The sequence below is a fragment of the Rhododendron vialii genome, chromosome 6a (genome assembly GCF_030253575.1).
Source record: "Rhododendron vialii isolate Sample 1 chromosome 6a, ASM3025357v1".
NCBI classification, from domain to species: Eukaryota; Viridiplantae; Streptophyta; class Magnoliopsida; order Ericales; family Ericaceae; genus Rhododendron; species Rhododendron vialii.
In genome coordinates this window covers 5,932,401-6,003,661 of record NC_080562.1, presented here as the reverse complement: position 1 = coordinate 6,003,661, position 71,261 = coordinate 5,932,401, and the positions used below count along the sequence as shown (strand labels likewise).

At 38.2% G+C, this 71,261-nt stretch overlaps 5 protein-coding genes, 1 long non-coding RNA gene and 1 other non-coding gene across 9 annotated transcripts; 3 read left to right on the top strand and 4 right to left on the bottom strand.

Annotated features, from left to right (window-relative positions):
* Window positions 1–8,780: 8,780 nt before the first annotated feature.
* On the top strand, window positions 8,781–14,482 carry LOC131331200 (alpha-amylase). The gene is made up of 5 exons (XM_058365081.1): window positions 8,781–8,946; window positions 9,053–9,185; window positions 10,626–10,980; window positions 13,059–13,509; window positions 14,105–14,482. The coding sequence occupies exons 1-5, from the start codon at window positions 8,854–8,856 to the stop codon at window positions 14,351–14,353; spliced, it is 1,281 nt and encodes a 426-aa protein (XP_058221064.1). The 5' UTR covers window positions 8,781–8,853; the 3' UTR covers window positions 14,354–14,482.
* Window positions 14,483–19,970: 5,488 nt separating this feature from the next.
* Window positions 19,971–24,868, top strand: LOC131331196 (protein CYPRO4-like). Its single transcript, XM_058365078.1, has 2 exons — window positions 19,971–21,818; window positions 24,301–24,868. Exons 1-2 carry the CDS (start codon window positions 20,199–20,201, stop codon window positions 24,589–24,591), a joined length of 1,911 nt encoding a protein of 636 aa, XP_058221061.1. The 5' UTR covers window positions 19,971–20,198; the 3' UTR covers window positions 24,592–24,868.
* A 460-nt stretch (window positions 24,869–25,328) lies between these two features.
* On the top strand, window positions 25,329–27,673 carry LOC131331198 (photosystem I chlorophyll a/b-binding protein 5, chloroplastic). The gene is made up of 6 exons (XM_058365080.1): window positions 25,329–25,689; window positions 26,147–26,279; window positions 26,449–26,561; window positions 26,692–26,796; window positions 27,239–27,327; window positions 27,408–27,673. Exons 1-6 carry the CDS (start codon window positions 25,436–25,438, stop codon window positions 27,545–27,547), a joined length of 834 nt encoding a protein of 277 aa, XP_058221063.1. The 5' UTR covers window positions 25,329–25,435; the 3' UTR covers window positions 27,548–27,673.
* A 569-nt stretch (window positions 27,674–28,242) lies between these two features.
* LOC131331195 (protein WEAK CHLOROPLAST MOVEMENT UNDER BLUE LIGHT 1-like) lies at window positions 28,243–34,339 on the bottom strand. Of its 3 annotated transcripts, XM_058365077.1 has the most exons (4): window positions 34,032–34,326; window positions 33,804–33,857; window positions 31,090–31,727; window positions 28,243–30,441 (listed from the first exon to the last, which is right to left on the bottom strand). In XM_058365077.1, the coding sequence occupies exons 3-4, from the start codon at window positions 31,684–31,686 to the stop codon at window positions 28,570–28,572; spliced, it is 2,469 nt and encodes an 822-aa protein (XP_058221060.1). In that variant the 5' UTR covers window positions 31,687–31,727; window positions 33,804–33,857; window positions 34,032–34,326; the 3' UTR covers window positions 28,243–28,569. The 3 variants fall into 3 exon arrangements, with proteins under 3 accessions (XP_058221060.1, XP_058221059.1, XP_058221057.1); XM_058365076.1 differs by lacking the exon at window positions 33,804–33,857 and having other exon boundaries at window positions 34,032–34,339; XM_058365074.1 differs by having other exon boundaries at window positions 33,804–34,287.
* Window positions 34,340–39,216: 4,877 nt separating this feature from the next.
* On the bottom strand, window positions 39,217–42,965 carry LOC131331197 (UDP-glucuronate:xylan alpha-glucuronosyltransferase 2). Its single transcript, XM_058365079.1, has 3 exons — window positions 42,643–42,965; window positions 41,795–42,440; window positions 39,217–40,432 (listed from the first exon to the last, which is right to left on the bottom strand). Exons 1-3 carry the CDS (start codon window positions 42,814–42,816, stop codon window positions 39,495–39,497), a joined length of 1,758 nt encoding a protein of 585 aa, XP_058221062.1. The 5' UTR covers window positions 42,817–42,965; the 3' UTR covers window positions 39,217–39,494.
* An 8,268-nt stretch (window positions 42,966–51,233) lies between these two features.
* Window positions 51,234–51,341, bottom strand: LOC131331606 (small nucleolar RNA snoR100). The gene has a single exon (XR_009201419.1). It is a non-coding gene; the product is annotated as a small nucleolar RNA snoR100 (small nucleolar RNA).
* A 7,062-nt stretch (window positions 51,342–58,403) lies between these two features.
* Window positions 58,404–60,961, bottom strand: LOC131331199 (uncharacterized). Its single transcript, XR_009201331.1, has 2 exons — window positions 60,513–60,961; window positions 58,404–58,645 (listed from the first exon to the last, which is right to left on the bottom strand). It is a non-coding gene; the product is annotated as an uncharacterized LOC131331199 (long non-coding RNA).
* Window positions 60,962–71,261: the final 10,300 nt, after the last annotated feature.

The following is a 71,261-nucleotide window of genomic DNA, read 5'->3' as shown; positions in this document are numbered from 1 at the left end:
ACACTAACCCTATTTAGGACTTTGAAGACGTTACTCTCTTGCTTGAAGTCTCTCTCTTTCTTCATGCACTCTTTCTTGCATTCAACTTAAAGAGACCTCTCCCCTATTTTATAGAAGGCCATGGATAGTTATAGAAGAATGCATAACTAAAGACTTATAGAGGTTTATCGAGAAGGGTAAGAACCTAATTTGTGTTCGCTGATAGATGAGCAATAATTATTTTGTTAATGGTAGGCCTAATAATGGTTTTCTTAAACTCAAATGGAAGCCTAACAGTTGCAATCTTTTATAACCACAAACATTCACACAAACTCTTTACAAACACATTCTCATTTATTTGTGGGTCTCACACACACTGGAGATATAGCGTGTGTGGGTTCCATGTGAATATGAGTGTATGTCTAAAAGTGTTTGTGTTTATTGAGGAATTGACATAAAAAAGTATTAGTTTTTTCCTAATATTAGGTCATCCACAGTTGTATAATCAAAAATGGATAACCAAAAGTTGACACATCAGCTTTTGATTATCCATTTAAGAGGTTCCTAAGCTTAACAATGTTGAGGTCCACATTGGTCACTTCTAGTCTATAACCAAAATAAGGGGTCCACTACAATCTCTCTCTCTTTTTATGTTTTCCACCATTGATCACTTTCCTCCATTACATTTGGTGACTTTCATCCCTCATATTATGAATTTGGAAAACAAAATCATGTACTCAAAAAAAAATAATAATCAGAGGTGCTCTTGAATTTGGAAAAGAATGCAAGATTCTTCATGTACTCAATCACAGGGAGAGGAACGAAAAAAGAATAAAATAGAAACGGAAAAAAAAAGTGAAATACCTTAATCTAGCGACAATGAGTTGAATTGTAGATGATCGAAAGATACGAGCTTCACTTTTGGAGGGAAAGAAAGAGAAACAGTTTGTGGGTAAAGAGAATGAGATATAGAGTAGGCGAAGAAGAAAATACCATTTGAAACATGCGTGTAAACAATTTTGGAACCAATTAACTTATATGGTATTTGATCCACAAATTTTAATTATTGAAAAAGGTTGCTAGTTTTGGTTATCCAAAGCCCAAAATTTGATTATTTCTAAGAATGTTGCTAAGTTTGATTATACCATTGTGAGCCATTTTTTACACCAACATTGTTAACTTTAAAAATAATTTGCTTTTGATTATACCACTGTGGATGGCCTTATTCGGGTATTAGTTTCTTATGTAATTGTAATGTTGTGTTATTTCCTACGGGATTTATTGTAGACTTCTATAATTTTCTGTCCATTTCTTATAACTTGATCCCATTTGAATATAACTTAGGGTGTTTCTATATATAGATTCGAGGGAAATATATAGTTCAAAAAAAATTATAAAATAGAAAAAGAAGAAAAAGGAGAGAGAGAATATACTAGTAAAATGAGTAAATTACAAAGAAAAAAGTCGGAGAGAAGTACCTTAGTGGAGTTGGAATCTAAGCAATATTGATATTGGGGAAAGACTACAATATACACCTCTTATTTGGGTGTGTATCATATACATCCCCCAAAATGTTATGAATTGTAAAGAAAATGTTACGAATCGTATTGCTAAAAAGTTATGAATCATATAAAGGTTACGAGATATACCAAAATGTTATGAATCATAATGAAAATGTTATGAATCGTATTGCTGAAAGGTAATGAATTCTAGAATAAAAGTTACGAAACACATTAAAATGTTATGAATGAATCATAAAATAGGTGTATATGATACACCCTTTTAAGAGGGATGTATTGTAGACTTTCCCTTGATATTAATGTGGAAGGGAGTAAGTGAAAAGATTTGGCTTTCATAACACATGGAAGCCAAGTTAATTAAGGGCATTTAAAAGTACTCCCTCCATTCTAATTTAATTATCTCTCGTTCTATTCTAATCGGCTAAAAAATAAATTATATCTTTAAATTCGTAATGAATTTCATATCGAATATGAATTTTGTATAATTGATAAATCTCGATTAGTTTTATAATAGAATATTTTCGAAATCACATAAAAATATTATGAATTACAAGATATAATTATGAATTATAAGATATAATCAATTAAAAAGTAGCATGAACTCCCAAAAAGGACAACTAAATTGGGATGGAGGGAGTATCATTTTTTGAGGAAAACACACTTTTTATGTCACCAAATGCATTGCAAGCATGAAGCCCACGCATGCCGTCAACATGGATGAAAAACCTAATTGTTGCACTTTTTTTTAAAACCAGAGGTAGGGAACCGGTAATTAGGCTGGGTTCCAGAACCTAAATAAGTTCTTATTTTTTGTTCAATAATAAGGGTTGTTTCACAAAAATAAGAAGAAGATACTACCCTTTTCAGAATTTATATAGGTACCAATTGGCGCCGGGGAGAGAAATCGTACCGACGGCCGCACCGGGCCGTCTCCGGCCACCCGACGGCCAATCCGAGCCGTCCAAAAATTCTAAAAACAAAAACCGAGGGGGTCTATGCGAGAATCAACGGCATCCGAAATGTGTAGGGTGCTTGATCCGAGCATCCCTTTTTCGTGTATATATAAAAAACCCCTCGATTTTTTTTTTTAGAATTTTTGGATGGCTCGGATCGGCCATCTAGTGGCTGGAGACGGCCCGGCGCGGCCGTCGGTACGATTTCCCCCCCCCCCCCCCCCCCCCCCCCCCCCCCCCCCGGCGCCCATTACTCATAGCACAACTCCTTATTTTTAAAGAAGGTAATTTCAAGCTCAAAAATCATGTGCTTACGCAAATAACTTTCTTATCAATATGGATCTTGTTTGATAGATCTCATTGAGATCTTTAATACGGTGCAAAAAAAATTGAATTTTTTTTTCATTTACATTATTTTTGAGTTTGAAAATGTGAAATAAACTTTTTATTTGAGTTTTGTGGAATGACCATTCTTATTTTTGTTTGAGAACTTCCAAACTAAGTACTTATTTTTTAAGAAGATTTTCGAAACGGGGCCTTACTAAAACAGAGGGTGGTTCTGTTAAAGGGCCAAATCATGGGGTAATCTGCATTTTGCCCTGACTTCCTAAGAGCATGTACACCAAGTGTGAGGTATTTTACCTACCCAAACTCCACTTTTTTTATTTTACCTACTTAAATTTCTCTCAACTTCACACCAATCCTCTCTATTATCCTCTTTATCCTTATAAAATATTATTCAATTGCTATGTAGAGTATCTTATATAATATATAAAGAAGGAGAGAGTGGTTGGGAGGAGAGAGAAAAAATAATTTTTTAATGAATAACTCTTGAACAGTTGCTCGGTACTAATAGAGAGAATTTTCTATAAAGGAAAAATAGCTACTAGTTTACCTAAGCTGATGCAAGGTTGTTTTGGTGTCCAAAATAGGTAAAATAGCTATAAAGTACTCCCTCCGTCCCAAAAAGAATGACAATTTTTGAAATCCGTATCATTTTTCATCACTTATATCTTTCAATCTATAATATTTTTCATAAGTTTGAAAACTTTGTATAATAGAATTAATCGAGAACTATCAAATAAGATCCATGTTGTATATTTTTTGAGATCCATATTGAAAGATATAAGGAGTTGAAATTGACACGAATATCAAAAATTGACATCCAATTTGAAACGGAGGAAGTAACATTTAGCTACTCTTGTGTACATGCCCTAAAAGAGCATTCATATCACTCTCTATATTTAGACCATACACTTAAAAATCACTTTTGCATCTATGTAGTCACCAAATTTAGTTTTTAGACTCACCATTGTACCTCTATTTATTTATTTTTTTATAGGTAAGGACCTGTGATTTATTAATACTAGATTCTTCCTTTCTTTTTAAAGTTTTATTTTTATTTTAAAGAAGTGGTTGAGTTAATGGGAAGAAGTATGTATAATAAAAAGAGTTGGGAGTGACGTAAGCTCCATTTTTCGCAGTCTAGGGCTACCATGTCAATTTTTGTCCTGAAAAACTTCTCGAGTCGACTGCACAAGAAGGAATCGATCATCGTATTTCCTTTATTCTTGCTTCATGTTCCATTTTTCTTGTCCAGACTACGCTACGAGATTTGAACCAGGCTATTGTAGTGACTTAACAAAATAATCACTCCTTGCACTATCCCCTTAATCATGAACCTCTAAGCAATATATATATATATATTATAAAACAGGACGGTCTTCTACTAAAATATCTATTCATACAAACAGAGCACCCTCTACAACCGTTCGATCATACTTCCTATTAACTTTGTAGCCATCAGATCGAATGAATAAAAAATGTCTACTCATACAAACATGATATCCTCTATAACCGTTCGATAATACTTTCTATTAACTTTGTAGCCGTCGGATCAAATGAATATTTCATAATATGAAATTAGTGACTAATTATGGTAATCTATAACTAATGAAGTTATCCTAATCCTAATGCTATAATCCGCAAAAATTGTATATTCCGGAAAGGCATGATTGTATAATCCTAATGCTAATTGTATAATCAGCCAATTTTCAGGAAAGACATGATTGTTTAATCAGACAAAATTGTATAATCCTAATCCTAATGCTATATTCTGGAAATTAAATCAATCATGTCTTTCTTTTATTGACTAATCCTAATCCTAATCTCAACTCTTTCTTTTATTGACTACTAATAATATTTCGGAAATTAGTGACTAATCCTAATGCTATAATCATCCAAAATTTGAAAAAAAAATAATAAAATCTATATTATATGACAGGGAAGTTTTTGAATCCCTAAATTCCCTCCTATATTTTCTTGGAATAAATTGAACTTCTACCAAATCCTGATATCCTGATTTATTGTGAGGGTAAAAAAAAAAAAAAAAAACTTAATCCTCGGTTAAATTAAGACTTGCTGTTGATTGACTTAAAGATTTGATTGTCGTTGATTGACTTAAAGATCCGATTGCCGATTGTAATGATTTTCGATTGTAATGACTTACTTTTTTTCTATCCAATTTACCTATTGCCGATTGTAATGATTTCCAAAATTTCCGAAATTGCCAATTGTAGTTGATTGTAATGATTTCCGAAATTGCCGATTGTAGCTGATTTGGGTGGAATTAAAGACTTGATTGTAAAGACTTGCCGTTGATTGGGTGAGTATTTTTGAATACAAATGGGTGATTTATGAATTTGCCGTTGATTGAACAATACAAATTGGGTGAAATAAATTTATCTCCCTCTCTCTCCCTAATCGTTTCTCTTTCTCTCTCTCTCTCTCTCTCTCTAAATGTTTCTCCCTGACTCTCGCCCTTTCTCCAATTCTCTCACCACAGGTATGGCTCTTTAGATCATTTCATTCTTAATTTATGGAATTTCTAATAGAGAGATGGTTAATTTGTTCTTAGAGGCATTCAACGGGGAGATCATGTGCAACCAAAGTGAGTGTGATTTACATAACTTTTCTATGCTTTTACTTTCTTACATATCCAAAAAAAAATTCATGGATTTCTGTGGTTTTAGACATCATTTACAGATTTGCTGAGGTTCTTTTGAGCACACCAAACATCAACCAAGGTAATGGCATGAATTTAATATATTGGAATGTTTGCTCACGCGATGTGTGATTTTTCCCTAATCTTAATTTGATTTTTGCCTAATCTTAATTTGGTACAAGCTTTTGTTAATTGGGAACGGACTTTCTCTATTATCTATTGACAGATATCAATGTTTGGATTGTCCTATTCATAATCGCTTTCTGGGGACACATCGTAGGCAAGAAAAATGGTATACAACCATATGTTTTTATCATTTTATTATTATTGATTTTTTTCCCTACCCAAAATCAATATAGATTTTTTGTTTGCATTGATGTTTGGATGGTGTTTTTTATTTTATCAAAGTTTTATGCATTTGAGTTTGTGCGTACAAAAATTAGAAATTGAAAAATTATATGCTATTCACTTGCTGATTCAAGTTAAACAGGTCAATAAATTTGTTTGGGTTATTATTTTTCGCAAAGTTGAATTCATTAGGTAGGGGTTGATATATTTGGTTGAATGTCCAGTATTTGTTTGTATGTGCTGATCGTTCAAGCTATGTCTGAAGGCACGGGCATCCACTAGTATATATATATATATATATATATATGTAACAGTATTTGCTAGTAATGTTTAGTAAATAACTCATAAAGTTGAAAATGACCAGTTTTTTCTCTTTCGACTTTTCTCATTAGAAGAAACCTTAGCAAAGGAAGGTTGAATAGTCCCAAAGTCCCATAATATTGGGGAGTTTTATTTTTATTTTCTTTTTCTTTTTTGCTTTTATTTTTTCCCGTTACATAAGAGGGCCTAGGCCCTAAAAAACCAAAACACTTGACGCAGTAGCTCGATAAACTCTAAGACCACCACAGTTATTGGACAAAACCTCCAACACGATTGATGGGACTTGATCAAACACTTGCTCTCCTCGGTCTAACTGAAGACCCAACCTTGCTAAATTCTCAGAATGCATTCTGAGAATTTTATTTTCCATAAATTAGAAAAGTTTCAATATGGAGTCCAGTCTTTGGGGCTACTCGTCTTCATCAATCACGGAAATTTGGAGACCCAGCACCACTGCAGTTTCTCTCACACTTTGCGCGTTTCTCCTTGCTAGACGCCACAGCCCACACGGAATTGGAAAATCCTATAGCGCAGGGTATAGTGCGGCATCCGAGCCATCTGTTTGACAATTAATGGTTTAAATTTCATCTCGGCTCATGTGAATTTTAGCCGTTTATTGTCAAGATGACATATGGACTATTGATTGTCCAAACGGACAACCGAGATGTCGCAGTACACCCTGTAATGCACTCTCGAACCTCCGCACTACAAAATTCCCGTGTCCCGCACGCAATGCCTATACAATTATACAAAGTTTGTTGAATTGGCTTGAATGTTATTATGAGTAAAAATTTAATACTACTCCATAAATATATCGTGGGAAACCAAGACAACAGTGCAAGGAAAGTTGGGAAAAGAGAAAGCAATAATGTATAATAAGTGACCATCTATGGAAAAGTATGGTCCCGTTATACTAAGATTCTTATTTTTTAAGATTTTTTTTTAATTTTACGAGATATTTCATTATCTCATAATACATCACTTTTAATTCAAAAGAAAAGAGTATATATTTGAAAAACAAGTACTTATTCTAGTTAGCGGAATGTCGCCTAAATGTTATAGTAAACAGGGCGTGATTTTTTTTTAAGGCACGACAAAGCCCCCCGACTCCCGTTGCGAGAGTCACGAGAGAGTTGTCTTTGTTAGTTGTTATCGTCTTGTAGTATCATGCAGATACGGCCAATTGAGAAAGGGTTTGCAAAGGTGGTCGTCGGGTTGGCAAAGTTGCGGGGTGAAACTGTTGTTACAAGAATTAATGGAGAATATTAATTACTGTACTACCTTGGTTCTGTTACATTTAACGCAAACAAGGATTACTGGCATGAGGTGGTGGAAATTGAGGCACGACTAGGTCGCTCTCTTGAGACGATTCAATGCAGGCTTGTCATTAAGGATAGGCGAGGAAGACATGCGCCTCAAGCCACTAAATTATTTATAAAATTAGGGCCCCCAAATTTTATAGGTTGTACTAGGCAATAGCATGGAAAATAAGTCCATTTATATTGGCGTAATTACTAATTTTGTGGATAAAAATGCAAGAAGCTATAGTGACATTAAAGTGATAGTGCTTTATGTTCTTGTTATGATCACTATTTTTGGTAATTTAATCAAACCCTCATCACATTTTTTCATTTTTAAATTAATTTACCGTTTATTTATTTATTTTTATTCTCACCGTTTATTTTGTTTGCTCGTAAGAGTACAGAAGAGTTCCCAACCCCAACCTTGAAATTCCTCTCGGGCCGAATGTGAGCATGAACTCAAAAGTTAATGCAATGAATTTTCCAGAACTCACAATTCTGTAACTCCAAAATCAACTTGCAAAGACTATATATCCAAAACCTCAGTGCTCACATAAAGAGCTAGCCATATTGGTAGGAATTAATTACAAATTCCTTATATATTAGTAGAGAATTTCCAAGATATGAGACGAATTATCCCCTCAAATGCAAGATTAACCACACCGAATATTACAACAACTTGATTTTGATTACAGTGAATCAGATTATAGTAAAGTATAGTAATTTTTTTCCAAATATTCCAACAGAAAAAACTCCGTAGCTACCTCTCCAAACAATCGCGAGTTCGAACCCGTTTGCAACAGTCGTCCTTGTAAATCAATGTTGTCCGCCAAACACACCCTTCTTCAACTCAGGTTATAGTGGGGTTGTGGTGACGTACTGTTTACTTCAGGACAATGACTACCTTGCAAGAGCATCACACTTTGGCCAAAACTTCAGGACAATGACTATCTTGCAAGACAATGACTACCTTGCAAGAGCATCTCACTTCGGCCAAAACTTTAGGACAATGACTATCTTGCAAGGGCACCTCACTTTGGGCGAAAATTCCGCAACAGTTAGGAACTCCTATATATGGTAACATCTAAGGAGGTTACTACGCCGATTGTCCTTTCTTTAACCATTTTTAAAAAAAAATGGTTTAATTAGTTAAAAATTAATACCCGTATGATTACAATAATCAAACCGGATTTGCTACTGATTCTTGAATCATTTTGGCAGGATTTTCAGTTACTCATGTTCCAGTGTGAATCAAGGTCTGGCCCCCTTTAAAACGAATGTGAATTGTGAAACCTTTTGGTGCCACTTCGACTTTTGTAGTCAAGCAGGAATAGTCAAGCAGGTCGGCTGTAGGCTTGTAGCATACTTATATACTGTTATACCCTTCTCGTGAATTAGCTCAAAATTGACAAGAGGAAGGAGAAAATATGACTACTTCTCTCTCTCTCCTCTCCTCTGTCTTTCTTGCCTTCTCCATCTTCTCCGCCATGTCCCTCGCAGCTCCTACTCTGTTGTTTCAGGCACTGCTCTCTCTCTCTCTCTGTCTCTCTCTCTCTACATATGAGTATCTGTTGGTACGTAGTAATTTGTGTAATGATTATTGGGATTTGATGAATACATGAACAGGGGTTCAATTGGGAATCGAGCAATAAGCAAGGGGGATGGTACAACTCGCTTCTCAGCTCAATCCCAGAACTGGCTAGTGCCGGAATCACCCATGTTTGGCTACCCCCGCCTTCTCAATCCGTTGCACCCCAAGGTGATCTTTTCTTCTTAATTTTTGCTGTGTTCACTGTTGGGATGTGTGATTCCACCGTTATTGGTCATTCATTTTGCTTCAATTATCATTCCGTAAGGCTCGTTTACATTTATCGATCGATTGTGATCATTAACGTTTATTGTTGCTCTATAAAACTATGATCAACTCAATCCATATAGTAGTGTGTTATTAGTCGATATACGCATAAACTAACTGTCCGATCATCCGATTATTCACAAGAAAAAAGAGTAAGCAAACAGAGTTATCGCCTTTTCAAGTTCAGGAAATCTGCTCTCTTTGTCCTCAACATACTTTAATTGACTTGGCCCAGATATTGTAGCAGCCAATAGAGCGGAAAATTCCAAATTCCACTTGCCTTTTTTGATTGCTTCAATTACCAATCAAACTTTCCCAACACTCAAAGAATGTTGTGGCATTCTTTCGAAGACAAGTATTTCCTTCCAAAATCACTCTTGACCAAGAATTCATAGTCACCTTAGAAGGGAAAATCTTATTCACGGAGGAGCCGTGAATAAAGTTTACGGTGTTCAATCTCAGTCGTCCAAAAGTATTTTGGACGATCCGGATTGAAAACAAATCTATTAACGGTCCATCCGGATTGAAAATAAAATCTATGGACCGTTAATAGATTTGTTTTCAATCTATGGACCGTTAATAGATTTGTTTTCAATCCGAATCGTCGTATTCTAGATGGTTGAGATTAGGCGGAGCCGTGAATAACTTATTCTAAGCTTCTCTCCACCCTAGAAACTTGGGATTGAGATCTCCTAATGTGATGATTTATCATGTCGTCTCATGCAACGTGAAATAGAACTCATGACTCACCACTGTCTACATACGAGTCGTTCATGCTCAAAATTAAGTTGAACGGATATCAGCAAGGGCGGAGCTATGTTGGGGCCCGGAGCCTCCTGGCCCCGGCTCCCCGAGTGTTCGGTTTTAAAATTTTTATTTTATATATACCTGATTTTGAATAATATTGATAATTATTCTTGTATAACTACTTATAATCTTAATAATTTTGGTTCAATTTAATAAAAATTGGTTATTTTATATTCTTATTTCTTTTATAAATAAAAAATAAACACGTAATAGTTGAAGTTGATGTAATTTAAAGAATCATTTCAAAGTACAAATGTGATGAATTGAAAAGCAAAAACCTTAAAATATAATAAGTATATGTTTCGATAAAAAATATATGTCTACTAAGCCGGCCTTTCTGAAGATAAAATATTTGCTCCGTTATTGAATATCGATAAAAGCTTGATCGAATCATATTAACAAAAAATAAATGAACGATAACTCTGACCGTTCATTTCTCGCGTGACAAATTTGCTCCGTCTAGACGAACACGGTTGCGGTGATAAGCTCATCGAGGCCGTGGAACACTCCCTAATGTGTTCTCCAATTTTACCCCAGGGTACATGCCAGGAAGACTCTACGACCTCGACGCATCCAAGTACGGGACCCAGGCCGAGCTCCAAACCCTCATCAAAGCCTTCCACGACAACAACATCAAGTGCGTCGCCGACATCGTGATCAACCACAGAACCGCCGAGAAGAAAGACGGCAGAGGCATATGGTCCATCTTCGAAGGCGGCACGGCCGACGACCGTCTCGACTGGGGCCCATCCTTCATCTGCAAGGACGACACACAGTACTCCGACGGCACGGGGAATCCCGACACCGGCGGCGATTTCGAACCCGCTCCCGACATCGACCACCTCAACTCCCGTGTTCAAACAGAACTGTCCGATTGGATGAACTGGTTAAGGTTAGAAATCGGGTTCATTTGTTTATTGTAGAGCTGCTTTGTAAACTTTTTATTTTTTTGCCTTTCATCCAAAAAAAATTTCTTTATAATTTTGTGTTAATTTTAGAGACAATAGAAATTAAAAAAAAAAACCATATTAGAAAGGAATATTTAAATATTCATCCTCTTTATCTATGCTATGTAAAAATTTATTCCGTTTTTTTTTTATACTTATGTTTTCATCCTTTTAGTATGTGAATTACTTTTCTTACCCTTTTCACTATGATATACATATATTATGTTATATTCCCTCCATCCCGATTTATTTGTCTATTTTTGAAAAATTAACTTTTTAAGGGAACATAATGATTGCTCTTTAAGAGTTTTGATTTTTCAAGAATACTCCTCAATTTCCTAGCATTAAGGGGGTGTTTGGGAGGCAACTTTTTGGCTTTTCATTTTCCACTTTTTGCCTTTTTGGCTTTTGAGATTATGATCAGAATGTATTTTGTATTTGGTAAAGTGTTTGGATGATATGTGTAGAATGCATTTTGCAGTAGGAGTATTGTTTGGAAGATATGGAATAAAAATGAATTATGGATTGATTTTTTACTATGTTGCCCCCGGTAATTAATAATGGTGTATAATGTATATAAATAATTTAATTAATTTTTTAAAAATGTACTTCCGAAATTGGACTGGTGCATGAACTGAAATTGGACCGGTGTATAAAGTACATTTTTTTAAAAATGTATTTCCGAAATTGGACAGTTGATATTTTCAAGGGCAAAGTGGAGATTATTCCAAAAGGGAGAGGATAGGGTGGTCTTTTTGGCATGCTAGAATTCCAAAATGGGAAAATGACAATGCAAAAAGCTCCTTTTCCCTCATTCTCGGTTTTATTTTAGAAACATCAAAACCCAAAACCCATTTTCCTCAAAACTCATTTTCCTTCTTCTTGCCAAACACCCAAAATCCAAAAATTAGAATTGGAAAATGTAAAAATAGCCCATCCAAACACCCCCTAAATGGGAGTGGACATTCTCCAATGCATTATTTTTTGAAAAAGAAAGGGCATTAAGGAAATTTTAACAAGTCAAACTCATATTGGACAAATATTTTGGGACACTTAAAAGTCAAAAAGTGGACAAACAAATTGGGACGGAGGGAGTATTGCCCATAAAAAATATATAACATGACATCCTCAAACCGTTATATGGTTAAATTACCATGACATTCCATGGTTAAATTACCATGATATTACATGGTTAATTACTTATGATTACATCCTAAAATTTTTTGTCTAAATAGAAAAGAATTTTGGGACATAAATTATTTATGATTACATCCTAAAATTCTCGGCCTATATAGAAAAGAATTTTGAGATGTAAATTACCTATGATTTCATCCTAAAAATCTTGGCCTATATAGACAAAAATTTTAGGATGTAAATTACTTATGATTACATCCTAAAATACTTATGATTTCATCATAAAATTCTTAGCCTACATAGACAAGAATTTTGGAATGTAAATTACTTAAGATTACATCCTAAAATTTTTGGCCTATATAGACAAGAAGCAATAATCTCAAAAAAATTGACAAAAAACTAACAAATGTGATTTTTTTTGAATAAGGACAAAAAAATAAGCCAAATTAGCCGAACGGCCCCTAAATATACACAGCATTGTGTGGGGCTCACCTCTGGGTTCCACACAATAATCGAAGTTGCTTAATTTGTCTAAATTATTTTTTTGTGAATTCTTATAAACAATCAACTCAATTAGATATCAATAAAGGTTTGATCAATTTTCTGTCAAGAAACTAAGCAAAAAGTTGATTAAGTTCTTGTCGATATCTAAGATGATTTTTTTTACCTAGATCTAAAAAAAAATTATCTTAAACAAATTGCTGGCTGGGCCGCTCGGCATCGCTGCCAAGTGGTGTGCGTGCCAGCATCCCGGCAAATGGTATACCCATAGTCTTATTGTTTTTTTTTTGAACCCCACTTGACAACGTCCCGGGAATGATGTACCCATAGTCTTATTGTTTTTTTTTAAATCTTTGTAATAATGAAATTTTCTTTGCCAATAAAACAGGTCCGAAATCGGATTCGATGGGTGGAGGTTGGATTTCGCCAAGGGTTATTCTCCGGGCATAATGAAAATCTACATGGAGAAAACTAACCCGGATTTCGCAGTAGGGGAGGTTTGGGATTCGTTAGCGTACGAATCGGATGGGAAACCGGTTTATAACCAAGACCAGCACCGGAACGCGCTGGCCGGGTGGGTTTCGGCTGCGGGCGGGCGGATTAGGGCGTTCGATTTTACTACCAAAGGGGTGCTACAAGCTGCTGTGGAAGGGGAGTTGTGGAGGTTGAAGGATCCGAATGGGAACCCACCCGGGTTGATTGGGGTTTTACCCGGAAATGCTGTGACTTTTGTGGATAATCATGATACGGGTTCTACCCAGAAGCTTTGGCCGTTCCCCTCGGATAAAGTTATGCTGGGATATGCTTATATTCTCACGCATCCTGGCGTTCCCTCAGTGGTAATTTTGTTACCTTCTTTTTGGTTCATATTTCCAAATATTGCTAAACTTTCGAAAATGATTAGCAAACATGGTCCTTAATAGGAAAAATACTATATCTAGATGTGGCAGTGTAGTACTGCGATTCTTTCATTTCGTTAGAAGAGCAATTTTGGCTCACCGGTAGTAATGAATTTTGCACCAAAAAAGAAAGAGGAAAAAAGTGGTCAAATTATGGTTTTGACAGTCAATATAGGGACGGTGCAACGGGTGGACTTGCTCTTAAGATCAATTCCTCTGGTGCGCAGTATTCATTGCCGAAGTCGGAACTTTTAAAATTTAAATACCAAAACACGAGCTCTGTTGGTGAGCCAAAGTTCTTAAGATTTCGACAATGTCATTTTCGTGCCAAACTTCGGTACCAAGATTGGCATGGCCTCCAACGCTTTTAATCCACTGAAAGAAGTTATTGTTTCGAAATAGCAACGAACTGATAGAGCAACACTGGACAGTGACATTTTCAAAGTGGCAAACTAAGTTATGGTGGTGTGTGTTTACTATATTTGAATCGTGTTTCCAGTAATTATGCTAAGTGGAGTTGGTGCTTTATTTGCAGTTTTATGACCACTTCTTCGACTGGGGGTTGAAGGATCAGATTGCTAAACTGACTGCGATTAGGGCAAGGAATGGGATTAGTGAAACAAGCAAAGTGCAGATTATGGCTTCTGATGCTGATCTCTATGTAGCCATGGTAGATAACAAGATCATAGTCAAGATCGGGCCGAAACTTGATCTTGGAAATCTTATTCCGCCGGGATATCGTGTTTCTACATCTGGCAATGACTATGCTGTGTGGGAGAAGTAGCTGAAAATGAGTATGTTGAAGGCAATTTGTGCAGCTTCATATAGACGAGGAAACTCCCTTTTGCTATACGTGTATCATCGGTCGCATGTGACAATAACAATGAAATAATAACAATTACTCCTTTTATCAGTCTTCTTTGCTTCAATTGCCTTCTCACTAAATGTGTAGGAAAGTTAGTATTGCCATCACCAAGAGAAAATTTAATCTTAGACATACAAATTTAAATCGGGTTTTAAGATTTTCGGACGGACATTTTTCAATTGAAAATCCAAATTTTACTAGGCCTTCAATTGTTTTGTTTTCTTGTTTCTCTTTTGACCGGATTGAAAACCAAACATAGAGTAAAAACTGAAGGAATTTCCGTTTGACCGGAAAAAAAAAAAAAAAAAAAACTGAAGGAAACGTGCAAAAATTATACTACTACTCCTATTAGATTAGTTGATTCAAACAAGGCTGGTTCACAAGGATCATAATTGACATAACAGAAAGTCTATGCATACAACTTTAAAATACCATTCCTAATATAAATGTGTTCAAAACCGTTGGATGTATGTAAACTACGAGCATCTAACGGTTTCAGACACAGTTATATTCGAAATTGTGTCTTAAAATTATGTACATAGCATTGCTTTTGACTTAAATCATCAAGGGCCCGATTGGATGCGGTATGAGTTTTGGGTGTATTATTTATGAAGGGGGATAAAATAGTAAGGGGTATTAGTTAAGAAGGGAGGACCCACAATGATGTGACATTTATAGAGGGTGTATTAAAAAGTATATGTTTTGGATGATGTATTAGAGAAGGAGGATAAAATAATACTTGGTTTGGATGAAAGATAAATTGGGTGTATAAGGAAGGGTGTATGATGTAAAAAGCTGTCAAATGACTCATTTGCCCTTGTGTAGTGTATAATTTGATTATTTATTACGTTAAACATATAATTATGAAATCCAACTTTTAATTTAATTTTTTCACAAATAATCAATAATAAATTAGTTAAGTAATATAATAATATTCAAAAAATCATTTTTTAAACATATAATTCGTTTTTTAAATTAGTTAAATACCACCCACATGTTTCCATTTTTATAATAATATGATAAATTCGTTTTTAAAATGGGTTATTATATTTTGTTTTATTTCATTAATATTGGTTAATTTCATTATAAATAGCACTCATTATTCTTATCTCATCCCACATATCTCCATTTAAATATCTAGCTTTACATTTTTGTTTTTTTGCATCATTTGAATGGCACACCGGGCTTGGAGCGAGTAGGAGGAGGAGAAGTTGCAATTCTATATACACTCTTGTTTAGCAAAGATTTTTCATATTGTTCATGTATTTTTTTTGTAGCTGAATCCACAAGTTAGACACATGAGGGACACGCAATTCACCAATAAAAATCATTTGTCTAAAAAAAGAGTTATAGTAATGATCCAATGAAGAAATTCAAAATTAACAACTCGATTCCATTCAAGAAATAAACAACTTGTGTGTTCATTCACAAAATTTTGCTCTACATAAGACAATCTTCATTTCGAAATTCTCAAACTTATACTTACACCTTCATTCTGAATCGAATAAAATGTGTCAACAAAATACAACATATGAAACCTAAGAAAAAATTACAATGCTTCATCCTCTTCTTGGTCTTCCATTGCTTCTTTTTCCTGTGGGACTCGGTGGCGTGCTTGGATACGTGTCGAACAGTTGTTAACATTTGGCTCAGATAATTTGTAAGTTCAAGACCACTTTTTGAAGGACTAGTAGGCTGCAACATTAGTGCCCAATTTGACCTTTTAATGTTGCCCCACCTAAGTCCTCAACACGTCTTTGAAAAATTTATCGTCATAGCCAAAAAAATTTGGATAAGGACCCGGTTGATACATCAAGCACAATCTTGGACACAGTTTGGAACCCAAAATGCATTCAAACCTTTAATTTTTTGAACAAAAAACCTGATTCACACACGACAGTCAATTTGAACCAAAAATCGGCCATAACAGTAGCAGCACCAGATTTTGTAAGTAAAAGGTGTATCCTGTTTGGACACAACAGCAACACAAACACCTCTTTAGATGCTAAAACCACAAACACACCAACTGGAATACACACACACACGTACACCTGCTGCAAATCCCTCAAAAAATTGCACTAGAACAACCTCCAATCTCCATTAAAACTGCAGTTTGGACACACACACACATAGAGCAGCAGCAGCAGCAGCAGTTGCACTTGCATAGCAATGTGCAGTAAAACTGCATTCAAACCTCAAAATGTTTGAACCAAAAACCTGCTGCACACACAACAATCAATTTGAAAAAAAATCCTGCACGCTGCATGTCGAAGTGTAACAAAAAACTTTCCAGAACAGCAGCAACAGTCCAAAAACTTTCAGCAATCAAAAAACAACAACAGTAGCAACAACACAACACACACACACACACACACACAGCAGTCCAAAAACAAGTACCAATGCAGTTTGAAAGTAACCTTAGGCTCAGATCAAATATCATCACTGCCAAACCCACAAAATAGCCTTTTACATTGCAAAAAACAACATGCAGATCAAGAAAACAGGTTTCTAAACCCATAGCTAGATTGGACTGAGCTCAGAAAATTTAATTCAGGAATCATAGGGTACTCATGGCTGCATCTAATGATACCCCGCCATGGAATCTACATTAATTAATAATAGAATTGATTCATCATTGTCCATAAATAAAGAGAACACACACATTCATGCCCATATACCTATTTTCTGAGTTTAGCATGTTGTTTTCTGAATTTAACATGTTGTTTTGTGTCCAGTGGCAACCACATACAGCCCTACTGATGCACACACTCATAACAACAGGACGGTCAAATATATCTAAATCAGAGGGGCTGCCCAAAAACAGTCCAAAATCACACCCCAACGGTGCCCGAAAACAGTAGCACACATTGGATGAGGCGCGCACACACACACCCCATCAGAAAAAGCATGATCAAATACCTGCTGTACACACAAGCTTGAACCAAAAATCTGCCCCACTGGTTTTAAATCCAAAGTCACTTGAGAAGTGGGATTATGAGATCGGCAGTACCTAACATATTTTTGTGTGCCTTTTGGCTCAGATTACTTAACATCATAGCCAACTATTCAACCTTTTCATTACCCATAAAAACTGCAGAAAAATACATAACACAACACTTAAACAGCAGAAAAGTGCATGGTAAATGCAGAAAATAGCACTTAAGCAACAGAAAACTGCATGGTCAATGTAGAAAACATCACTTCATAAGTAGAAAACTGCCTTCCAACAGAACAAAATAGCATGGTATCAGCAGAAAACTGCCCTCAAATAGAACAAAATAACATGGTAACAGCCGAAAACAACATTGCCAATCAAATTTGGCTCAGCTTTTACAACATCATAGCCACCTGTAACACACACTCACTTAACATAGCAATTGAACCACCACCAGCAACAACACAAACAGAAAGCTAAGCTAGTCATAGCCAGACCATATCCACCAATATATGTCAAACCACCTACCCTTAGGCTCAGAACAAATATCATCATAGCCAATCTACTAATTTTACCAACTAACCTGCTGTTCATGGGGTTTTTTAACCAACAAACCACTGAATTTTCAACCATCAACCAAGACTTAACTTGGACAAAAAATCTGCCCTTTTTTTAACCATAAAACCTGCACTTTTGAACCAAAAACCTGCTGCACACATAGCACTTAACTGAGCACACACACACACACAGCCTGCCAATTGCATGGTAAACCCAGAAACAGCACAAAACAACAAGAAAACCTATGAACATAGCCTGCTAAAAGGGTACTCAGAGCTGAAAACTTTTTTGGGCTCAGAAAATATAAGTTATGAATCATAAGGGTACTCATGGCTGCATTTAATTATACCCCGCCAAGATATCTACCTTAATTATTCATTGAATTCATTCATCATTGCCCAGATAAAGGTACTCATGGCTGCATGTAGTTGATTTCTGGGTTTGACATGCTGTTTTCTGCAATTTAGCATAGTGTCTAGTGCTAAGTAAAACCTGTGATACTTGCACTTTGCACTGGACTGCAATCACACACACACACACACACACACACACACACTGTCTAGTTGCCAGCAAGCACAACTAAAAAATGGTGAGGGCTCAGCAAATATAAGTTGGGAATGAAAATGGTACTCATGGCTGCATTTAATTATACCCCGCCAAGGTATCTACCTTCATTAACAAGTGAACTCATTCATCATTGCCCATAACCTGTCAAACAAATATTTTTCTCGTTAGAATCTCACATTTACCAAAAGATACAGCAAATGCAACAATACATAGCATTGTGATCATCGAACCAATGGTGACAGTAAAACTAAGAAATAAGGAATATCTGGTACAAGATTATTGAGATACAAATTTAATTACCAAATTTCAAGGAACACGTCTCTTTCTCTCTTCTTTTTATTTATTTTTATGCTTTTGTAATGAGCACATCTATTTCTGTTAGTATATACAGAGTCAGACGTATATATTGCAAAACCAGTTGATGCTCAATATCAGGAAATCCTAACCAAAAAAAGGCATAATCTACAGTTTTCTGGTTTGCATGTTCTGTATTTAAGTAACAGTTGATTTTTTTGGGGTTTACAGTTGTTCTCTGGAATTAACAGAAGAATACCAACAAATTAGGCTGAAATCAACAAAAATGAAACCATAATCAAGTCCATATACAAGAAATCTAACAGAAATCGAAACCCTAACTACAAATCGAAATCAAAATCAAAAACCCTAACCAGAAATCACAAATAACAACAGATCGTTCCTGCTAGTGTAAATCGAAATCAAGAGCATGTGTTTATCTTACCAAAATCGTGCAAGAAATCGCTCAAAATCACCACCAAAATCACACACAGAATCGCACAACAAAAGACAGCTTTTTTGCGTTTTTGTACAGTGTGAAAGGAGATAAAGCGATCGTGGATGAAGAGGGGGATTAGGGAGGCCAGAAAGGTCAGAAAATCACCTATATACAGCCGGATTATCTATTGCTCAGTCCAGAGGTAGCCATAGTTTAGTACCTCTTCCACCATATTGGGGTGAATACGCGAAGAAGGGGGAAAAGCGAATACAGCTGCAAATAGCGATGCCAAAGCATCCTAAACCAGTCCCATCACCCCTTATCCGGGGTTATAAGCGAATACACCCGAAATATACTGGATCCAATCGGGTCCCAAGAGTATAAACAACAAGAAAAACGGGACACCAAAGGCCTTTGGCCTAACATCAGGGGTATACTTATTCTAATGGCATAATGAGACTATTCTAACGAAACAATACTGATAACAATATCAACTTTTGGTTGAATTCTCCTTTCTTTATTAATAAAATGTTACTTTTGCCGGGAAAAAAAAAAACTAACTTTCACCAAGAAAAAAAAAAACAAGAAAAATGGGGCACAATCTCGGGTCAAGTGGTCCGACAGTAGAGCCCAAGTCCAGAATCCACTGTTTCGTTGACGCGGTCAGCCGGTAACCGGTGATAACTGATCTGTCTCCATCGCAAAACCCTAAAATAAAAATCCCCAAAATATTCCTACAACGTTCCAAATTCAATTTTTCAATTTCGCGCTCTTCGTCTTCCCCTCCCCTCCACCACCACCACCCCCCCCCCCAACACACACACACACAAACCCTACTTTCTCTCTCCTCACCCCCAACACACACACACACACACAAAAACCCTACTTTCTCTCTCCTCACCCCCACCAGAAAAACCCCAATTTTCTCTCTGCTCACCACCCACCAGAAAACCCCATTTTTCTCTCCAAGAATGGGCGCTAATCACAGTCGCGAAGATCTGAACCTCTCAGACTCCGAAGAAGAAAGCGGAGACGAACAAACCCAAGAGGAAGAAGAAGAGACCTACGAAGACGCTAAAGAACAAGGATCCTCCGAGCGCAGGAGGCCCAAAACGCCGTCGTCTCTAGACGACGTCGAAGCCAAACTCAAAGCCCTAAAGCTAAAGTACCCTTCCTCCACAAACCCTAATCTCAAAAACGCTGTCAAGCTCTACAACCACGTCGGCGGCCACACCGCGACTTCCAAATGGGTCGTCGCAGACAAGCTCACCTCCTACTCCTTGGTCAAATCCTCCCTAAACGACGACGGAGAGGAGGAAGACGAGAATGATGATGAAGAAGAAAAAGATGATGATAGAGAATCGACGTGGGTTTTGAAAGTTGGGACTAGGGTTAGAGCTAGGGTTTGTGCCGAGGTCCAATTGAAGAGCTTCGGAGAGCAGAAACGTGTTGATTTCGTATCAAAAGGCGTTTGGGCGATGAAGTTTTTTACTGAGGAAGATTATAAGGGTTTTTTAACCGAGTTTCAAGATTGTTTGTTCGAGAACACGTATGGGTTCGAGCCGACAGATGGGAACAAGGTGAAGGTGTACGGGAAGGATTTTATCGGGTGGGCGAAGCCGGAGACCGCGGACGATTCAATGTGGGAAGATGCGGAAGACAGTTTGGTAAAAACGCCTCCGGCGAGGGTTTTGAGGGAGGAGTTTGAAGAGGCGGCGGAGGAGAGTGGTGGGAAGATACAGAGCTTGGCATTGGGAGCACTGGATAATAGTTTCTTGGTGGGTGACTCGGGTGTTCAGGTGGTTAGGAATTTTAGTCATGGGATTCATGGGAAAGGGGTTTATGTTAATTTCGGAGGGGCAACGAGTACTACGGTGCATTCGACTCCTAAGAAGGCTCTTTTGATGAGGGCTGAGACGAATATGCTGCTGATGAGCCCTGTTACTCATGGGAAGCCGCATACCACAGGGCTACATCAGTTTGATATTGAAACGGGCAAGATTGTGACTGAGTGGAAGTTTGGGAAAGATGGGACAGATATTACGATGAGGGATATCGCGAATGATAACAAGGGGGCTCAAATGGATCCATCTGGATCAACGTTTTTAGGGTTGGATGATAACAGGCTTTGTAGGTGGGATATGAGGGATAGGAATGGGATTGTTCAAGATCTTGCTACCGCTAGTGCGCCTGTGCTGAATTGGACACAGGGGCATCAGTTTTCTAGGGGAACGAATTTCCAGTGCTTTGCCACTACCGGTGATGGCTCGATTGTTGTTGGCTCCATTGATGGGAAGATTCGATTGTATTCCACAAATTCTATGAGGCAGGCGAAAACTGCTTTTCCAGGCCTTGGTTCGCCTATCACTCATGTGGATGTCACCTTTGATGGGAAATGGATATTGGGCACGACTGATACATATTTGATCCTTATCTGCTCTTTGTTTACTGACAAGGATGGGAAGATGAAAACTGGTTTTTCTGGTCGTATGGGGAATAGAATCTCGGCTCCTAGGTTGTTGAAGCTGAATCCACTTGATTCACATATGGCTGGGGTAAACAATAAGTTCCGGGGTGCCCAATTCTCATGGGTATGTGTAGTTTGCCTTTCTTGTCTTGTGCTGCTTGTTTGTGTTCTGTGTCATGTTAGAGTTTCGGGTAATGGATGATTTTGTTCAGTCAATGTTAAGAAATTGAGCATTTTCAGGGATCTCCCGTCTTGATTGCCTATTATGTTCTATGAAATAGCCTCAATTTTTGTTTTGTCAGTGTCAAAATCCTGATTGCATAACATGAGGCCAACAATGTTGGTCCATAACTGAGAGTCTAAGAAGCACTAAGCTTCTGAAAAGGTGTTTTGTCTTCCCCTCGGATGGTGTTTGACACCGGGTCTAGACTGTTGTTGCCTAACAGCGCTAGTCAGTTGTCACCTGTCAGGCAACAACAGTTGTTGCATCACAGACACCAACGTGACCAACCCTTGCCTGTAATCCCATGTTTTTGTATTGCATCGGTTATGTTACAGTGCATCAGTTATATTACGAGGAAGTAAGGAACCTATGGTTGTGTATAGCAGAATTTCACAAACCAATTTGGCTGTTTTCAGAGTTGTGTTGACTTTTCTATGACTTAAGGTTGTCATGTTATTTCACCACGCAATATGAAAACAGCATCTCTTGATCTTGGGCAACTGAAGGAGTGCAATTTTGTTCACCCTCCTTAAAAGAGGGTGAACATTACTCTCCTTCCTATTAGTTGAAATGGTGTGGATTCCACCACAAAGTGATGTCATGCTTACCATGCAATACACTTTTTGGTAAGCATGACATCACTTTATGGTGGGATCCACTCACTCTGTGATGGGATCCACGCCATTTCAACCAATAGGAAGGCGGGTAATGTTCACCCTCTTAAGTGGAGGGTGAACAAAACTCAACTCCAAGTGAAGTGCAATTTTGTTCACCCTCCTTAAAAGAGGGTGAACATTACTCTCCTTCCTATTAGTTGAAATGGTGTGGATTCCACCACAAAGTGATGTCATGCTTACCATGCAATACACTTTTTGGTAAGCATGACATCACTTTATGGTGGGATCCACTCACTCTGTGATGGGATCCACGCCTTTTCAACCAATAGGAAGGCGGGTAATGTTCACCCTCTTATGGTGGAGGGTGAACAAAACTCAACTCAAGTGAGTGCAATTTTGTTCACCCTCCTTAAAAGAGGGTGAACATTACTCTCCTTCCTATTAGTTGAAATGGTGTGGATTCCACCACAAAGTGATGTCATGCTTACCATGCAATACACTTTTTGGTAAGCATGACATCACTTTATGGTGGGATCCACTCACTCTGTGATGGGATCCACGCCTTTTCAACCAATAGGAAGGCGGGTAATGTTCACCCTCTTATGGTGGAGGGTGAACAAAACTCAACTCAAGTGAGTGCAATTTTGTTCACCCTCCTTAAAAGAGGGTGAACATTACTCTCCTTCCTATTAGTTGAAATGGTGTGGATTCCACCACAAAGTGATGTCATGCTTACCATGCAATACACTTTTTGGTAAGCATGACATCACTTTATGGTGGGATCCACTCACTCTGTGATGGGATCCACGCCTTTTCAACCAATAGGAAGGCGGGTAATGTTCACCCTCTTATGGTGGAGGGTGAACAAAACTCAACTCAAGCGAGTGCAATTTTGTTCACCCTCCTTAAAAGAGGGTGAACATTACTCTCCTTCCTATTAGTTGAAATGGTGTGGATTCCACCACAAAGTGATGTCATGCTTACCATGCAATACACTTTTTGGTAAGCATGACATCACTTTATGGTGGGATCCACTCACTCTGTGATGGGATCCACGCCTTTTCAACCAATAGGAAGGCGGGTAATGTTCACCCTCTTATGGTGGAGGGTGAACAAAACTCAACTCAAGTGAGTGCAATTTTGTTCACCCTCCTTAAAAGAGGGTGAACATTACTCTCCTTCCTATTAGTTGAAATGGTGTGGATTCCACCACAAAGTGATGTCATGCTTACCATGCAATACACTTTTTGGTAAGCATGACATCACTTTATGGTGGGATCCACTCACTCTGTGATGGGATCCACGCCTTTTCAACCAATAGGAAGGCGGGTAATGTTCACCCTCTTATGGTGGAGGGTGAACAAAACTCAACTCCAAGTGAAGTGTCTCCATGTCCATGCCATCTATTGTTTATTTTACCCAATACTTATTTGATGGCATCTGGCAAGCTAATACTTGTTTAGGTCCTAGTTGCACAGGCAGCACAGCATTCACGGCAATAGATCTGATTTTAACAATGGTTTTCATTTTTCAATATGTTTTTTTTTCCCTGAAAGTAAAGTACTTTTTTTAATGTTTTGTATGTAATCTTAATTGTTGTTTCCTTTTACCCTTTTGGTTTACTCTGTTTGTTGTCTACGAATTTTGATGCTTATTTGTTGGGATGAGCGGTACAAATCTTTCTAGTGACAATAGTATTTGTGCCTGCATTTGGTTTCTGAAGTGATCTTTTGCTTTTGTTCTGACAATGCCACTAAATTGCTTAGGTGACGGAGAATGGGAAGCAGGAGCGCCATCTGGTTGCTACGGTTGGGAAGTTTAGTGTCATATGGAACTTCCAACAGGTGAAGGATGGTTCTCACGAGTGCTACAGAAACCAGGTGGGGTTGAAGAGCTGTTACTGCTACAAAATAGTGCTAAAAGATGATTCCATAGTTGATAGTCGCTTCATGCACGACAAATTTGCAGTCAGTGATTCACCTGAAGCTCCTCTGGTGGTTGCTACCCCAATGAAAGTTAGCTCATTCAGTATATCTAGCAGCCAGCGACATGCTTAAACTAAGCTTTTGTCTACTTGTTCATCTGTTTAGGACTATCTAAATTGTTTCAGATGCTCACTGTAGAGCCTTTAGTGTATCGCGAATTGTTGTTTTAACTGTTATAGTTGGAAGACATTTCACGGAAGATTGGTTTTTGTGGTTTGATTCAGCCCTAGGCTTTTTATTGTTGTTGTAATGCTTTGGTAGAAATGTTGTGGTTTGGAGGAAGAAGTTGAAGTGGACATGTTCCGTGGAAAAAGTTTTATGTGATGCTATAATTTGTACTCTTCCTGTATCCTGTGATCACAATATCCATTGTCTCCCATATGGCAAGAGAATCTCTTGAATGGTCATCAGATACTGAGTAGTTTACCCTTGGGATTGACCTTTCCAGTTTCCATACAAAGACATATGTCTTCATTTTGCATTTTTGAATATATGGAATTCATAGCCGTTCATGTACCTTCATAGTTTGTCCGAGCCTTTATCTTTCACTCTAGAATTCGGTAATTAAAGATTCCTTGTTTTGTTCCTCCCTGTAGCTAAAAGTCTTGGCGCAAACTTGGCCATGGATAACACTCTTTCACTCCCATCCAATATTTTTGTCTTATCTACTCTCTGGTTTTTTTTTTGGATTAAAGTTGAGGATTTCCTACTAATTGGTGGAGCATATGGTGACGGAGCCAGCTTAAAGCAGTTCAGGTATAGCTGATTTTCAACCAATTTCTTTGGCTATAACTTCCACCAATCTTTATACATGTAATCTAGAGGCTCAAAAGAGTTGGGGCAAGTGGTCCCATGCTATCCTTTTTTGTCATGTTATCTGACTGGTTACTTGGATGTTCTGGAACTTGTGGTGTATATGCCCCCTGATTGGGGTTTTGCAGATAGGGGAAAAATGGCCTTTGCAGTTGGAAGATGCCTTCAAATTCTGCCATGCTCTAATTTTTCTTCTTCTTCTTCAGCTTTCCTTGGGAAGAACAATGGCAGATTATGGGTAACATATTTGCCTGGTAGAGAAGGATATGGAAGGCATTACTCTCGAGCTGTGGTTCAAGCCCAGCAACGCCCCACATGGCTTCCTGGCCTTGACCCTCCCCCCTACCTGGATGGAAGGTAAGCCCCCTGAATTCTCTATACCACATCTTGTTAAGATTCAACAAGAAGTTAATGGTAAGTTGGTGTCATCTTTTGGTTAGAAAACTTAGGGTCCGTTCGGATAGCTGTGGATTTCAAATGAAGGGATTTGACGTCATTGTTTCATGAGAACTCAAATTTAGGTTTGATAGTTTACCTTGAGATTTCAATATTAGGTTTCAAGCTCTATTACGATGGATTTAAAGAACTAATTAAGAGGAGTGATTTAAAAGCTGTGTGTTAAGAATTGTGGCTAAATCCCAATAAAATGCATCTCTTTTACTTCTAAGTTTGTGTCCATCTGCAACTTTAAATTGAAAAGTTACCTACTACAAAAACTTCTTGCATTTTAACTAAGATTGTCACATCTCTTGATTTGAAATCGGCATATTTTCGAAAGGAGCCTAACTCTTCATTTGTTTGGTGGATTCTGTAGCCTAGCTGGAGATTTTGGGTTCGACCCACTTGGGCTTGGCGAGGACCCTGCAAGCTTGAAGTGGTATGTGCAGGCTGAGTTGGTTCATGCTCGGTTCGCTATGGCTGGAGTTGCTGGAATTCTTGTTACCGATGTGAGTGAATCAGAAGTACCAATATAATATATATAACAACTTCATTTTCCACATTTCCCATTTATACTTCAGTTCTGTACTTCATTGACTTTTGGATACAGTTATCAATTACTCTCTCTCTCTCTCTCTCGGTTTTCCTGTTGAGTTAGTTTTGAGTTTGCTGCTGCAGTTGTTCCGGGTAACAGGAATCATCGATTTGCCAGTGTGGTATGAAGCGGGTGCCACAAAATTTTCATTTGCCAGCACCAGAACTCTGTTCATAATCCAACTAATTTTGATGGGGTTAGAGCACTTTTATCGGCTTTACTCGCTAGAGTCACTGATTTACTGGCATTTGTTGCGTTTGAACCAAATAAAGATCATCTGATCTCTCTTTGTTGTTCTTTTCTCCCAACTGTTATACTTTTCACAGATTTGTAGAAACCAAAAGGTACATGGACTTCACTAATCCAGGATCTCAAGCCAGAGATGGCGCTTTCTTTGGGATGGAAGTTGCACTTGAAGGTTTAGAACCAGGGTAAGTTTCCGAGACTATAACAAGATTGCATAAAAAAAATTCTTCATCCCTTCATTTTGGGAGAAAAAATTGGCAGTTTTGGGACCAAGGAATTGTATGGGGATTTCATTAAAATGTGAGGAACATACCGTCAACTTGGTAAGGGAAATCCCCCACAATCCCTCTTCACAAGATTCGCCCAAAGGAAAATGATATACAAGTTGAAATCGAAGCTGAAACCCAACCATGTGTTTGAGGCTCAGATTGAGCAATGCGATGGTGCACTCTATCCAATCCCGGCGGTACATGTCAGCCAATTTAGGCTTGGATATCGACTTGGAAATTATTGTCCCAAGCCAATTTTTTGGGGGCTGAATTATTCAGTTAATCATACTAGTATACTACTGACAGCAGAACAGAACATGTTTGAGGTCTATTAACATTTTTGGACTGCATTAAACAGATACCCAGGTGGCCCTTTGCTGAATCCTCTCGGCCTGGCGAAAGACATAAAGAATGCTCATGAATGGAAGCTGAAAGAGATCAAAAATGGTTTGTTTCGACTCATTTCACTTTCCCCTATGTTCTGTCTGTCTCTCTCCGGTCACTTATTCCCTCGTTCCTATTTGCAGGAAGGCTTGCAATGGTAGCCATCCTTGGCTTCTTCGTGCAAGCACAGGTGACTCACGTTGGCCCGATCGACAATCTCGTGTATCACCTCTCCGATCCCTGGCACAGAACGATTATTCAAACTCTTGCTGGATCTGGTTAAACCAATGTAAATTGATCTCTTGATTGACCAACTTGAAATCCTCCCCAATTATGTCACAAATTCATTCAACATTCCATTTACTTGTTTATGGAAAAGCTATAATTGGGAAGGAAAAACCTCCTGCAATCCTCATACGCGTACTTTTGCAATTGTCACTCGATATAGAGATGGTTCTACTTCGTTGATATTTATTCTAGCATTGGGAACGCGAAACATGGGAAATAGATTGACAAAAACTTGGACTATGATTCATATTCGGCATCTCATGAGGCTCTTAATATGTGAACCCAAATTTATGGAAATGATCAGACTAGCAGGAGATTGACAAAAATTGTTGGTGATCTTGGAAACCTAATCAGGATGCAGAACAGGTAAACAATCGCAGTCTGCCATTGGCTCTGGGGAGAGCTTGGCCAATTTGGTGAGGAGCAATAATCTCACCCGTGATCTCCAGCTCCAAACAGTCAAGCTTAATCTATCCCAGAGGATAGTATATTCCAGAGGAAACTTCTATTCCATGGGGCATGCTATGCAGATGGTATAACCCAGAATCAGGTTATCCGGTCATATCTAATTCGGTAACTAAATGCGGTCTGAAGTCTAAAGGCCGACAAGACTAAAACTTCTCGTTTCCACCTAACTAGTTGAAACAAGAAAATTGTCATTCGATTTCTTCACAACAGTGCACAAACAAATGATCCCAGAGAAGTCAAATTCTTTATTTACATCAAGCTTTGCAAGAATCACATACAAAAACAACAGGAGTAATGTTTTGAGTGTTACAAAAGATAGATACATAACAAAACCACCCCATTCTCTCTCTCTTTCCCAGATCAAGCACAAAAATCAAACTTATTAAATCCTTGCAGACCCTCCATGAAGAATATAATGATATAAGCTTATTATACAGAACTGAAAACCCAACATTTACAACAGAGAAAACCTTTCAGAATGTATTCAATTTTCTATTTCACTGCCAAGAAAAATAAAGAAAAGGCCGAACACAATACCGACGTGGAAGATTACATTGACTTCGGTTGCTGCGCTTTCCTTTTTGCCAGGAACATGAAAATCCGAGGGAAGAACGACCTTTTCTTCTTCTTCACCATCTTAACTTCTGGAGACGATTCAGTTTCAGTGTTACTTCCGGGCACATATGCCTTTGGGCTCAATCTCTGATAAACTGGTGGTACAGCAGAATCTGGCACTTGTACAAAGCTTTTAGTTTCTTTTCTCTCCTCAAAGCTGCTCTTATTCGGATTTATCGTGTTTACTACCCCACGAACCGCTTCACCCGCTTTTCGCCTTTGTTCGTGCTCCGCCCTCCACTTTCTCAATTCTTGTTCTACCCCCAACTTCCCTTCCTGTGCCTTCTCAGCCTTCTGCAACGCCTTTTGAAGCGCCTCCTTTTGCGCTGCCATCTCATCGTTCACTTCCTCCAACCTTTTCAAGCTTCTCAACTCAGATTCCTTGGCGATATCAATTTCAGAGACTGCGGTAGTCACCCTAATATTAGCCTGCTCCTCCGCGTCATGAGCTCGTTTGCTAAGCTCATAGTACTCCTCCAGAGACAGCGTGACTCCAGGAGGGGAATCAACATTGTTGGTGGAGGTTTGAGCTGATTCACTCTCCTTCAAAGCATTGATTGCTGCCAACGCCAGCTTCTCTGCCGCCTTTGCCGCCTCTATCTCCTTTCTTGCTGCCAGTAGTCTACTCTCTACAGTACTTGCTCCCGCCTTTGCTTGCTCTGCTTCTTCCTTCGCCTTTCGCAATTCCTCGCGGGCCGCTTGGGCCATCGACTTGGCTTCATCTGCTTCATGAGCTGCCTCGTGTAGTTGCTTCGGCAGCTCCACCATCTTCTCTCTCCATTCCTTCTCTCTCATCTGGACTATGGCAATCTCCGACTTAACCCTGCTCAGCTCCGACTCTAGAGATGCAACTGCCACCTCTGCCATCCCTTCCCTCTGATTCATGGAGGCAAGTGCCGACTTTTCCTCCTCCAGCTCCAATTTCAATGATGTGGTGGCCACCTTCAAGAATTTTACTTCCTCAGTGGCTTTCTCTATTTTGAGTCTCACTTCTTCAAGTTCCTTCTTCACTGAGCCAACCGCTGCTTGTATGCCACTGTGGGTTTTCTCCTCCGATCCTTCTAACTCCCCTATGCCAGTTTCCTGTTTCAGTTTTGATTCCATATAAGCTGCTAATTCTGCTTTTAATTCCATGAGCAATGCCGAAGCAGTGTCTAGTTTTGATTTGAGATCCTTTGATGACAAAATCTGCTTGTTTAGTCTCTCTAGCTCCTCTTCTGCTAGCTTCAATTCCTTTTCCCAATTGAGACTATCTTGCTCTCTTGCCATAACAGCTCCAATCCTATGCTCCTCCGCCTCCAAATGGGCCGCGTGGGCTGATTCCAATGATTCCTTAGTGGCTATCAGTTCGATTGTCAGTTCCTCTACTGTTCTCTCAACTTCTTTGGAAGCAGAAACAGCCTCCTCTGCTCTTTTGACAGCTAGATTTTTCTCATTCACCAATAATGCGTAATCTTTGCGGAGTTGTTCCAATTCGTCTTTTACAGATTTGAGCTCTGAAACGGCAGCCATGTGGCGGGCCCGGGCCACCTCGAGCTGGGCCTTCGCCGCCACGCTGGCATCATCAGCGATCCCTTGCTCCATCTCTTCAGCCCGGAGTTTTGCTAGTTCGGAGTCCTGTTTGGCTTGTTGCTCTTGGGTTTGTGCTCGTTCGAGGTTGAGTTTCAATTCTTCGATGAGTCTCTTAGTGCTCTCCAGCTCGTTCAACACTTGATATTTTGCATCTTCAGCTGCCTGGGACTGTACTTTATACATTGGGATATCTTCCTGTGTTTTCTCCAGTTCTTCTTCTATAAGCTTGCGCCTCTGCATAGGCCAGCATAGTAACTTTTTGTGTTATTTCTGAAAAAGACAACTTATTTGGTGCATACTGTTTTTGAAAACGCAGATGCTCATAGTTTGTGTTTTGTTTTTGTCTGGGCAAAAATGGTTTTAGGGATATTGAACACATCTAATTTGGTTTTCTCAAAATTTCTTCTTTTCCAAAAAAATAAAAAATAAAAAAATCCTCACAAATAAGCTCCAAAATTTTCACTGGAACTGTTTTCCAGAAAATATTGTGGAAAACTGGGTCTGAAACACCATCTTGTACAATGCAGTGGTAGTAACGAACAAAATGATGAACCAAGTACAATCTTTGGAAGCAAGCCAAAAGGAAAAGCATATTCAAGTTTCTTTTTCTAGTTTAAGAAATCCTTAAAAGACAACACCAGAAGAGGTAGCACTGGAGCAAAAATTAAATCTATAGAAAAAACCCTAAGAAAAAGATATTTACTCTTTGCTCCTTGGCTGCTGGCCTGCTACAGAAATGGAAACGAAGTTGTAGTGAAATACAGCTGGAACTTGAAATGATGTGAGAATTTCACTCATTGTAAGTTGCCCAAACATGGTGAAAAAATTAGTACAGGCAGCAGGACAAATAAAAGAAAGAACAAAGTAGGTAGACAAAAGTACCTCAACTGTCTGGACTCTATGCGCCTTCCAATCCACGATTCCCCCAAACATGGAAACAGCCGCTTTAACAGATTCAAAAGGTGCTGCTGTATCAATCTGACCTCTGTTGGTGACAACCTTCTTAAGACGTTTAGAAGCGTCAATGGGATCTGCCGTTTTAAAAGCAGCCTGATGTGATGATACTACTTCAGATTGCTCCTGCAAAGAATCATCTGGTTTTGCTTCTGAAGTACAGGATGGAATGGATTCACTGATACTATTTACATTTCCTTCTTTTTGTGGGTCTAATGTGTCTGGTTTCGCTTCTGTTTCCTCTTTTTGAGAATCCAATGTCCCCGGAGGCTTGTCTGTCGGAATTGAAGCAGTTTGCTCGACTTTGGCTGTATCTTCCATCACAGCCTCTCCTGTTTCATCTTGTAACATTGATGTAGAACCATTCATCACCAATCCCTTAGTGTCGGCTTCCGCTTGTTCATTAGTATGTTGGTTAGTTAACTTAGTTGGGACTTGATTATCATCCTTGTTCTGGGAAGGTAATTGTGAAGGTACAGCGGATTCCAGGGGAAAATTATCTCCAGCCTTTTTCACATCCTCCATTACGATAAAGTGCTAACTGCTAATGACAGCCAAGTAGGTATCTGACAGAGCACATGTTATAAGAACCAAATTAGAAAAAGAAAAATACAAAACTAAGCTTCCTGTCTGGGAAAAAAAGGGGGGAAAGTATGGCTCAACCACAGTCTGAAGAAGGTGAGAAGCAAATTAATCTCTGGTTGCACGAGAAAACTGAAAATTAACCTGAAAAAAAGAACTTAAACAGCAAATTCTTCATGCAGAACTTGTTTATTTCTTTTGGACAAGCACTATAGTCTAGACTTCTTCAAGGTGAACAATGAAACAAATAGGACTACTCCTGAGATAAAAGATACTTTCTCAGTTCCAAGGTGGAAGCCATTGCATTGGTTCTTTGATGAAGTTCATAAGCATCCTGATGCAGATCCACAAGGTCACTATTGCTTTCTTTCTGTATCATGTATTTTCCCAAAGTAATAAACTAAATATTCAATCACTTTATAGATCATCACATCAGAACTGTTTCTCATGTAGTTGCCAAATCCAGTAATAACATCCCTTTTGGATACAATTTACCTTCTTGGTCTCCATACTCTATACAATATCATCCAGTTACAGTGTAACCTAATTGGTAAGCATCGGTGTTCGTTTCTACAACTTCAGAACTTCTTAAAACTCAACTATATACAATAGAATCCTGCTCTCTTATCAAACCAAAAGATATGGATGCTCGGTCATATCCTTATTGTTGAGATAAAAGAGTCTCCTTGTGAATCATAAGTCCAACCAGCATAAAGAAAAAGAAGGAAAAAGTTCTCATGGCTAATATAGCAAGGAAGATGGTGGTTTAACTTTAATATATCTCAGTTAGACCAATCAATTGCTCTCCCTAAGGATCACATCACCCTATTAAAAATAGATGCATACGGATTTCCTGTTTTGAAGCGAACTAACCAAAATTTTCAAGAATCCAACAATAGATGCTTTCCGATTTCATTTAGTTTTCAAATCCAACAGTAGCATCCATTTCGGGTTTTGATTTGCCTTCTTGGTTCGTACTCTATATAACATTAATCAGCGCGACCTAATCAGTAAGCATTCGCGATCATTTCTACTTCCTCCCAAATCTCAATTCTTATAATAGAATCTAGCTCTCTTACCAAACAAAAAGAAATCGACGGCCGAGCCCTAATGATTGTCGAGATAAAAGAGTCTCCATGTCTAACTTAGCCAGGCAAGACGACGATTCAATATCTCATCATACCAATCAATTGCACTCCCTAAGGATCACATCACCCCAATCCAAATAGATGCATGTCGATTTCATGTTCCGAAGTTGACTACCAAAATTTCCCACTAAGTTGTGAGATTAAACACACTATCGTAATTCATAACAGCCACTACTTGAGACCCAAAAGATACACATCGCATATCTTTGAAAAAGATGCACGTCTTAGTTTCTTCGCGAAACAAAGTGAGAAAAAAAGAAGAGAGGAGCGACTTGAGAATTCTATTATGTAGATTCCCATATGATGGTAAACCTTCTAATTTCATCCTAACCATATTAAACCATTTTCTCGGAAATAATAAATTCAAATTTGTTTGGAAAATTTCAACCTTTCCTTCCCTTTGGGGGAAGTTTGATTGTATCTGCAAATTGTTTTCCTTAATCTTGAAATGACATCAGAGTTTCAAATAGGAATAATTTAGTAATCAAAACTTCACATAACAGCCGTTTTCATGCTGAAACTCAAGCAAAACCATTAAAAACCTGGAATTTCATGACAACCTAAGATTATATTGACTTTTCAAAAAAACCCAATTTCCTTATGTTTTCCAGCATCCAAACAAGGCATAAACAGATACAGAAACAACATACACACGAACGCATATACTTATCCTTTGGTATACAAGAATCCGTATTGGCAAACATAATATCCTCCATAAAAAAAGGCAAAAGCACATCCAAAAAGCCGCGGATTAAAGCACTAATCATCAATTAATGACGAATTAATTCGAGATAAATCAAGCTCAGCTAATTAATCACAAAACAATCAACAAATGTGTTTGTGCGTGTGTGTTTCTGTGTGTGTGTGTGTGTGAGAGAGAGAGAGAGAGAGAGAGAGAGAGAGAGAGGGTACCTGGAAATTCCAGAAACGAAACAGAGGAAGTGAATCGGAGACGCTATTAATTATCTCCGGAGATCAAAAAAAAAAGCAGAGAGGAGAGAGAGATTACTATTAGAATAGGTTTATCATGATTAGCTTCAAAATCAAAAGGCTAATAATAGTCCACCGCTAAATTTAGCACAAAGAGAGAGAGAGAGAGAGAGAGAGAGAGAGAGAGAGAAACACGTGAGTGGAGCCTACCTCTTTCTCACGGACCAGATCCACCGTATTCAAGATGAGATTTGTCGGAAAATTCTGTGCGTTTTTCCTTGCTACTACTACTACTTTTTAGTTCATCTCCGAAAATTTTCGGTGGATTTTACGGACACGTTTTCATTTTGCTTTCTGTTAGTAATAGTAGTATTTCAGACCACAAGTCAAACGTGCGACTGCGACCTAGAACACCTCTCCTCAGCTTCGGGCTCTCGTCTCTCTCTCTCTCTCTCTCTCTCTCTCTCTCTCTCACCGTTTTCTCTCTCTACATAATGGATGGCCCAAAATAAAAATCCACCGTCATTAGCAAACCAAAAGGTCCATGTATGTGAGGGAGATTATATTTGATGTTGTGTTTGAATTATTGTGTATGTAACATTATTGTTAACAAACTGTAATAATATCATCGGTCTTGCTATTGTCAGTCTACTGGGCTGACAATAAACACACTAAAAAACAAGAAAAACACGTATTTCTGTATACTTTATACACTTTTTAATACACATTCACACACTCATTATTGTCAGCCCATTGGGCTGATTTTAGAATTTTCCTAATATCATATCCCCGTCCAGTAAAAGCAAGTCTCTGTGTTCGAATGGTGGCGCGTGAACGAGTCCAAGATTAGTCACGTAAATCTCTCTCTCTCAATCCTCGTTCGCAATTCTCGCTCTCGCGAATGAGGATTGAGATAGCAAGTTTATGTGACTCAGGGTAGTCTTGTGGATTTGTCGTGTAACAGTAAATGATTCTTGAAATTCACCGATCCATATGAAAATTTGAGGCATGCGTGTTTTAGCCTGTTATGTTACTCTATGAAAAAACTCAGATCGAATGTCGATCGAGTCCTTACTAATGTTCAATTAACCTAATATTTTTATCTGAACATTATTTAAAATGTTAAGTTGAAATTTTTTATCAATTAGAAATCGATATATACGGACAAATTTATTCCGTTTGCTTGCACTAAACTGTGTATAAATTGATAATTCTTGTTTCATTTTAATTGGGAGTTGGGTGGTGTGTGTGTATATATATTCTTTAGCTTTCTCTCACTCATACTTTTGTGCCACATTAACATAGTAGGATAATATAATAGGAAGAACAAACTTTAATTGTTCCATTATGCAGACCTTAATCATTATATATGATTGTGATTGGAAAATCTAGGTACAATTTAATTTTAATGATGGTCAATAGTCTTTACTAGAAAAGAATAAAAAAGAAGAAAGAAAAGGGTAGATTAATTGAGGAGGAAGAGGAGAGTGTGATTGGAAAAATGAAGATGAAGGTGGCGCCGTGGTATTAATTACTTGATTTTTTTTTCCCAAATTCTTGGAAAAATAGAGGAAGCATCACGTGGACTACACATATTTTAGTAAATGTAGATAGTACAGATAGATGTGACCAGAGGGAGGCAAGATAGAGAGAAGGTGGTGAAAAGAGGACGGCGAAGGAGGTCGATGGAGATGTAAAAGGGGAGGCAGAAGAAACATTAACGGAGAATGCCCCCCCTCTCGCCGCCCATCATAGGGTGGAAACCCTAGGGGAAGGGAGGGAAGGAGAGAGGCGGCTAGGGCTGGAAAGTTCTAAAGAGAGAGTCTCCGGTTACCTTCTAATTGTCTTTTTCGTTTCTCATTCAGGTAGTATTCTGCTTCTCCAAATTAATATTTTGATTTTAGCAGCCGTTAGATGTTCAATAAAATGTATGAATTGTTGATAAAATTGTTGACATTCACTCAACATATATATATATTTCACACATATATCAAATTCATTGATCGAGTTAAGAAAAATGAACAATAATTTAAATCACTTTATTGGCCCAAAATAAGCCCCGTATGAAGAGCACCAAAAAACAATTTTTACATGTATAGGGACAACTCTAGCATAGGACGAGGGGGTCACGTGCACTTGGATTTTTGAAGCCTTCTCTCTATCTCTTCTGAAATCATGTTTTGTCATATTCCCAATTTCCCACTAAAGAAGCAAGACTAGTGTCGTCTAATATTTTGACATTATCAAACCAACCACTCTAATGAGTGGAGAGAGAACAAAAAAAGATCACTCAATATGTTTCACTACTTTCTCTCTCTAAAAATCATCGCTTTATTGCACCATTTATTTATGGCTATATTTAATTGTTCAATTATTGTTGAATCTACTTATAACAAACCATATATTAGAAGACAAACCATATATTGGATACTTGGACTTCTGATTCTTGATCATTTAATTGCTAGGTCTTTTGAATCCTATTCCTCGTTATTTGTTTAATTTTTTTGAATGAGTTACCATTGTCGTTTTAACGGACTGGAATTGTATTGAAAATGCGAAATGCCTGAAGTCAAAAAATATTAATGAAAATATTTCATAAGTGAGATTATATTATCAGGAAATTTATCACAATTTATGCAAAAATCGAGATCTTACTATATTGCGGATCAAAAAAAAAAGATCTTACTATTGCATCCATCAATCATCTTTTTGCACATTTAATCAAGGATAAACAGACAATACAACGATTTTCCTTCGCAAGAATTGAACCTTTCGTGATCTATAAAATTGCAAAATCCGGGCTAATGAACCTGTATTTACAATGATGACCACCGATGCACCACTTTTAAAACCTAAGTCATGTAACTACTTTTAAATTTTTTTAATTCTTATCTGACTCAACATCCACATGCTTATGCATATTGATGACCAATTTCCGCAAGAGCTTTTAAGAAGTAAACAACTTTTGTTATTTTCGGTGAACTCATTTTCTGCCCTTCTTGAAATAAAAAAAATAAAAGATAAACTCACTCATGCCAAAATAGAAGGTCACGAAACACTAGCTTAAGGAGTATTGTTGAAATGGGCCCATGTGTCTTTGAAAGCAACAATTGGTTGGGCCGATAGAGGATCTGTATTGCCAGTAGGCCCAGTACCACAATATAAGCACCGTAGGCATGGCAATGGGGCAAGGCATGGTGGGACGGGTTTTGTCACGCCCCGAATCTGATCCAAAAAGTATCACACAGCCTCGTACCCGACTGGGTAATTTCTTGGGTTTTCCCTTCCCTTCCCCGCCCCACAACAAAAGAGAAAAAAAAAAAAACCTAAAAACAAAATGGAAGGAAATAGTTATATACATGGTGGTATTTAGGTGTAATGGTGAAAATATAAGAATAAAGAAATATATTTTTTGTATAATGTAATGATAATAATGTTGGGATAAAAATATACTTTATTTTAAGTAAACTGATAATAATTATATTATGGTAGAAATATGATTAGTCGGGGGCGGGACCAATTGTCATCCCTAACAGGCATTAGGTAGTAGATATTATCAAAGCCTTTTTTTAACGTCTATTCTCTTCTTTTGCCTCCAGCAAATAAAGAAATCTTTCTTTTAAAAAATGAAGCAAATATGTTACACTCTGTCTGGTAGTCATGCAACCCCCAGGAATCAACCACCAATGAATCGCGCAATTCGTACCTTCCCAAGCTCTCCGGCCTTTCGCGTTAGCATATACTAACCTCTAGACCTTCTGCCAGGAATATCATATGTCTTGTTTTGGTAGCGACAACAATTCGCAGCCGGCGATGGGAATACTAATTCCGATTGTTTGCCTTAGGCGCTCGATAATGTACATTCTGGCAACCAATGGTTCCAGAAGGCTTATTTTGTCAGGCCCAAATCCTCTGCATAACTAGTCTTAAATGAAGTCATTGCGAAGGATCTTCGAAAGGAGCGCCTATTCGCGTGAAGGTTTCTCGAAAAGGCAATCTCGGCTTGTTCTTCGCTCCGGTTGGCGAGCTCGTCACAAAAATTCTCAAGAGCAAATGCTCAAGTGTGATCAGCCTAACCAACTAGAGCAGCGTGGAAGCAGACATTTGTCTTTCCGAAAAGCTTTTTCGCTAAGATTTCCCTCGACTAATTGTGGAACGGATTTGGGCCCGTCGGAGCAAGCCGTTCAGAGTACCATTGGATTGTTGGGAGTTCGTAGGCTCTCTTGATCCACACCTGCTTGCATGACACCCATTAATCCGCCTGGAGTAACCACATCGCATTTTTTTTTTTATAAATTTAAGCCTATAAAGAGATGAGCAGTGGGTTTGTGATCTTAGTTGTTGGATCGTGTTTTCAATGGTCTGGATCTGCTGGTGGTCGACCACCAGCAGATCCAGACCATTGAAAACACGATCCAACGACTGACAGGTGATGTCCGCATTGAAGTGATGAGTCATTCAATAATATTAAAATTCAACTCTTGTTCTGTTTATGTTGTTCAAATAGCTTATTTAAGATTCCACCGACAATGCATAACACAATCAGTATTGCTGAAATAGAGCTTTCTTTTGGTGTACAAGTTTTTCAATACCAAAGGGAACATTCAGTAAATTAAACTTTGTTCTAATTAAAAACATAATAAGGCTCTGATTCGTCAGATAAAACCACAGTAGGTTTAATCTAAGCATCATTAGTTGTACCTAAAATTGGTTTGGTCAACTAACACTATCATCCCTGATTCTTGCCTTGCACCCAATCCTTGGACTAAGTAAACCTTTTGTTATCCCCACCTAATCCACATTAGGGTTCCTTATAAACACCTTGGTAATTAAACTACAGCATTAATTTATGATTAATCAGATAATTAGTCAATGTAGTCAGTAGAGTTTTTCTTAATTTCATTTTAAAACGGCATATATTTGGTAACAATTTTCTTTAATACTACTAGTTTGGAATTTGTTACAAATAGCATTACACTCGATTTTATATTTTTATTTTTTTGCGCTAAGAAAGCGATTGCACAATTTATAGATTATGATTTTCTCATGAGTCACTCCTTATGTTAAAAACAAAAAAGCGATTGCATCGGGGACTTAAATAAAAAATTAACAAAAACACGAGTTACTAAAATTTCTCTTAGTTCTAAAATTGCTAGCGTCATACTCTCCTCGTTCTCATTCTCTTGTCCTCGTCCTATCCCTAACTGTATAAAAAATTAATTATAACTTTTAATTGATATTACTATTTATATGCAATATGAATGTTTTTTTGATAGATCTCAATAAACTCTTTTAAACGATATTTTCAAAATCACTTAAAAAATTATAAATTACAAGATATATATAATCAATTGAAAAGTGACACGGGCTCTTAAAAAGAACTAAAGAATGGGGATAGGGGAAGTATTAATATGATTTGACGTCTTATTTGCTTAGATCTAATTGCATCTAAATGCAATTGTGACAGAACTTAAAGACCAACCACGTTATTCTATACAATATACAAAATATATAAAGTTCATGTTAACTCTTTTCCCATGTGAAAATATCCTAATATATCTATGTATCCACACATAAGTTATGTGAATTACACTATGCAAAACCTATCTACCAAAAAATCAGAAGAAAAAAAAAGAAAGAACAAAAACCCAAAAAATCTCAAAAAAATCCCACTCATTCAAACCGCCGCGGATCCGTAACATTGATCCAACAATGCCCGTCGCCCAGACCCGATTTCCTAGCCAACTTCCTATCCCACTCCAACTCGATCTTCCTCTGCTTCGACAACCCGCAAAGCTTCTTCAACCCGTCCTCCATTTGGTCATGGACCCTCCACCACCTCCTGTGCGCCACGTCGCTCGCGTAGACCCTCTGCTCCCCGAGATCCCAATTGCAATCGTAGTCCCTATAGCACTGCCACGGCTTCAGGCCGAGGTAGTGTATCGAATACAGCTTCGGAGGGTCCGACCCGAACAGCTGGTTCTTCATATTGGTCTCGCTCGAGGTGTTGGACCAGAAATTCTTCAAGAAGTTGACCCGCCTCGGTAACCGGTGCCACCAAACGAACACCTCGTTCAGGAACCCCTGGTCCCCGCCGTTATACGAAACCACGTCGTTCGTCCTCTGCATGAAATACTCGAACGTGCAGTTGGAGGGCTCTATGACCATGATGCCGGAGTTGAAGATGGAGACGTCGTTTCCCACAGCGGAGATCTGGGGGAAGTGGAAGAGGAAGTCGAGGCTGCGCAGCACGATGATGTCGGCGTCGATGAAGATGATCTTGTCGTAGTCGGCGAGCTGCCAGAGCCGGAACTTGCTGTAGTTGTACTCGTTGTAGGAGCCCTTCTCGGCCTTGGGGTTGCGGATGCGGGTGATGAGGCGGATCTGCCAGCCGGCCGCGGTGAGGGCGGAGCGCTTGGGGACGGAGATGGAGGCGTCAAGGAGGAGGATGAGGTCGCGGTTCGTTCCGGACTGGAGGAGGCTCTGGGCTAGGGTTATGGCGCCGCAGATGTAGGACTCGGAGGAGTGGAGGACGGTGGCGTAGGCTTCGCGCTTGTTGGGTTTTCGGGCGGCGGTTAGGATCTTGGATAGATCGTAGACCTCGTCAATTCCTGGAATCGAAAACGTCGTTATTAGCGCTTGCAACGAGCACAACAACGTGCAGAACACTGTTTACAAGATTAATAAAAATTTTTTGCCGTTCAAAAAAAAAAAAAATGTTAGCGTAGCATTGTTTCATCGAGAAGTGAAAACTACCAATTTACCAATCTACCAAGTGAGTGAAATCGTGTCGTATTCGCATGTTATGCACAATATGATACAAATTGTCATATTTGTTGACTTTCTTGATTAAGAAAATGTATGCTCTTTTTGTTCAAATTTGTTTGTCTAATTGCAATAATACAATTTTCTAAGAAGCACAATCATTGCGCTTAGATATACTGAATTTTTCAGAAGTTACCCTTTGACTTTAGAAAAAAGATTAATCTACCATCAATAATAAGGGTCAAAAGGAGAATTGTACTACATCTTTTGGTCAATTAGTCTTTCAAAGTAGACAAATATTTTGGAATAACTAAAAGTTAAAAAGTGAACAAACAAATTAAAATGAAGAGAGTAGTTAGTAATTTTAACTTTGCTAGTTAATTTTATGTGCCAGTAGCCCATTAACGTTTACTACATATGTCCCTGCGAAAACATCATAGTATACTAGATGTCATGTGAAAACTGAATGGAATGAAGTGCAATTGATGCTTCCTTTATACTCTCATGCACCTATCTTTTGACTTATTTGTTTTGATTTTTATGCGCTCTAGTTAAGATATGGCAGATTACGAATATTGAGTATGTATGATATACCATGTCAAAAAAAAAAAAAAAACATGTATGATATATACATAGAATTATTACGAATCATTTTGACTTCTTCTATAAGCAATGCTTTTACAAGTTTTCATTACAGATACGCTTTTATTTTGATCAACTTGAGTCTCTAAATTTGGAGACCCATGATATTTTTGGATAGAGACAATTGAGTACTATTTTGAAAAAGAGACAATTGAGTACTATTTTGAAAAATGGACATAGAAATAGAGAGATGTGATTAGAGTCGGTTTAAAATAAAAAAAATACAAATAATACGACATGAGTCTCAGATATTTCAACGTATTGCTGTATATTTCAAATGAAAATTACGTAAATCTAGTACTTAAATACATAATCTCATTATAGTGTACCCGAATCCGTATAACACAAGTGTTTACTATCAACTAAACTACGAATGAGGTGTGCGATCGTTAACTTTGAACGGTTTGCCGGCGGTCGTTAACTTCAAAGCTTGAATTAGTTGATGTGTGCTCAAATTGTCCCGAACATTCGATTATAGAAAATTCATAAAATAAAAAAAGAACGAGATTGTTAATTTTCCCATCACATGATCTAGACTTCAAGCAAACGGAAACTGGAAACCATACCTTTATCCCAGAGGGGCAAAGCCAAATTGCAGGACCCAACCGGCAGCGAAACCTTCTGCTCCAACCTAGCCATTTCCGGCTCGAACCACCACCACTCCCCTTCTCTCTTCACCAGATCATCGCACCGGAACAGCTCCGGCATCGGCCTGCACTTGCTCAAAAACACCATCTTCGCACCAGTACTCCCCCATCCCCACCCCCTTTTCCCTCTCTTCACGGCCAGATTCGCCGCGATCAGATGCACTTGGAGCCGGAACACGTCCCTCCCCCACCCTTCTTGTGGGAAATTGCAGGGCAATTTGGCCACCACCGTGTCGAAGTACCCGTAGTTCTCGAAGTCGGGCATTGGTATCTCGGGGCACAACGGCCCATCGATCTCCTCTTCCTCGTCGATCCATTCCGGAAACAAGTGCTGCCATTCGAACAGCTCGGAGACTTGTTCGAAATGGACCGGCACGGTTTGCCCGCGGACTTCCCATTCACTTGTGTCCTCTTCGTCCATGTTCACCATTGCAATCTTCATCCCCTTGCTGAATTCATTCAAAAAAGTGGGATTCTCTGTTTTGTTCTTTTTCCTCTTGGGCTTAGGGTGGTTGCCTCTATCAGTCTCTTCTAATACAGCCTTCATCTTAATCCCATTCTCCACCTATCAAATAAAAAAAAAAAGAGAAAAGAAATCAGAGTTTCAACCAAATGGGTTAGCAAGAAAACGAAAATCCAAGAATCTTTCTACAAAACAATGCAATGTACCCAGAAAACAAAACATCGACAAGATTCATTCCAAATGTGACCCACAACACAAATTTTCGAAATTTATTGGAATTAGTACTTGAGGTGGCTCACCTCACCTTGTGATGGCACTGGCGCAAAGAGCACCGAACGAACGACGCGGCACTCTCATGGTAGTAGGAGGACGACGGCTGGAGAAGAAGAAGGGCATAGATGACAAAAAACACAGCAAGGAAAACAAGGTTGATTCTGATAACCAGAGACTTGGATGGAAGGGCTTTGACGAAGGACATCTTAATTTCTTTTTTTTCTTCTCACGACACAAGTCCTCAGTAGAGATATTCAAACGTAGGTGGGCATATATACAAATAGGAGTGTGATTAGTTTGGTCATGAAGAAGAATTGAAAAATATTTAAGGAGGGGTTTGGCTGTAGCTGTTTAGAGGCAAGAGAGAGGCCAAATCAGAGAAGAATTTAAAGACAAGAAACCAAATAGTAATTAACCATTTAGGGAACGACACCTATCAGTTTGCTAGCTCTAGATTTCCTTCCTTTCAAGACATTAAAATGGGTTTGGGCAAACAGAGGCTTTACTTCTTTGCCATGTTTTTGTTGCGACCAATACTTTAATGAATGGGAATTAATTATTTCCTAATGTACCCCTCTCATTGTCTCTAGAACAGGGCGTATATGGGCCATGGGGGAGGAGTGGGAATTGGGAAAGTTCAGGTGGGACAGGGGTAGAATGGTAAAGTGGGCATTTGTTGGTGAACCATACGAGATTACGGTAGCATCCGTTCGGATTAAGCAGCTCAGAAGAAGCCGGCCAGCCCCACCAACCATTTATGGTTGCAAAGTCAACCTCAAGAATTCCGTTTTCAGCCATTTTACAGAATTGTGAGCTTTCCACCAATTATAGGAGACCATAGTAAAATGAAATTAAGTCATAATTTGAGGTTCCTAAACTAGATATTTCAAGTAATTTAGCAGAAAATGGAAGGGGGCGTGTGTATGGACGGAGCTAGATTTTTAAGGGAGTAAAAAGAATTAAAGAAAAGGTTTCAACTATAAATCTCGATCTTTCAATTTTCTTTTAAGAAAGAGTTTCGGACGCCACATAGCTTTTGTTTGTGTAAGAAGCAACAATACTAAAATCCCTTGCGTAAATTTTTTCTCCAAAGGCAAATTAGAAGGTTGAGACTTACTACAGCTTGTGGTAGCAAACTGGAAGTTTGAGATTCACTTGGCCATAGGCGCTAGACGCTAGTGAATCTCAACCTTCAAATTTGTTAAAGAGAATATGCAAGAACTTCGAAGGATCCTCGCCCTGTTGTTCTTCAAAAGAGGGTGAAATTGCATGAAAAATAAGGGGACAAACTTCACTTATACCCATGTGGTTTTGGTCCATGTGCGGACACCCCTCACGTTTACTTTGTTGCATCCGCACTCCATGTGCTTTATGGTTTTGTGTGACACACCCAATTTCGTCTATGTTAATAGAGGTGTACCTCATATGTCTCTTGAATCTAACCAATATATTAAAAATTTAATCCGAGCCATTCATAAAATATTAATTAAAGAGTAGAGCATCTCTGTAAAAAAAATCACGTCGATTAGACATCTATAACTCAGTCATCGGGGAACATTATTCTTGTTAAAATGAAAGGTAAATTTAAACTTGAAAATTTACTTCATAATAAATTCTATTCGACCATGAAGTTTCTATTTTCTGATCGACTTGAATTTTGGTATAGATGCACTAATCGTCAAACTCTATAATATCAACGGTTTAGATCCAATTTTTGGTACAATGGATGAATAGGTTAGATTCAAAGAAGAAGAATAATCAAGGGAGGACATGAGGGCATATTGAACTTTTCATCATTTCGGCTAGCAAATTTTACATTATTTCTGTTAATTGGGTGCGTTTGCACAAATCAACAAAAGCATAGGGGCACGGATGCAACAAAGTGAAAGTGAGGGGGTATATCCGCACATAATCCAAACTATTGAGGCATAAGTGAAATCGCCCCCCCAAAAAAAAAAATTTTAATAATTTGGGGGCCATCTTTTGGAGACACGAGTATTTTTTGAGGTGTTGCAAATTTGTGGCAGGCTCGGAGAACCACTGAGAAGCTTCTATAAAGGTTTTTCCTGTTTTATTTTCATACTCCCGCCGTCCCATAAAATTGGTCCCCCACAAAATTACATGTAATTTTCGAACTTAAAAAGAGTATTTGCTAAAATAATTTTTCGATTGTGTTTGCTCCGTTCAAAGATTTTATCGAGGTTTATCAAACAAGATTTATATTGCATAAAATATTATGTCAGTAGGTACATTTTTTAAGTTTAAAAATTGCACGTAATTTGGTAAGGGGCTAACTTTATGAGACGAATAGAGTATTAAAAATGTGTCGTGTGTGTAATGATGAATTAAAGAGGGGATTAGATTGGACATCACACCAAACCAAGTAGGGTAAACTATCACAATTTTGCAACCAAATGTGAAAGTCATCTTGATTGATGAAGTAGACCAACAGGATGCCAGGGATATTCATGATTTCAGGCACGATTGCCCCGTCCCCACTTGAAGCTTTTTCAAGTTATATATATATATATATCGGAACGGTTCAAGGGACATCCTAAAAAAACACCTAAAAAAACACCCATAATCTCAATCTCATAGTTCCCGATCAAATTTTTATGATCCGAACCGTTCAATGTGTGCAAAATGTGATTTTAAGGGTGCGCGCAAGAAATTAGCAAAAAAAATGACCGGGAAAAATTTGATTTGAGCAGTTTTTATTTGAACCGTTCAATAAAAAAACTGTTCGAAACTGTTCGGATCAAGCTCTTCCCGGTCATTTTTTTTTGCTGATTTCTCTCGGATACCCTTAAAATCACGTTCTGATCACATTGAGCGGCTCAGATCATCAAAATTTGATCGGGAACTATGAGGCGTTTTTTTAGGTGTTTTTTTGGGTGTCCCCGGAACCGCCCCGTATATATATATTTTATAGTAGCATAAATGTTTAGGCCAATTTACGCATATATTAACTAATTTTGGGGGACAAATTCTACCGCCTACTTACAGGGTCTCAATTAAAGTCAAAACAAAGCTACAAGCATATGAACCAAGGGAGTTGATTGCATTTGAAAGATAGTATCAAACTCAAACTCCAAGTCTCAAGCCTTGATCACTTGGCCAACCGCTCGGGATTCAAGTATATAATTCCTCGGGGAAATTTGAATAAATTGCAGCCTCAAGTCCACCCTTATGTATTTTGAGTCACTTAGTGCATTTTTTTTTAGAGTGAAAAGATCATTCTAGTTATAATAATTTGAAAAAAAAAAAAAAAAAACTACAACTAAAACAGCAAACAAACTATAACAAAAACAACAAAATAAAAAAATACAACGGCGGTGTCGAAACCCAGAAGCAGAATCTTCCACAGATCGGAGGGTCCAATTCAAGCATTTTTCTATATGATCAGTTTCGAAGAAGTCAAGTGTTAGGGTTTCTCGAAGGGAATTGTTGTTTGGATTCATACTTCACGTGTTCCGACCCTGCCTTTGAGTAAGTGGCGGTATGAAGAGGTCCGTGGTCTTAGGCTTACAATTAGTCCTTCCGGTTCTTCTTGTTGTACCTTTTCGTGGTTTTGATTGAAATCTGTAGATGCCGTATGGCGTTTTGATTATGAATAAAATTCGAGCGGATAAAAGAAAAAGAAAAAGTGGCAGTGATTGATTTTCAGCACCACTGTGCGTTTAGCACACCTAATACACTTTTATGGAACCCCTTGAGATCTAATCATCATGACCCAAATTTTTCGTTGCATTGAATTTGCCAAGCAATTTGCTTGCCAAAAGATGAAGTTAATCAGACATCTATAATTACAGGATCGGACATCTATATTGTCGGTTCATATAGCTTTTAATGTCTGATTAATTTAAATTTTTTTTGTCCAAAAAATTACTCAACGAACTTTATACAAGTACTTCAAATAACAAGAATCCATAACTCGAAATCCAGTTTTGAGGATTGAGAAATCACCAATTGGAGCCTCATAAATCAATGAAAATTAAAACTCATTAAGATTTGCATACAAAATGATTGCAAGAAGGAGTGGAAGTTGAATTGGGCATCTGCTTTTACCTTTTTCGCGTTGATGGTGTGGTATTTCTTCTTCAGAAGAGTCTCGATGACAGTAGAATCATGGAAAACACACGTAATAGAAATTTTATCCCCTAACAGATAAATCACTTCCTCTTTTTGTCACGGAATGACAAAGTTAACCGTAGTAACCAAGAGCCGCAACAACAGAAGCAATATAAGCCACAAGAAGCTTAAAAATTGAACGAAAATAACTAACAGGCAATATAAGAAACAATCTTAGCCAAGAATAGGAGCAGCAACAGGCAATAATAACCCACTATCTAGTCAACGTTAGAACCAAAGAGGCTACCAAAAGCCAACAAAACCACTATCCAAGATACTGACCTAATAAAGCTGTTGTTTGGAGAGAAAGAAAGAAAAAGTGTATAGGGTGTTAAATTAATTAACTCTAACAAGTAAACTTTATTTATATTGCGAGTATTTATTACAATGTCTCAACTAGCAAATGTGGGACTAATAATATAAGCCCGAGAATATTCTAACAAAAGCAATAACTGAACCCAAAAGATAAACGCCACGCAGGGCTGTGACTACTAGTGCCAGAAAAAAAAAAAAAAATTCAAGTGTAGCTGGAAGTACTCGGGGTGGCCCTATATTGTTCAAGCCTGCAAAACTTGACCTCTGCCGTACCACCAAATAAGGTATAAATGTGTGCTTGGAAGTTTTTAGGGTGACAACCAGACACATCCTTGGCTTCAAAGGTAATGTAATACACCAGAGCTCGAATACTGGAGGTGTACTTTGCCTTGAGGAACTTCACAAACCAGTACTTCTTTTGTAAGTTATTATCCTCATTGTACTTGTCAAGAGCTAACTTTGCAATTTCTTCAACTTGCTCCAATGTCCGCAATCCACCAGGCAACGGGCGCAACCGAACCGGTCTAAGGTACATCTGTTGGACATCAATGTCATCAGGAGCATTGCCTATATCAAAACCCTCGCTCAGTTTGATCCTCTCGTGGTACTCTGTGTACTCTTGGAAGGTGAACGAGCGACGGGGTTTTACCCCAAATAAATGTTCTCACTTTTTGAGCTCGTATGAACTCCTCAGGAGGAAAGTCTGATTTTTCCCTCTTCCCTTTTTTTCCCTCGGTTTTTCCAAAAGCACAATTATCTGGGGCAGCAGCAGCCATTATATATCTAACTCGTCCTTTCCTATTTTTGAGAGAAAGAAGAAATCAAGAATGCGGCCGCGAGGGAAGAAGAAGATTTAAGCCTAGGGGATGGGATGGGATGGGATACCCTTAATTTGTTACTGGTCGGACGGCTGCCTCAACCTGAGAGAAGAATTCTCGGACGAAGGAAGAATATTTAGGAGTCTCCTTTCTTATATCCTGGTATATATAGACAATAAGTGCAGACGAAATACCTCTCGATCGGTCGAATCCCATTCCTACTCTGATTGTGTGGAATGCTGCTAACCACATAAATAACAGTGTTCTAAAACAAGGAATTAATCGGCGATTAATCACCGATTAATAGCTGGCGGGGCCTATCCGATTAGATTCGAGTAACGATTAATCGCCAATTACTAATTAATATGCACCGATTAATTGCCGATTAATCCGATTAATCGCTCGAAGGTGGCCGACCGCCCGACTAGCGCCGAGCGACTTTTAGAACATTGATAAATAATAGTCTACAGATTTTGTTGTGGGGCCCACCACGGATCTCACACAAACGATTTAACGTGTTCATTAAATGTAAACTTTTTTCAAGAGTCCCTGCGAAAAATTAGCTCAATCTGATAACTATAGGTGCTCGACCTAATCATTTAACTTTAATTCAAATTTTTGGATTCACTATAAACTCTCAGCTTATTTACATGTTTGTACGTGTACATCTAGAAAGTCAACTTTAGCATGGGATGCATGCTTACCCGAGCAAAGGCAATGGTACCTGCTATTGAAAGCGTAAAAGTATGACCGATCAACGACGGACGGTTTAACGAGCTGAATGAGCCAAACACGAGATCGTTCGAGATTAGTTTAAAAACTTAACGAGCTTAAAGACTAGAATAGCTAAGCTAATTGCATTTCGGTACGACATATAGGACGAATTGGGTGTCGTCCTTGTATCTGAGCTTCCTAACACCATTGCTCTATCACACCAAAACTAGAATTTCTTTCTTATCACCATGGTTCATGATCACGCTTTCATCCATGATGGGTACAAACTAACCTCCCAAGGTCAGCCCAGCTTGGGTGACCTAACATAGCTTAAGGGTTCATATTTAAGGCAAGAAGTTGGCTCAGTTGCGTGATGTCCAGCAGATAAGAACTAGTTTTCTATCAACCAGCCCAGGGGTAGAGGTTAGCCTATGAGCTCGGCTCGTATAAGCACCTAGCTCAGCCTGATGGGCCAGTTCAGCACAAATAGCGTCCAGCTCGGCCTGAGGGCCGGCTTAGGAAGGTAGACGGTTAAATTAATGACCTAGAACAAATTATTATGAAATAATCTACAAAGGAAGTTCATACAGTCTAAGGATAATTATGGAGAATCCAGATGCCACAGGGCTCTCAAGTCTTGATAAAGATTATAGAGACCTAAGCTAGAGATGACACTCCAAAGCCTATCTAAACCCGTTACAAACGGATGAGACCCAAGAGTCCCAATTCCAAAGGGACTCCTCCCAAGATGCCTATATAAAGGTTTATCTCCACTAGCCAAAGGTACGCAATACTACACAACTCAACTCATACTCAGTCCATACTCTCTTTTTAAGCAGATCGACTGACTTAGACATCGGAGGGGTGATGGCGACAGCCACGCTGGTGCCCATAGCTTTTTGTTCTATTTCGCATTTCGCTGATTGAGCACGCCGAAAGCCGTTTCATCAGTTGGAGGGTCAGATGGATGGTTGAGGAACTCCACCTCTGGAGGTAACCAAAACCGCTTCATCAATCCATTTGCCACAAATCTCTTAATTGGGAATCGTCAACCGGTCGACTCCCAATTTTGCTATCGGTTAGCTATATCTACCTTGTTCATCTGTTCAGCCGGCAGAGTCCATTGAATCATCACTTAAGAAAATTTTCCATTGAATCATTGTTTGGTCTTCTTAAACAGTTTTACCTTTTTTTCTCTATTTTATCCAAATTCCTCCTAAATAACATTTCAACTTTAGAAATTTGTTGTGTTTTCTCCATACCCTTTGCATCTCTAAGCATCACTAGCCACAAATTCTGCTCTTGCTTTGGTCAAAAAAAGGTACCAGAAACCAAATAAGAGGCCGGCCGGTGGGATCGATACGGACGACCTTAGCAAAGGACTCACCGACGGAAGAAGTTCATCATTTTGGCGAGAAAGCTTACACTTGAAAGTCAAAAAAGAGAGTAAGATAATACTCCAGTAGAAGTCTCTTCGTATATTAAAAGTGTCTTGGTATTTAAAATCCTGCAGGATATGACAAATTAAGCCCTCTAGAGTTCATGTTCAGACATATTGCCTTGTTCATTTTGGGGTCTCAACAACCCCTGGGTACAGTCTCCAATAAATTTTTCCTATCTTTCTCCCTCCATTCATTACTTTCAAAAACCTTCCTCAAAATCCAAACCAAACAGGTAATACTATTCATTGGACACGCATAATACGCAACACTCTCCATTAGTTAAACATTTATCTATACTTAGTGACGGATTTCACAGCAATATGCGGTGTTCAAAGAGTGATTGGGCATCAAGTGGCAGTGCTCAAGAAATCCAATGATTTTCCATGGAAAAAAACTTATTTACCTCCAAAAGTATTTGGACGATCGGATTTTTTTTTAAAAAAAAAAACTCTTCCAAAGAAGAGTTCTTCAAAATTCGGACCATTGATTGCCAAGACAGACGAGTGAGATCGTCCGCCTATCTCTCTTTTCCAAGAAGCCAGAGCATTAAAAAGAAAGAAAGAGACGGTCAAGGGTCCCCCCCCGGGATGTGGATGAGTAGTATTCTTTCTTTTTGAACTGGATGAGTACTAATCTTCTTGATCTTGTTTCTTTTGGCAAGACGAACAGATTCGATTCCGGATGTGCAAGAATAGGGAACTTGACCATACATGCTCTGCTTTTGTTTATGGAACAAACCAGCAACTGGGCCAGATTTATCACTGTCTGAAACACAGATTTTGCACTTGTGGATTCCGTGTTCGCCAAAGCTGTAATTTAGAGATGGCAACGGTGCCGTTCGATTATATTATTGGTTACATCAAAACCGAAACCGATACTTACACCTAAAACTGAAATCATAATCAAAATCAGTTGTTTTCTTTTTACCTAAACCATAAGCAAAACCGTCGGTTACCAATTCGGGTTGAGTTTTTTTTTATACTGAAACTGGTAATCAACACTTTTAATTGCCAACCTTTATCAACCAGACGATGACAACAACAACAATAACAGAATCCATCTAGTCCCCAATCATTGGGGGTATGGGCGGAGCATGATTGGAGATCCTTTGGCAATATATGCACAAAGTGGCTACTCTCAGAATACCACTGAAATAGTGGCCCCCCAAACCTCCAAGAACCGAGGAGCTAAAGCTAAAGGGACGTTTTGCTGTAGAACCATGCCCCCAAATCAAAACCAAATGGCATCAGAGAGGGTAGGCTTAAAAACCCAAATCAATTTATGTGCACATTACCATGCTTCCTTCATTGATAGTCCAGAGCATCGGTATGCACAAAATCAACCAGACGAAAGGGGAAGAAAAGAATAAGAATGAAGTGAAGTATGAGTGCAGTTAACACAGAATGAATCAATCCTCCAACCACAGAGACAAAATCAGAACTCATAAAAAGTCAACATAAAATTCCTCTTCCAAACATGAAGACAAGGAGATTGGAATCCACAAAGTTCGAAGACCCTAAAATATAGTACAACAAAATAGCATAAAATGCCATCAAATTAATATACCATAGAGTGAATCCATCTTCCAAAGCTGTCTAATATCTGTATATGTATGTATTTAAGGATGTAATTATCTGTAGTTTGGGTTCGGTTAGCATATAAAACCAACACCAAAACCGAACCAGCCAGTTTTTTCAAATAAAAAACCAACTGCGGTTAAAAAATCGGTTAAAATCCATCTACATTGATTCGGTTCGGTGAACATTGGTTCGAGTGAGAATTTCATCCCTATAATTCTGCTTTGGCCTTTTTCAGCAATGATAAATACTCTGTTTTCCATCTGATAGATACAGAAAAGCCTATTTTTCATCGAATTGAGAAAATTAGAATCGAAATAATAAGAGCTTAAATCTTCCCTTCCATCAGTCCTTTTTATCCATCTCATAAGAAACAAGAAATTTGATTTATTACAATCTATCTGCTTTAAATCATTGATGATTTCATTTCAAACGAAATAGAAATTTCTCTCTTTCATGATGATTGAATGCAGGTCTTGCTGCAAATTCTACATGCACTTATGTTTGTACTAAATTTTCCAATTTCCCTGGGGTTGTTTTTACCGTGCCTCACGAGAAATTATTCAGTGCTTTTGAGGCACACATGGTGCCCGGGCCTCTTTTCTACCACAAATCAAAATGGGATCTATTCATTTTATCTCAGACCACACAACAATGGTATCTGGGGGGTATAGAATAATTTTGTGTGCCTAACTAGGTTGTTTGCTAGCTCATGAAAGTTTCTGTCAAAGTTAAAGCCAAATTTTGATTTTTAAATTTATTTGTCCGATGATTCGGTCTCAAATGGGCTTTAATCAAGACTATCCCTAGTCCGTCTTGAGTAGCTTGTGTTTTTATACATCGAGACAATATCATTAGCTGATCGAGTCGAGTCATAACTTGTTAAAAGCTTGCATAGTTTAACAAGCTTTAGAAAAATGTTCAAGCAGTGTACTTATGTAACAAATTGATCTCGAACAAACACATGCAAGTTCAAGTAGTTTGATTCATTTACTAGTCCTAGCTAAGTCCACGAGCTATATATGCAGTGGTATTCATGTGACAACCGGAGTGAAGGGTGAAGTTCGACTTCCACCCGTGTGTTATTAATTCGTGTGTTGGGCGAATCCATACCGAACTTTTCCTTGTAATTATTAACCTTTTGCTTGTGGAAGATAAACGTAGTCCCCTGAATGAATCGGACATTGGACTGGATACCGAAATAAAAGATAGAAAGATAACTTCGTTAAAGTCATGCATTATTCATCTATAGTACCTTTTCTTAATATTCCATGCCAAGAGGCAAGAGTATGTAGAGAGGTAGTTAAGAATCTAGACCTCAAAGGTTAATTTGCAGAGTAACATGCGAAAACAAATAAGTTATTGTCCTCCATGAGATCTTATGTATACCTGAAGCTCGAAGCTCACGAGGGGTAGGGCTGCAAACGAGCCGAGCCGAGCCGAGTTTTAGAGTGTTTGAGCTCGGCTCGGCAAAAATTTAGTTGGCTCGAGCTCGGCTCAAGCTCGTGACGAGCTGCAGGACTCGAGCTCGAGCTCGGCTCGATATGTATTTACGGAGCTCGAGCTCGGCTCGTTCGGCTCGTTTATGAAACAAATATATATAAATATATATATAAATAAATATAAATATGTAAAAATATATATATATATATATAAATATATTATATAATCGAGCTCGCGAGCCAATTCGAGCCGAGTTTCGACTAGCTCGAGCTCGAGCTCGGCTTGTTTTTGTCTTGAACCGAGCCGAGCCGAGCCTAGCCGTTATCGAGCCGAGCTCCGAGCCGCTCGCGAGCGGCTCGGATCGTTTGCAGCCCTAACGAGGGGTAATAGTTTCATACCTTGAGGCCACTTGAGGGTTTGCCTAATCATTAATTTCATGGGCTCGAAATTAATTAAGATGCGCGCAAAATGACATCAACGTCCGATTATATAATCTTAAGTCTACTCCAGTTGGTTGGAGGAGAGAGAGACCGCACTTATCCAGGCCACCAAAAAAGTAAACTAAAGATCTATCTAGCTTTAGGGGATAGATTCTATTTCTGATCTCAATTATCTACTCACTAGACTCCCACTTCCCTACCCTTCACAAATCACTCTCTATATAATACTCCTCATTCAGGAGATTTTACAAGCAAGTGGAAGGCAAAAACACAAACAAGTAATAGCAGTAGCGAGCAATACCAGCAAGATGCCTATTTGGAATCCAATTAAAAGTGTAAATGTACCTCTGACAGAAGAGCAGCTGAAGGGTTTGTTAAAGAGGTACGACAAAAATGGCGACGGGCGGCTCAGCCGGAAAGAGCTGAGGGAAGCGTTCCGGAGCTTGGGGTTGAACCTCAGCGGGTGGAGAGCGTGGCGAGCACTGCGTCACGCCGATGAAAATGGTGATGGGTTCATTAGCGAAGAGGAGATGGAGGAGCTCGTCAAGTACGCTACAAAAAAATGGGGATTCACTGTTTATTAGTAGAACTTATTACTCCGTTTGTTTTCTTCTCCTAGTAGGACTTATTACAAGAACCCTTCAACTATACAGTAATAGGGAGAGGTTTTGTAGTTCTATGTATGACTAAGAATATGATGAGAAATAGTAGGAAGTTATGAAGCTGTGGTGATTATGTAACCCCTGCAACTTTCTTGTATAAAAGAGACAAAAATGTTAGAGCTTTGTAAGAAGTTAGCAAGTTGATACGACCGAGTCCGATTTTGTTCACTGCCTAAAACGAAGATAAAGATCCCAAGCTTACCTATCTAATTTTTTTTCAAGGAAAGGTTACCTACTCCCCCTGTCTCTCAAATTCTTGGCACTCTTTCCTTTTTTTGAAAGTTTCAAAAGATTGACTATATCTTCTAATTTATAATATTTTTTCTGTCAAATATAAATTTTGTTTGATAGATCTCAATAAGCTCTTTTATACAAAGTTTTTAAAATCACCTAAAAGATTATACTTTCTCCGTCCCTATTTAATTGTCCACTACGATTTTGCGTTTATTTTCAACAGTTTATATCTCTCGACGTATATTGCTAAAAATATGCAATATGGATATTGTTTCATAGATCTCAATTTTTTCTATGAGACAATGATTTAAAAAACATAAAATATAATATAAGTCGAGAGATATAAGCCGTTGAAAATGCACGCAAAATTGTAGTGGACAATTGAATAGGGACGGAGGGAGTACTAGATTGTAAGATATAATCAATTGAAAAAAATGACACGCACTCTCAAAAAAGAAGATTTTGGGACAGAAGGAGTACTTACTTTGAAATTATTATTCACTTACCTTTTAGTGGGTAATGCTTACCCACTTTTTATGTGGGTGAATAAAATCGAACTCAAATACATCCCCATGAAATGGTGATATGAATAATACTACGTTAGCTAGTGATCAATATGACCCATGAGAATAGTGATATGAATCGTAGCCTTGACTCTATTTAATTTTATAAACAACTCCAACCAGAGAGGTCAAAAATGGAGATATCAAATTATATTGAAGGCTTATGTGACATCTTTAATTTGATATCAAGCTCCCTCTCGCCAACCCTTATGTCAAATTACTTTAAAAGCTTATGATCAATTTTTGAAAATTGGCAGTCTAGAAGGTTGATGTCAAAGTTGACAACTTGGAACTTCCCTTCAAAGCTACGTCACCTCCCTTCAAAACCATGCCACTTTTGGCATGACATAAGACATCATGGTTGAATGGTGACTTAATGCCAAAACTAGCCGTTTAATTATCCACCTCAATTTTGACATTTCCCGTTGGAGATGCTCTAATATCCCTATTGAGAAATACTTATTTACGGAGGTGCTGTAAACGAGTGTTTATAGTACTTAATCGTGACCATTTAAAAATATTTTGAACGATCGGGATGTTAATGAAACTTTTCCGAGAAAGATCTCATCCCTATTAACTGGGCCAAATTTATCACTGCATGAATCTTTTGAAGTAAAAATCACAGATTTCAAAGTAGTGGGCCTCACATGCACAGGTGTTCGGCTTAGAACTCTTTCAGCCACAATAGTTCTCTACGCACTGATATGTTTGTATCTCTCTCAGGCCTGTTTGTTTTGAGATATTGGAAAACAGGGATAACTTAATACTACTATTGGTTTAGTTAATACTGGGATCCACTTGTATACAACCTAAACCGCTGGAACCAATGAAAATTTAGGAAAAATGACGGCCCATGACGTGTTTTGATAATTAATATCTGTCAAGAACATGCTGAAAACATTTGTTAATACTGAAAATGTCTTTGACGGATATTAATTATTAAATGTTATTAACCGTCATTTTCCCAAGAATTTACTATGTAATATGGACTGAGATTCTTGTTAATTTACTTGTATACACAAATATTTTCGTTATAAGGTCCCCATACCATGATTTCGCATAGTGCAAGGGCACATATAGCTAGCTTGGGCCGGCCCCGATCCTCCAAAATTATTGGTCCGTCAACTGAATACCAAGTCATGAAAAAGGTTACGTACCTGTTAAAGTCGTGGAACCACCTATACCTTTACTAGTCTTTTACTTATTCCAAGCCAAAGAGGCAAGAGCTAAAGTAAAGGTAGTTAAGATATACTGTAATTAGTCCTTGATAAAAAATAAAAAAAGGTTTGATTCGCGGAGAGACCCCACTTATCCTCCCTGAAAGGGAATGGGAATGGGAGATGCTGTCAAGCGGTGCAAAGCTACCGATCTGATCGCTAATCTTAGTAATCGATGGTTCGGATCTTAACTGAATAATAGACGGTTTAAATTTGTATGCGCTTGATTCAATCTGAATCGTCCGTGCAAAGATAAACGGCCAGATCAACAGTCCTGCACCCGCTCGGCAGAGAACTCGGGTCCCCTGAAAGTAAGGGGATTAATTCTATTTCTCTCAGTTATCTAGCTAGTCAGAGAATCCCACTTCCCTAATTACCAAAAAAAAAAAAAAAAAAGATTAATCCCACTTCCCTACCCTTCACAACTCACTCTATATAATAGTAACAACTCATTCAAGCCAAAAAAGCACAAAACAAGTAATAGCTGTATTAACAAGAAAGAACGAGATGCCTATATGGAATCCCAAAAGTGTAAATTTACCTCTAACGGAAGAGCAGCTAAAGGGTTTGTTGAGGAGGAACGACAAAAAATGGCCGAGCAAGAAAGAGCTGAGGGAAGCAATTCGGAGGTTGGGATTGAACTTCAACGGGTCGCTGAGGGTGGATAGTGTGGCGAGCGCTGCACCACGCCGATAGAAATGGTGATCGGTTCATTAGTGAAGAGGAGATGGAGGAGTTGGTCAAATATGCTACTTGTAAGTGGGGATTCACTGTTTGTTAGTAATAGAACTTGGTACTGGAACCCTTCGATTGCTATAAGGAGAGGTTTTGTAGTTCTAGTTAGTATTGTAAGGATATGTAATTAGTCAAAGTTCGTGTGAGCCGGCACGAACATTCCGGTATCAAAAGAAAAAAAATATGTAGTTGTGGTGATTTAAAATAACCCCTGCAACTGTGTTTGTATAATAGTGACAAAAACATAACATGGAGCCTCTTTTTTATTTCCTTCGAAATGGGGGCTTCTTATTTGAGTTGGGGGCATGCTATGCTTACTGATGGGCCCATTTTGTGTCCATTTATATGATCCTAAGAACTTATTTTGTTTAACTCATTCTATCTGTTTGAAGCATCTCACTATCTACTTTGTGGGTATATGTTAGTACAATTTAAGTTATGGTAAAAATCGATTATTCGAATGGAAAGGCAAACAAAATGAAGTTTCTAAAGGTATTCACTCTTTGAATTGACTTTCAACTCACAACAGAAGCAGAAAATAGAAAGTATACCAAACAATTTTATTTTTTTTTAACATCAATTTATATACCAAAGACCTTTCAGTACAAAAGCTAGCCGGGATATGTTAGGGACATGAGCTGGGCCTTTTTTTTATCTGATGAGTTGGGCTTGGACCTAGATGTTTTGACATGGGTGGGCTTGGCCCGAGTCCACATTTTGGCGGGAGGACGGACAGGCTTTGACCTCGCTAGTCCGAGCCCAATGATTTATGGGCTGGGCCGGGCAGGACTAAATTTACACCCCTACCTTTGATCCTCTCAGTCATAGAATAAGGATCCACTTTTTTGATGACGAATTGGCATGGGGAAAACAGGGGTAAGCTAGGCTCTTCAAACCCAGAATATGGTGCTTGACCAAAAATGAACTGTTAAGTGGTTTGCTCATTAAGAGCTTCCTTGGACACAATTTGTCAGAATATGATCACAGACTTCTTGTTACGATGTCCTCTAACGTCTATGAATCTCCTTTGGGTGCTTCCCCTCTATATTGTCAAGCTCTTCGTAATTAATCAGGGGGACAAGATAGTAGAATGTCATAAAGACATGGCGTAATCCTTTCTTATCTTGGTGGGTTTCTTGCCCAACCCTAGACATTTCGTCCGCCGTCTTTTGTGTTGAAAATGAACTAAGCCCACATAACATATTAAAATTTGATAGGAATTTTGTGTGGAAAACTATACATTGCTAAACTTATAGGTAGGATAGGGAGATTGGAACAAATGCATATCTAACATCAGAAAAATACGTTACTAATGCCAAAAAATACTAGGAGTGTTCCTGTCCAATCTGAACCGAACCGTCCTATTTGGTCCGATTCTGCAGTTTTACGGTCAGGTTGTGGTTCCAAAAAAATAAGAACTGTTAATTTTGATTCAGTTACTTGTTCTCAATTAGTGAACCATGGTTAGAACCGAACCGGACCGTTTATGTCACGCCCTCGATTTTTAACATAAATAAAATACCATTTTAAATACAAGTCCTCACAACAGTACATACGGTACCCCAAATTACAATACAGTTTCTGAATCTCACAAATCCGTCAATTGATATAGTATTCTAAAATAGAGAAAATAGTACAATACAATTTAATTTACGATGAAAGACAAGTACTTCAGAAAACAACTTTAGTCTGTGATGTCTGCATGCACTTCACACCCTCCAAGACTGTGTCTCTGTAGTGTACCTGAAAATGATAGGTTGAGCTACACTAGCCCAGTAGAGAAATCTATACTCAAGCTATATGAAAATGCGATGAAGTATGCACAAAGAGTGAAAGAATTCGATAAGTGAACATGAGAAACACGAGTTTATCACAATGGAAGACATACTACGGCCAAAGAGTTCCAAACAGCTTGTAAGTATTCCTAACCGTTCACATGTCATGTAGAAATATTATTAAAATCACATCAATCAAACGTATTCACAATAGGTTCGCAACCATTGCGACACTTCTCAGAATCTCAACCACTCTGCATTTCCACCCCTTGCGTTGCAGTTTGCATTTCCACCCCTTGCGTTGCAATCAACATCACCCATTATTTCGGTCTCTGCATTACCACCCCTTGCGTTGCAATCTGCATTTCCACCCCTTGCGTTGCAATCACATCCTCATTCCAATTCTCAATTACAGCCAATCAAATCCCAATAATCATACAGCTCATTCATCAAACGCTTCTCTAATCTCTTGACACAATAAAGCACGTCAATCAATCTGACTTATAGGTCAAACACGCATCGACAAGCACATGTCAAAGTACTCCAAACGATCAATCATAACAAAATATCGACTAGCAAATTAGTACACGCCTTTTTCTCTCTGTACATCACAATGTCGTACCAACTCCATAGTGCCTCTACAACATACTACTCGCTAATATTGATTACTTAGATCTCATGGAACGAGCGCCAAAGGAGTTTGAAGGATAAGTGAATCGTGCAGACATGCATTACAATGCTACCACTCGGATCACTAGAAAAGCTCATGTTTACCAACTATACTTCTCACAACGTCTAACTTAGCCTTCGATACTCCTAAATAACCTTACATCACATATTCTATTTACAACGACATTAAGATTACGCTTAACGGGTAACGAAAGAATTTGAATAATCATTAACTCATTGGAACTTGAGTAATCAAGTTTAGGGATGGTTTAACGAAGTTTAAAAAGTGTTAGAAGTGATTGAGAGTCAAAACAAACGAATGAAAATCAACGGACCAAAACTGTCCCAGAGAGCAGTCACTGTTCGACCATTCATTAAATATTCCATACTCGACATTTTTCAATGATTCCAATGCCAAAAGATCACCAACTTATCAATCTTTAAAACCCATAAGGACCCGTAACCAATAGCATCGTTTAACCATAGTAAACGACGAAAAACGCAGCTTTATACACTGCCCAGATTTTTAGATTTTTGTTCAATCTTCTAAAAATCATTACAAATCGAGTTCTTAATATTTTTGAGTGATTCCAGTCCCAAAAGTTGCGCGATTGAACGAAGTTTGAAAGACGCGAAGGAACCCTAGTCAAATCTGCGCTCCAAGGGTCGTTAAACAGGGGTTTACCGAGGTTACACGAATCTGTCTGACAGATTGACATACCTCCACTTAATCGATCATAACTTTTTGTATACTAAGAGTTTTAAGACGATTCCGGTGGCAAATGAAAGCTAACTTTAAGACCTTCGAATCGATACATAGTTTGCATAAAATGGACATCAGACGAGGAAGTTATGGCCATCCGAAGTGGGCTGAAACCCAGAAAACGAGACAGATTGCAGATCAGTATTCTAAAAACCACCATAAATTCAATTCTCAACGGTTTCGGGTGATTCCAGCGGCATTAGAACAAGCTTTAAGTCTACCCTATGCCATACGAAGGAATCAAAATTCAAATCTGAGTTTAAGTAGGCGTAAAACCCCAAAAACGCAGGCCCTGTTCTGCTTATTTTCGGGAATGGAAGGAACAAGCTTAAACAACGAAGCAAGATACAATCTAGGTACATAAACACCGCATAAACGCATAACAAGAGTAAGAAATCCCTACCTCATGGGTTTTGAGCAAAATCCGAACCTTTGACCAAGTCAACCGAACTCCCACGTGGTCCGATCATGATTTTTCTTGGATATTCGGAAAGCCCGTGCTCCGTAGAACAACTTTAATTCTCGGACTTTGTCTGGAATCTTACTCTAAGAAGATGAAATTTAGGAGAGAAGTTGATGGAGGGGTGAGAGGCGAGAGAGCCGGATGAGAGTTAGAGAGAGAGGGAGAGATGATATGTGTGTGTCGGCTGACATAGAAAAAGAAAGAGGAAAAATTATTCCATACTACCCACCCACACTTGTATACACACACACACACTAATAACACTTGTTCCCTCTTACAAATAATGATATCACATTAACCCAATCAAGTAACCATGCCATTATTCAAATTTTCACAATTTACGCCATTACTCGATAATTTTAATATTTTTTTAAAAAAAATACGGCCCTAAAATATGGGTCTCTACAGTTTAAAACTAAGATAAATATAGAAATACGTATGTGTGTATAATTAAATATGTATTTGAATTTGGTAGGTTAATCTTTTGCTTGCTAAACTTAATTTATTTAGAGATGAAATCTCATTTATTAGGAAAGTTTTTAATTTTCTTCCTTCATTTCCTATTCCAACAGATTATATTCCTATCAGGTTTATCAAACAAGATTCATATTGCACAAAATATTATGCCAGTAAGTACATTTTTAAGCTTAAAAATTGCACGTAATTTAATAAGAGACCAACTTTATGAGACGGATGAAGGGCTCAAAATGTGTCGTGTGCGTAATGATGAATTAAAGAGGGGATTAGGTTGGACATCACACCAAACCAAGTAGGGTAAACTATCACAATTTTGCAACCAAATGTGAAAGTCATCTGATTGATAAGGTCGACCAACAGGATGCCAGGGATATTCATGATTTCAGGCACGATTGCACCGTCCCCACTTGAAGCTTTTCCAAGTTATATATTATTTTTTTATAACTTAGATGTTTGGATCAATTTATGCATACTTTAACTAATTTTGAAGAACAAATTCTACCGCCTACTTACTGGGTCTCAATTTAAAGTTAGAGCAAGAGCAAAGCTCTGTACGTATGAATCAAATAAGTTGATAACATTTGAAAGATTTTAAACCTGAGACCTTAGGAGGAAGCAAACTTCAAATCTCAAGCCTTGATTAGTCGGCCAATCGCTCAGGATTCAAGTATATAATTAATTCCTCAGGAAAATTTGAATAAATTGCAGCCTGAGGTCCACCCATAATGTATTTTGAGTCACTCGGTGCATTATTTTTTCGAGTTAAAAGATTATTCCAGTTATAATAATATGAAAAAAAAAACTATAACTAAAATAACAAATAAAATAAAACAAAATAAAAAATACAACGGCGTTGTCGTAACCCATGAGCTGGATCTTCCACGGATCGGAGGGTCCAGTTGAACGGCGGATTGGCGGAGTCGTGAATATGTATCTTTTTTCCAAGAATTTAGAGAAAGAAAGAGACGGTCAAGGGATCCAGCCGTCCAGAGAATGTGGATGAGTAGTAATCTTTCCTTTTGAACTCGATGAGTACTAATCTTGATCTTGCTTCTTTCGGCAAGACGAACAGATTTGATTCCGGCCGGATGTACACGAATAGGGAACTTGACTATTAACCTAGTCCCCCGAATGAATCGGACATTGGACTGGATACCGAAATAAAAAATAGATATACCTTATCTTAATAATATTCCATGCCAACAGGCAAGAGTATGTAGAGAGGTAGTTAAGAATCTCAAAATACATACCCAAAGGTTTTGCAAAGAAACATGATCGAAGCAAATAAGTGATTGCCCTGCGTGAGATCGTATGTATATTCGAAGTCCACGAGAGCTAATCATTCCAAACTTTGAAGCCATTTGAGGGTTTGTTTAGTTGTTAACTTCAAGGTCTGGGAATTAATCGAGATATGGGCAAGATGGCCCAGACATCCGATTGTGAAAAATATCTGCGTTCTTATGAACTTAACTTAAACTTAACTTAAATCTGGAAATTGTCATTATTTGATTTTTTTTGCATTTGTTAGTTTTGTGCCAAATTTTTTAGGGTTATTGATTCGTCTCGAACAGAGGAATCGGGAAACAATTTTTTTTTTTTACTTTTACCCAAGTATTCTGAAAAATAACCACTTTTTAACAAACAAATGTGACGAATCAATAGCCCTAAAAGATCGATCTAGCTTTAGGGGATATATTCTATTTCTCTCAGTTATCTACTCACTAGACTTCCACTTCCCTACCCTTCCCAAATCACTCTCTATATAATACTCCACCTCATTCAGAAATTTTACAAGCACCTTCAAGGCAAAAGCACAAACAAGTAACAGCAGTAGTGAGCAAAACCAACAAGATGCCTGTTTATCCAATTAAAAGTGTAAATGTACCTCTGACAGAAGAGCAGCTGAAGGGTTTGTTGAAGAGGTACGACAAAAATGGTGACGGCCGACTGAGCAGGAAAGAGCTGAGGGAAGCGTTCCGGAGCTTGGGGTTGAACTTCTGCGGGTGGAGAGCGTGGCAAGCACTGCGTCACGCCGATAAAAATGGTGATGGGTACATTAGTGAAGGGGAGATGGAGGAGCTCGTCAAGTTTGCTACAAAAAAATGGGGATTCACTGTTTGTTAGTAGAACTTATTACTCCTTTTATTGTTTTCTTCTCCTAGTAGAACTTATTACAAGAACCCTTCAATTATCGAGAAATGATATAGGTACCGACCATGGAGGAGAGAAAACGTACCGACGGCCGCCGGCGGGCCGTCTCCGGCCACCGGACGGCCGATCCGAGCCGTCCAAAAATTCTAAAAAAAAAAACCGATGGGGCTTACGCGAGAATTAAGGGCATCCGAGGTGTGTAAGGTACTTGATCCGAGCATCCTTTTTTCTTGTATATATGTATATACGTGTATATACACACAAAAAAAGTGCTCGGATCAAGTACCCTACACACCTCGGATGCCGTTGATCCTCGCGTAGGCCCCATCGGTTTTTTTTTTTAGAATTTTTGGACGGCTCGGATCGGCCGTCCGGTGGCCGGAGACGGCCCGCCGGCGGCCGTCGGTACGTTTTCTCTCCTCCATGGTCGGTACCTATATCATTTCTCAACTCTCTCAATTATAATAGGGAGAGGTTACGTAGTTGTATGTATGGCTAAGAATACGATGAGACATAGGAAGATATGAAGCTGTGGTGATTATGTAACCCCTGCAACTTTTCTTGTATAAAAGAGAAAAATGTTAAGAGCTTTGTAAGTTAATTAGTTTTTTTTGACGGCAAAAGAAATTTCATTAATCCTTAAAATTGTTACAAAGATCAAAAGGAATAAGGAGAATGGCGTCATATTCCTTACAAAGCTAAGAACAATTCTATGCCCAATTCAAGACTCAAACCATCGATGTGCAAGAAACCAACCAAAGAAACCCAATGAGATAGGCTAGACCACACCTAAAAGACCAAAGAAAAGAGAACCCTAGCCCTATCAAACAGCCACTGCCGCCCCAAAACAATCCTAGACTAATCCGGCCGTTCATCTTGGCAATCGATAGTTTGGATCTTAACCGAGCAATGGACGATTTAAATTTGTGTGCGTTCAAATTCAATTCGAGTCGTTCATGCCAAGATGAATAGCCAGATTGACTGCCCTGCACCTGCTCGGCAGGGAGCTGCCGATTAGCATCTTTGGTCTCCTGAAAGTAAGGAGATAAATTCTATTTTTCTCAGTAATCTAGTCAAAGAATCCCACTTCCCTACTTACCAAAAAAAGAGAGATTAATCCCACTTCCCTACCCTTCACAACTCACTCTATATAATAACAACTCATTCAAGCCAAAAAAGCACAAACAAGTAATAGCTGTAGTAACAAGAAGAAGAAGATTCCTGTATGGAATGCCAGAAGTGTAAGTTTACCTCTAACGGAAGAGTAGTTGAAGGGTTTGCTGAGGAGGTACGACAAAAACGGCGACGGCCAACTGAGTAGGAAAGAGCTGAGGGAAGCGTTCCAGAAGTTGGGATTAAACTGCAGCGGGTGGAGAGCGTGCCGAAAGAAATGGTGATCGGTTCATTAGTGAAGAGGAGATGGAGGAGTTGGTCAAGTATGGTACTTGTAAGTGGGGATTCATAGTACAAGAACCCTTCGATTGCTGTAAGGAGAGGTTTTGTAGTTCTAGTTAGTATTGTAAGGATATGTAATTAGTCAAAGTTCGCGTAAGCTGACACGAACATCTAGGTATCAAAAGAAGAAAAATGTGTAGCGGTGATTTAAAATAACCCCTGCAACTGTGTTTGTATAATAGTGACAAAAATATAACAGGGAGTCTCTCTGTTATTTCCTTCGAACTGAGGGCTTCTTATTTGAGTTGGGGGCGTGCTATGCTTACTAATGGGCCCATTTCGCGTCCATTTATATGATCCTAAGAACTTATTTTGTTCAACTTATTCTGTTTGTTTGAAGCCTCTCACCATCTACTTTGTGGGTCTATGTTAGTTCAATTTAAGTTATGGTAAAAATCGATTATTCGAACGGAAAGGCAAACAAAATGAAGTTCCTAAAGGTAGAAATTCTCTATGACCATGTCAAAAAAAAAAAAAAAAAAAAGGTAGAAATTCTCTCTTTGAATTGACTTTCAGCTCACAACAGAAGCAGAAAATAGAAAGTATACCAAACATTTTTTTTTGTTTTTTTTTTGAACAGCAATTTATATACCAATCACCTTTCAGTTCAAAAGCTAGCCCTGATATGTCAGGGCCATGAGCTGGGCTTTTTTTTAATCCAATGAGTTGGGCTTGGACCTAGATGTTTTGACTTGGGCGGGCTCGGCCCGAGTCCACATTTTGGCAGGAGGACAACGGGCTTTGACCGGGCTAATCCGAGCCTGATGATTTATGGGCTGGACCGGGCAGGACTAAATTTACCGCCCCTACCTTTGATCCTCAGTCATAGAATAAGGATCCACTTTTTGATGATGAGATGAATTGGCATGGGGAAAACAGGGGTATGCTAGGCAGCTCTTCAAACCCAGAATATGGCACCTGACCAAAACTGAACTGTTAAGTGGTTTGCTCATTAAGAGCTTCCTTGCACATAATTTGTCAGAATATGATCACAGACTTCTTTTTACGATGTACTCAACGTCTATGAATCTCCTTTGGGTGCTTCCCCTATGTATTGTCAAGCTTGTCGTTAATTAATCAGGGGACGAGATAGTAGAACGTCATAAAGACGTGGCCTAAGGCCATTCACAGTGGTATAATCAAAAATGGATAACCAAAAGTTGACACATCAGCTTTTGATTATCCATTTAAGAGGTTGTTAAGCTTAACAATGTTGAAGTCCACAATGATCACTTCTAGTCCATAACCAAAATAAGGGGTCCACTATAATTTCACTCTCTCCTTATGTTTTCCACCATTGATCACTTCCCCCCATTACATTTTTTTTTTGGGCAAAAATATACTCCCTCCGTCCCAAAATGCATGACAATTTTTGAAACTCGTATCATTTTTCATCGCTTATATCTTTCAATCTATAATATTTTTCATGAGTTTGAAAACTTTGTATAATAGAACTAATCAAGAACTATCAAACAAGATCCACATTGCATATATTTTGAGATCCATATTGAAAGATATAAGTAACTGATATTGGCACAGATATCAAAAATTGACATATAATTTGGGACGGAGGGAGTATCGTTTACGTACCTTCCTTAATTTTGGGGAAAATTGGTGACTTCCATTCCTCATATTATGAATTTAGAAAAAAAAATCATGTACTCAAAAAAAAAAAAAATCAGATGTGTTCTTGAATTTGGAAAAGAATGCAAGGTTCTTCATGTACTCAATCACAAGGAGATGAATGAAAAAAGAATAAAATAGAAACGGAAAAAAAAAGTGAAATACCTTAATCCAGTGACAATTAGTTGAATTGTAGATGAACGAAAGATATGAGTTTCACTTTTTGAGGAAAATAAAGAGAAACAGTTTGTGGGTAAAGAGAATGAGATATAGAGTAGGCGAAGAATAAAATAGCATTTGAAACATGCGTGTATACAATTTTGGAACCAATTAACTTATATGGTGTGAGATCCACAAATTTTGATTATTGAAAAATGTTGCTAGTTTTGATTATCCAAAACCCAAAATTTGATTATTTCTAAGAATGTTGCTAAGTTTGATTATATCAGTGTGAGCCATTTTTTACACCAACATTGTTAACTTTAAAAATAATTTGCTTTTGATTATACCACTGTGGATGGCCTAATTCTTTATTTTCTTGATGGGTTTCTTGCCCAACCCTAAACTTTTCCTCCGTTGTCTTTTGTTTGAAAATGAACTAATTAAGCCCACATGACGTATTAAAATTTGGAAGGAATTTTGCGTGGAAAACTATACATTGCTAAACTTCTAGGTAGGATAAGGAGATTGGAACAAATGCACATCTAACATCAGAAAAATACGTTACTAATGCCAAAAATACTTGGGGTGTTCAAGAAAATAGCCGGAATAGTAAAACCGGGCCGATCCGGACCGAACCGTCATATTTGGTCCGGTTCTGCAGTTCTACGGTCAGGTTATGGTTCCAAAAAAATAAGAACAATTAATTTTGGTTCAGTTACTGGTTCTCAATTAATGAACCGTAGTTAAAACCGAACCGGACTGTTTAAAACTAAGATAAATATAAAAATACATATGTGTGTAATTAAATATGTATTTAAATTTGGTAGGTTAATCTTTTTCTTGCTAAACTTAATTTATTTAGAGATGAAATCTTATTTATTAGGAAAGCTTTTATTTTCTTCCTTCCTTCTCTGTTCCAACAGATTATCTTCTTAACAGGTTTATCAAACAAGATTCATATTGCACAAAATATTATGTTAGTAAGTACATTTTTTAAGCTTAAAAATTGCACGTAATTTGATAAGGGACTAACTTTATGAGACGGATGGAGGACTAAAATTGCGTCGTGTACGTAATGATGAATTAAAGAGGGAATTAGGTTGGACATCACACCAAACCAAGTAGGGTAAACTATCACATTTTTGCAATCAAATGTGAAAGTCATCTGATTGATAAAGTCGACCAAGAGGATGGCATGGATATTCATGATTTCAGGCACGATTGCACCGTCCCCACTTGAAGCTTTTCCAATTTATATATTATTTTTTTATAACTTAGATGTTCGGACCAACTTATGCATACTTTGACTAATTTTGAGAAACAAATTCTACTGCCTATTTACTGGGTCTCAATTTAAAGTTAGAGCAAGAGCAAAGCTCTGTACGTATGAACCAAATGACTTGATAACATTTGAAAGATTTTAAACTTGAGACCTTAGGAGGAAGCAAACTCCAAGTCTCAAGCCTTGATTACTCGGCCAATCACTCAGGTTTCAAGTATATAATTCCTCGGGAAAATTTGAATAAATTGCAGCCTCAGCTCCACCCTTGCGTATTTTGAGTCACTCAGTGCATTTTTTTTTTCGAGTTAAAAGATTATATCAGTTATAATAATCTGAAGAAAAAAAAAACTATAACTTAAATAACAAATAAAATACAACAAAATAAAAAATACAACGGCGGTGTCGAAACCCATGAGCTGGATCTTCCATGGATCGGATCGGAGGGTCCAGTTGAACGGTGGATTGGTAGTGTCGTGAATAGGTATCTCTTTTTCAAAATCCGTAGAAAGAAAGAGACGGTCAAGGATTTCAGCCATCCAGAGGATGTGGATGAGTAGTAATCTTTCTTTTTGAACTCGATGAGTACTAATCGTGATCTTGCTTCTTTCGGCAAGACGAACAGATTTGATTCCGGATGTACACGAATAGGGAACTTGACCATACATGCTCTGCTTTTGTTTATGATGGAACAAAACCGAAAGAACTTGTGCCCTATATCATTCACACGCTGCAACTGGGCCAGATCCCAGATATAGCGATGTGTGAAACACAGATTTGTACACTTGTGGGGTTCACATGCACATGCAGGTATTCCGTGTTCGCCAAAGCCGAAACCGATACTTTACACCTAAAACTGAAATCGTTATCAAAATCGGCTGTTTTCTTTTTACCTAAATCGTCGGTTACTGATTCGGGTCGATTTTTCACTGAAACTGGTGATCTAACACTTTTAATTGCCAACCTTAATCAACTAGACAAAGGGGCAGGAAAAGAAGAAGAAGAACGAAGTGAGGTATATGTGCAATTAACACAGAATGAATCAATCTTCCAATCATCAAGACAAAATCACAACTCATAACAAAGTCAACATAAAATTCCTCTTCCAAACACGAAGACAAGGAGATTGAATCCACAAAGTTCGAAGACCCTAAAATATTGTACAACAAAATAACATAAAATGCCAACAAATTAATACTACCATAGAGTGAATCCATCTTCCAAAGGTGTCTAATATCTGTATATTATGTGTATATATATAAGGATATTTTCGTAATTATCTGTAGTTCGGGTTCGGTTAGCATATAAAACCGAACCAGCTGGTTTTTTAAAATCAAAAACCAAAGCAAAAATCACTGTTAAAAACTGTCCTGATTGGTTTGGTTCGATTCGGTGAACATTGGTTCGTGTGAGAGTTTCATCCCTTGTGATTCTGCTTTGGCCTTTTTCAGCAATGATAAATACTCTGTTTTTCATCTGATAGATACGAAAAACCTCATTTTTCATCGACTTGAGAAAATCTGAATCGAAATAATAAGAACTTAAATCTTCCCTTACATCAGCCCTTTTTATCCATCTCATAAGAAACAAGAAATTTGATTTATTTGAATCTATCTGCTTTAAATCATTGACGATTTCATTTCAAAAGAAATAGAATTTTTTTTCTTTTATGATGATCAAATGCGGGTCTTGCTGTAAGTTCTTCATGCACTTATGTTTGTACTACCAACATTTTCCAGTTCAAAAAGGCCACTCCCACTGCTCTTATTCACTGCTCCTCTCTCACTGTTCTCAATTTCACCGTTCAAAAAGTGTTTTGGACGGTCCAGATTTTAAAAAACTCTTAAAAACTCTTTCCGGAAAGAGTTTTTTAAAATCTGGAGCATTGATTGCCGAGACGTACGTTGAAATTGAGCGCTACAGTGAGCAAAGCGGTGAGGGTAGCACTGTGGTTTCCAATTTCTTTGGGGTTGTTTTTACCGTGGCTCACGAGAAATTATGCAGTGCTTCTGAGGCACACATGGTGCCCGGGCCTCTTTTCTACCACAAATTGGCCGGAATGGGATCTTTACATTTTGTCTTAGACCACACCACAATGGTGTCTGTGGGACACTGAATAAAGTTGTGTGCCAAACTAGCTTGTTTGCTCACGAAAGTTTCTGTCAAAGTTAAAGTCGATATGAGCAGTAGTAGTTTAATTTTGATTTAAAAATTTATCTGTTAGACGATCTAGTCTCAAATGGGCTTTAATTAAGACTAGGCCTGTCAATGGGCCGGATCCGATCCGGATCCGACAGATCCGGATCCGGATCCGACAGATCCGGATCCGGATCCGACAGATCCGGATCCGGATCCGAATCCGATAAGACACAATCCGATCCGGATCCGATAAGACTCAAATCCGATAGTGAGAATCCGGATCCGAATCCGAAAAATCCGGATCCGATCCGAAAATCCGAATCCGATCCGGAAACTTTTTTTACTTCAAAAATTTTAGCCAAAAAAAAATATTTTTTTCAAAAAAATACAATTTTTTTTTCAAAAAAAAATTATTTTCAGAAAAAAAAATTAAAAAAATTAAAATAAAAAATAAAAATAAAAATACAACTTCTTAAACATTTTTTTTTTCAAAATAAAAATTTTACTATTTTTTTTAAAAAAATTAAAATTTAAAAAAAAAATAAAGTTCGGATTCGGATTGATAACGGATTTAATCCGATCCGACCCGGATCCGACCCGGATCCGTATTGAATTACCGGATCCGGATTATCGGATTATCGGATCGATGTTATCGGATTCGGATCCGGATCCGGATCGGATTTTTGGGATCGGATCCGGATCGAATCCGGTCCATTGACAGGCCTAATTAAGACTATCACTAGTCTGTTTTGAGTAGCTTGTGTTTTTATACATAGATAATATCATTAGCTCATTGAGTCGAGTAATAACTTGTTAAGCTTGCATGGATAGTTTAACAAGTTTTAGAAAAATGTTCAAGTGGTATACTTATGTAACAAACTGATCTCGAACAAAGTACGTGCAAATTCAAGTAGTTCGATTCGTTCACTAGCCCTAGCTAAGTTCACGAGCTATGCAGTGGTATGCACGTGACAACCAGAGTGAAGGGTGAAGTTCGACTTCCACCCGTGTGTTATTAATTCATGTGTTGGGCGAATCCATACCGAACTTTGCCTCGGTAATAATTAACCTTTTGCTTGTGGAAGATAAACCTAGTCCCCCGAATGAAATCGGACATTGGACTGGATACCGAAATAAAAAATAGAAAGATAACTCTGTTAAAGTCGTGCATTAATCATAGATATACCTTATCTTAATAAAATATTCCATGCCAACAGGAAAGAGTACGTAGAGAGGCAGTTAAGAATCTTAAAATATATACCCAAAGGTTTTGCAAAGAAACATGATCGAAAGCGAATAAGTGATTGTCCTGGATGAAATCGTATGTATATTCGAAGTTCACGAGCGCTAATCATTCCAAACCTTGAGACCATTTGAGGTTTGTCTAGTTGTTAACTTCAAGG

Bases quoted from the DNA above. Each gene is read 5' to 3' on its own strand.
- LOC131331200 (XM_058365081.1), top strand. From the start codon at position 8,854: ATGACTACTTCTCTCTCTCTCCTCTCCTCTGTCTTTCTTGCCTTCTCC. The intron at 8,947-9,052 runs GCACTGCTCTCT...ATACATGAACAG, and splicing joins CTCCTACTCTGTTGTTTCAG to GGGTTCAATTGGGAATCGAG. The intron at 9,186-10,625 runs GTGATCTTTTCT...ATTTTACCCCAG, and splicing joins TCAATCCGTTGCACCCCAAG to GGTACATGCCAGGAAGACTC.
- LOC131331196 (XM_058365078.1), top strand. From the start codon at position 20,199: ATGGGCGCTAATCACAGTCGCGAAGATCTGAACCTCTCAGACTCCGAA. The intron at 21,819-24,300 runs GTATGTGTAGTT...TAAATTGCTTAG, and splicing joins GGGGTGCCCAATTCTCATGG to GTGACGGAGAATGGGAAGCA.
- LOC131331198 (XM_058365080.1), top strand. From the start codon at position 25,436: ATGCCCCCTGATTGGGGTTTTGCAGATAGGGGAAAAATGGCCTTTGCA. The intron at 26,280-26,448 runs GTGAGTGAATCA...TTGCTGCTGCAG, and splicing joins CTGGAATTCTTGTTACCGAT to TTGTTCCGGGTAACAGGAAT. The intron at 26,562-26,691 runs GTTAGAGCACTT...TACTTTTCACAG, and splicing joins ATCCAACTAATTTTGATGGG to ATTTGTAGAAACCAAAAGGT.
- LOC131331195 (XM_058365076.1), bottom strand. From the start codon at position 31,686: ATGGAGGATGTGAAAAAGGCTGGAGATAATTTTCCCCTGGAATCCGCT. The intron at 30,442-31,089 runs GTACTTTTGTCT...TGGCCTATGCAG, and splicing joins ATAGAGTCCAGACAGTTGAG to AGGCGCAAGCTTATAGAAGA.
- LOC131331197 (XM_058365079.1), bottom strand. From the start codon at position 42,816: ATGTCCTTCGTCAAAGCCCTTCCATCCAAGTCTCTGGTTATCAGAATC. The intron at 42,441-42,642 runs GTGAGGTGAGCC...TTTATTTGATAG, and splicing joins TGCGCCAGTGCCATCACAAG to GTGGAGAATGGGATTAAGAT. The intron at 40,433-41,794 runs GTATGGTTTCCA...TTTCGATTCCAG, and splicing joins TTTGCCCCTCTGGGATAAAG to GAATTGACGAGGTCTACGAT.